A 66937-nucleotide genomic window follows, 5' to 3' on the forward strand; every position below is an offset into this window, starting at 1 on the left:
TCTGGGCCAGTTCATCTGCGGGCGGAGGGGAGAGGCTCGGCTACGTCCCTGTGGCGGCCCCCCAGCCCCCCCCCCACCCTGCGCCCCTCGAGGCAGAATGAAGGGTCCGGGAAGGTGACCCCCAAGGGCTGACACAGTGGGGTCTCAGGCAGCACCACGTCCAGTCAAGGTCCGCCTGACCCCTGTCCCCACTGGGACTCGGGGAGGCGGGGTTACCTAGGAAAGTGGCCACCACCTGGCTGGTCTTGGCCATGTTCATCTCCCGCACGGAGTCGGCACGCGTGCTGAACCCCAGCAGGCGGGACTTCTGAGCCTGCAGCCTCACCAGCTCCCCGAGGATCGTGCAGTTCTCCTGGAACCCAGAGACGGCCGGCGCTGGGGACCGTGGGCCATGCCCTCCCCACAGGCCCCGGGCCAGGTCTCTGCGGGCCGGCAGGGCTCTCAGGCCACTGGCGGGCACAGCCAATCCCCCTCCCTCCTCCTCCTGGCCCGGATTTCTAGACACTTTGGTGCTGTCCTAACATGTGGTCTTTATTAACACAGGTCCTTTTGGAACCAGAAACGGCGTGAACCGTGATGGGCTCTAAGGCCAAGGGCAGGAAGAAATGCGGCCAGGCTCTCCAGGAGCCACCCAGGGGCCTCCCCGGGCTCAACAATACAAACTCGGCTGCCGTGCAGACAGCAGCTCATCCCCACGGCGCCCGAACACCCAGCCCCTGGACGGCGCGACGCCTGTTGCTGCAGGTGGCCCATGGCTCGCTGGTGAGGCCCGGCCCCAGGCGTACGCCACCTTCTCTGGGGCCACCTCTCCGATTCTGCGGTGGGGTTCTCCTGGAAGCCCCCAGTCACCACAGGACCAACGTGGCCTGTCTGCAGCCCAAGAAGGTGGGGACACAGGACTGTCCCCCGTGCCCCCCACATCACCCGCGAGGCCGAGCGAGCACCAGTGGTGTCTGCGGGGAAGATGAAGGGCTCATGCACAGCCCCCATCTGCTGAAGATGCTAAACGGCAGAAGCACAGACTGCAGCCACACGCGGTATGGACCAAACGCAAGTGTCCTTGCAGGAACCGATGTCTGAATGTCAAGGCCGAGCCCGGGTCACAGCGAGAAGGCCCAGCCGCCATGAAAGGCACAGAGAGGGGATGGGGGGCCATCTGCGCATCTGAGCTCATCGGGCATCACCCCAGAGGGAGAGGGAGAAGGAGAGAGGGAGACGGAGATACGGAGGGAGAGGGAGAGAGAGGGAGGGAGAGACGTCTCTCCCTTCCCTGGGGGTTCTCTAGTGCAGCCAAGGCTGAAAACCACTGCAATCCGGGACATGGGTCCTCGTGGAAAAGTTAAATAGTAGTTCATGGCATTATCGACACATATTAAAAAGGCTCAAATTCTTGGGGAGTCAGGGAGGGGAGCTGGCGGCTGCCTCATAAAGGAGGAGAGATTGGGTGTCAGAGGTGGTGCCTGTGCAGCCCGCCGCCGCCCAGGGCCCTGCAGACTTCATCTCCCAGCGGTGGTCCCGGGCTGGAGGTCAGCGGGGAGGTCAGTTCGTCCAAGCATAAACATTTACTTCAGGGCTTATTTAAAAGGTGCCTGGTGGTTGTTGAAGCAGAAAGAGAAAGCAGTGGGGAGAGGATGGGAGGGGGAGGGAGCCCCCCTCCTCAGCCCCTCTCCCTCCCTCCTTCTCCCCCTCCCTCCCTCTCCCTCCCTCCCTCCCTCTCTCTTTTCTGTACACCTGAAATTAACACAGTACCGTTAATCAACTATACTTAACTATATTTAAAAAATAGATAAGTAAAATGAGGTCATTAGGGTGGACCCAAACCAATATGACTGGTGTCCTTATAAGGATGATGTGAAGGCACAGGGAGAAAACAGCCACCCAGAAGCCAGGGAGAGAGGCCTCAGAACGACATTTTGATCTCAGACCCCCAGCCTCCAGAACTGTGAGAAAATAAAATTCTGTTGTTTATAAGCCATTCAGTCTGCGGTATTTTGTTATGGCAGAAACTAATTCAAATTGTTCCCAGTTTTGGCCATTGTGAATAAATCTGCTATGTACATACTCTAATGCGTGGCCTTTTGTGGACGTGTATTTGTGGCTCTTATGAAGAATACTGAGAAATGGAATGCCACGTGTGACATCCAGTGAATCCCCGAAGCTGCTGCTGAATTTCCAAGGGATGGCACACCCTGCATGTCCACACTCCCCTCCTTATGCCTTTTGCAGGGGTTGTTTCTGCCCTTGTCTTGGCTGCTGTCCTGTGGAGATTCTGGATGTGGAAAGAATGTTCGTGCCATGAAAGGGACCAAGAGAAGGGCTCGGGGACTTTTTTCCATTCAGCCTTGGACTCAGGCTTCTCCCCACTGCACTATGTTTCCCTGGGCCCCCTTTTATTATTCCTTGGAAAATTCCTGATTTTTAGAAAAAAATAATACACACTTGATGTTTAAGAAAAAGTGTTCCAGGGACTTCCCTGGTGGTCCAGTGGTTAAGACTCCACGCTTCCACTGCAGGGGGCACGGGTTCGATCCTTGGTTGGGGAACTAAGATCCCGCATGCCGCACGGCGCAGCCAAAAAAAAAAAGAAAGAAAGAAAAAAGAAAAAGTATTCCATACAGAAAGAATACTGAAAAGGAAGTACATGCATATCTCAGAGATATTGCAGATTTGGTTGTGAACCACTGCTGTAAAGCAAATATCAAAATCAATAAATGGATCAATCAATAAAGAGAATATCATGAGTCGCAAAATTTTTTTTGGTTTTCCAGTACATATAAAAGTCACATTTACACTGTACTGTAGTCTATTAAGTGCACGATAGCATTATGTCTAAAAAGAAAATAAACCTTAGGGACTTCCCTGGTGGTCTAGTGGTTAGGAATCTGCCTTCCAATACAAGGGATGCAGGTTCGATCCCTGGTTGGGGAACCAATATCCCATACGCTATGGGACAACTAAGCCCTGGCGCCACAACTACTGACCCCGTGTGCTCTAGAGCCCTTGCGCCACAACTTGAGACAAGCCCGCGCACTGCAGTGAGGAAGATCCCGTGTGCCGCAACTAAGACCTGATGCAGCCAAATAAATAAACATTTTAAAAAACCCTTAATTTAGGGGCTTCCCTGGTGGCGCAGTGATTGAGAGTCTGCCTGCCAATGCGGGCGACGCGGGTTCGAGCCCTGGTCTGGGAAGATCCCACATGCCGCGGAGCGGCTAGGCCTGTGAGCCGCAACCACTGAGCCTGCGCGTCTGGAGCCTGTGTTCTGCAGCGAGAGAGGCCGCGATGGTGAGAGGCCCGCGCACCGTGATGAGGAGTGGTCCCCGCTCGCCACAACTAGAGAAAGCCCTCGCACAGGGACGAAGACCCAACACAGCCAAAAATAAATAAATAAATAAAATAAATAAATAAATAAATAAATAAATAAATAAAATTTAAAAAAAAAACACCTTAATTTAAAAATATTGCTAAAAATGCTAACCATTATCTGACAACACAGGGTTCCCACAAACCTTCAACTGGTAAAAAATCTGCAAAGCGCAATGAAACGAAGTATGCCTGTAAAGATGAGGCCAAATTGAAACACCCAGAAGCATCAGTGTTTAGTGGTTAACGTCCTTCTGGGCAGCCAGAAATGGGCACAGTTTTCCCTCAAGGGGTGGTGCTCATATGAGTGGGGCGACATTTAGCTAATCCTTTAATCATGATGGTTGTGCAGCTTTCAATTTTCCAATCCTTTAAGCCACACTGTGCTGGACACTTTTTTACAGATGATTTAGTGCACTTGGATGTGTATTTCCTTGGGCCAGTCCTGGAAGAAGAAGTGCAAGTTCCTGGATATGAAAAACATATTAAAATACATTTATATGTTACATCTCGCATATATTACATGAATGTGTGTTATATATTAATATACAAAGTATAATTTTGTAGTTATGTATATGTTTATATTTAAACAAAAAAAAATCACATGATAAAAATTTTAAATACAACAGAAAAATCCAAAAATAAGCTTTTCTTTCCTAATGGCTTCCTCTCAAAGCATCCCTTAGCAACAGTTTGATATTTCTTTTCCAAAAATAGTTTGCATATATCTACATATCTATGTGCTATTAAAGATTTACAAAAATTGTTTCCTATAGCATATGCCATTTTATATCTTGCTTTCTCTCCTTATCTTATATATATATATATATATATATAATTTTGGCTGCACCGTGCTGGCATGTGGGATCTTAATTCCCTGACCAGGGATCGAACCTATGTGCCCCGCACTGGAAGCGTGGAGTCTTAACCGCTGACCACCAGGGAAGTCCCTCAGATATATTTTTTAACATGACCACAAAGGGACCTACTTCCTTAAAGACTGCATAGCATTTAATAGATTACAGCATAGCATGTCTTAATCTATTTAACCAGCCCCATGAACGGACAGATAGGCATTGCTAGTTTTTGCTATCATAAACAATACTGCCCAGATAGCTTATTCTCACATCTTTGCATACACTTACAAGTTTTTCTCACAGGTTGAATTATTAGCTAGTTCAAAGGAAAACACATATGTGCATTTAAGTTTTAGTAGGTGTTGTCAATATTCCATCCAAAGAGTTTGCATAATTTCACGTACTAACAAAGTGTGGGAGTGTCTTTTTCTCTACAGCTTTGCTACCATTGGGTAAGATCAGTTTTTTACAGTTTTGCCCATCTGCTACATTGTTTGGATTTTGCATTCCTTGGAGTAAACTTGAGTGAGTTTGCACAAATGTTTATAGGCTCTCTGTACAAACTTTATAATAGTTTCTTCTGTGTGGACACCCTCTTTTTTTTTTTTTTTTTTGGTGGCGCTGCATGGCTTGTGGAATCTTAGTTCTCCACCTAGGGATCGAACCTGTGACCTCTGCAATGGAAGCTTGAAGTCCTAACCACTGCATGCCAGGGAATTCCCAACCACCCTCTTTATTTACTTACTTTCCCAGCCTCCTTCCTGGACTCTTGCTAATTTATTCCTTTCCACTCTATCCTCTACAGGATTCCAGAATAACCTTTCTCACAAGAAAATCTGGTCACATTGGGTCACCACTCAAAACATGTCAGTGACCTCACCCACACCCCACAGCCTGCAGGATAAAGAGCCTATGCTCTTTAGTCTAGTTTAAAAAGTCCTTTATAATATGGTTCCTACCCCATCCCAAATGCCCATTAATTGAGCACTAATTTCAGACACCCTGTGGGTGCTGGGGACCCAGAGATGAACGAAGCAGGCAAATGTCTGCTTTGTGCAGCAGTCTACAGCAGTTTTTACTATTTTTTTCATTATTGCTTCTCTATAGGAGAAAAATGGAATTATCTTTAATTTAAATCAGTTTTAATCTAATTACATTTAATTTCTCCCTAACAACAGAAAGTAAATGTTTAGGAATAAGATTTTGTCTGGGAGGGTTGGCTTCGGATGGCCACAAGCCATTGTCATGTCTAAGGTTTTTTTGTTTTGTTTTGTTTTGTTTTTGCCACCCAAGAATTAGTTTTGGCCCCCTTGGGAGCCATATCACTCCCATTGAGAATGCATGCTCTAGAGGGAGAGCTGGACAGTAAACAAGTAAATGGAAAAGATCATTTCAGGGAGCCAAGAATGTTACTGTGGATTCCCTGGTGGTCCAGTGGTTAGGACTCTGCGCTTCCACTTCAGGGGACCCGGGTTTGATCCCTGGTTGGGGAACTAAGATCCTGTAAGCCCCGCGGCGCGGCTAAAAAAAAAAAAGTTACCAAAGGAGGAAGAATGGTTGAGGGGGCCACTTGACATCTTGATCATTTGAATCAGGAAAGCTCTTTCCAGATAAGGAAGACCAGCCTTGGTTTCTTCAGCTGCAAAATGGAAATAATAATTTCTCCCCACAGTTCCTGCAAACAGTGAAAGCTCAATAACTGAGCTTTGTTGTTATTATTAATTTTTAATTTTTTAAAAAACGTAAATGAGTTGCGATTCTATTTAGCTACCTAGCAGGGTACCAGCGCCCAGCCTCTCACACAGCCGGCGCCTCTACCTCCGTCCGTAGGGGGGCGCTGTGGAGCACGGCGGTCGGGCTGCTCTAGGCAGCGGAATCGGAAGTCTCGTGCTCCTCTCACTTCCGGTTTTGGGCCCAGGCTTGGGCTGCGTGGAGAAGGCGTTCCAATGCCGACCGGAGACTTTGAGTGAGTCTGGGGTCATGGAGGGAGGCTTGGGAGGCGGACTGGGCGTTCTAGGGGGTATTATGAAGCCTGGGTGCGCCGAGGCCGCGGGAGCCGGGCCTTGCCTTACCCAGCCCTCCTCCTGGCAAACTTGTCCCCGCAGTTCGAAGCCCAGTTGGGCCGACCAGGTGGAAGAGGAGGGAGAGGACGGTGAGTCTGCCCTGTCGCCCCGGATCACCACAGCCAGCCCTCCAGGCCGTCACTGCTGCCTGTTCCAATCCCCCACCCTGGCACCGCCGTCTGACCCTGCATCTCCCCTCACGGCCAGCCCCTGCCCCGCGCCATCCTTACCCGGGCCAGCCTATCTCCAATTCCAGATGTTCACCAGCCAGTTCCTCTTCCTCCCATACCACCGCCCAAATCCTTGGTACCAGCACAGCTGCTCCCCTCCTCTGGGGAGGAAGTTGTAACAGCCTCTCTCCTGCCTTTGTACTAGCGCCCGGGTGCCAGGGATCCCCTATGCTTGCCATTGCTGGAAGTTACTACAGCCAGCTTTGTGTCCCCGGACGGCTATCCCAGGACACTTCCTGGCCAGGCGTCTGCCCTTGGTTCCGCCTTTCTCAGCTCTTGGTGCGGACATCATCCCAAAGGTCCCTCCATTTCGGTTTGGGAGCTCTTGCCCCTCCATCTGATCTTTGTTCCCTACACTCCCTTTCACAGACAAATGTGTCACCAGCGAGCTCCTCAAGGGGATCCCTCTGGCTGCCGTGGATACCAGCCCAGAGCCTGAACTATTGCCGGGAGGTGAGTGATAGACTTCTCTCCATCCCTGGGCTGCCTCTTCTCCCCAGCCGCCTTCCCGCCTGGTCCCCATTCCCCAGGGCTCAGTCCCTCTTGTGTTTTCCCCTCGCCCAGCTCCACTGCCGCCTCCCAAGGAGGTCATCAATGGAAACATCAAGACACTGACCGAGTACAAGATAGATGAGGATGGCAAGAAGTTCAAGGTGAGGCTGGGGAAGAGGTGGGTGCCCTTTGCTTCGGGGCACTTGGACAAGGAGAGAATGATGTGTGTTGGGTGCATTGATGAGGAAGATCCCCTGGCCCCAGGAACCTTGAGGAGCAGGAAGCCCAAAGGTCTCCCCTTCTGTCTACAGATTGTCCGCACCTTCAGAATTGAGACCCGGAAGGCCTCAAAGGCTGTGGCAAGGAGGAAGGTAAGGACTTCCCTGGCGGTCCAGTGGTTAGGGCTCTGCGCGTCCACTGCAGGAGGCACGGGTTCGATCTCCAGTCGGGGAACTAAGATCCCGCGTGCCGCGTAGTGTGGCCAAAAAAAGAAAAGAATAAAAAAAAAAAAAGGAGGAAGGTAAGACTCTTCTCCTCCTGTTTTGGGGGCGCCTTCAGGGCTGACTCAGAGAAAGATCGGAATCCTTTTCCCCGGTACCTTTTATTTTTAGAAGTGGGGTTTAACTGTTTGTACTTGTTTTACTGGAGCAGAACTGAGGCCTGTTTGCACTCTATGGGGGCCCTGAAAAGTCCAGCAGGTGCAGCAGTGGGTGGGGTTGATTCTTACTCCTCTTGGGTTGTCTACCAGGAGGAACAGAGCCAAGCCTTCCCCTCAGGTGGCTGTCACAGCAGAAGAAGTGATAGCAATAAATACATTTGGCACAATTACCTGCGTACTTTCTCTGTGTTAGACCCAGGTGTCTTGCAGGAAGTATTTTCTCATTCAGTCCCCGTAGCGTTCCGGGGAGGTGTGGGGAGCATTGTGGTCCCTTTTTTATAGGGGAGGAAGTTGAGGTTCAGGTTGTTTAATTAGCTCAAGGCCCCTGGAAGTCCGGGTGACCCTGCACACCCCTGAGCATCACTCCATGGTGGGAGCTGGTCCGCCACCTGCACGGCCCCCACCAGGAGCTGTTGGCTGTGGAGCTGTTTCCCCCCTGAGCCTCAGCTCTCTCATCTGGAACATGGGGCTGAGAGCTGCCCTCTCCTCCTGGAGCTGGCGTGAAGCTAGGGCCTGGCAGGCACTCAGGGAACAGGAACTGTCATCACCACTGCTTTGAGGCGCATTTGGGGAGGGTGGTGAGTGGGGTTCAAGGCCCAGACACCCTGGAGGTGGCGCTTGTAAGTCTAGGGTGCCAGTGGAGGGGGTCCCATTTGTCCTTGCCCTGACCTGTCCCCTATCCCGCCCTGAGCTCAGAACTGGAAGAAGTTTGGGAACTCAGAGTTTGACCCACCAGGGCCCAATGTGGCCACCACCACCGTCAGCGATGATGTATCCATGACATTCATCACCAGCAAAGAGGTAAGTGGGCCAAGAGGCCGGGGGCCAGTGGCCAGGGTGGTGGTGGTGGTGTCGGGGCTGTGCCAGACCAGTCTGAGCTGCTCCGACCTGCCCCGCCAGGATCTGAACTGCCAGGAAGAGGAGGACCCGATGAACAAGCTCAAGGGCCAGAAGATCGTGTCCTGCCGAATCTGCAAGGGCGACCACTGGACCACCCGCTGCCCCTACAAGGACACGCTGGGGCCCATGCAGAAGGAGCTGGCCGAGCAGCTGGGCCTGTCCACTGGCGAGAAGGAGAAGCTGCCCGGAGGTGCCAGGGCCCGGGGATGCGGCTGGCAGGCTGTGGGGCGGAGGGCGGGGATTGTGTGCGCCTCTGGGAGAGTCGTGGGTCGTCACCTGGCGTCTGAACGGGACCGCCACTGCTGGCGGCTGTCGCCTCCCACACAGCAGCGTCCGCACTGCAAGGCTATGACCACAGGCCACGTTCGTTTGTGTGAGAGAGACTGGCAGGTGGGTGCTCTGACTGCTGGTGATGTCACCTGTCTCTCCTCACTGGGGGCTGTGAGAGCCGCTCGTGGGCACGGCCACGTGTGTGACTACATACACCGTGAGTGGTGGGGAGACGGTTGTTCCCCGGATGTGTCTGTGAGTTCCCTGACTGGAGTGCGCTGTGTTTGCGCGCCCACACCGAGGAGCGGCTCACCCAGGTGACTATGATTTGCTGATGGTGAGTTTGAGTCTGGACAGCTCTACACCCATGACTTGTGTGTGCAGCCACTTGTCACCTGCCCAGGGGCAGGTACCTGGGGGCTGTCCGTAACCCTGTGTACCTGTCGTCCCCTGTGTTGTGAGGCTGGACGTTGCTGTCAACCCCTGTGGGTTCTCTCGCTCTTCTTGTGCCACCGGCAGGGTGTTTAGGTGGTGTCAGCTTCCTGCATGTGACCTTTAAGTCGTTGTGACCACAAGGCCTTGAAGGAGTCAACCGATCACCTGTGGTTTGACAGATGGTGCTTGGGCGGGGCCGTGGCTGGAGCCGCCAGCATCCTGGGGCAGGTCTGTGCCGGGGGAGGCTTGACTGGGCCTTGCTTTTGGTCTCCAGAGCTGGAGCCTGTGCAGGCCACTCAGAACAAGACGGGGAAGTATGTGCCTCCGAGCCTGCGGGATGGAGCCAGCCGCCGCGGGGAATCCATGCAGCCCAACCGCAGAGGTGAGGTGGCGAGGGCAGCTGGCACTGGGCCAGCGCATGGGCACCTCCCTGCACCCTGTGATTATCCCGCGGGCGGGGCCGGCCCCTTACAGGTGCCTCTCCTTGCCCGCCCAGCCGACGACAACGCCACCATCCGCGTCACCAACCTGTCCGAGGACACTCGTGAGACCGACCTGCAGGAGCTCTTCCGGCCCTTCGGCTCCATCTCCCGCATCTACCTGGCAAAGGACAAGACCACCGGCCAGTCCAAGGTGGGCTGGCGGCTGGGGGGCGGGGAGGGGTCCTCCATCGGTCCCAGTTGTGCCTTGAGCGTCCCTGACCCCTCCCCCTCCCCCAGGGCTTTGCCTTCATCAGCTTCCACCGCCGCGAGGACGCCGCTCGCGCCATTGCCGGGGTGTCCGGCTTCGGCTACGACCACCTCATCCTCAACGTCGAGTGGGCCAAGTGAGACCCCTACCTTCCCCCGCCCCCCCGCGGCGTCGCGGCCCACAGGCGCTCGGGCTGACTGCAGGCCCCAGGCCAGGTTAACAGCCACAAAGGCTGTCCTGGGGCGCAGGTCATTTACTGTCCTTCTCCTCTCACGGAGGGGCGCACAGCCCATGCGCGGCGGGGCCAGCTGCTTCCCGCCGGTCTGGCTCACCGTGTGCTCTGCGCCGCCACCCGGTCTCGTCCTGCCCCGTCCCCATCATCCCCGTTGAGTTCCCTGTGGTGTGGGTGTAGGGGGGGCTCTTGGGATTCCCTTAGGGGTCTGAAGCCCCCATGCGTCCCATCCTCAGCCACCTTGTGTTTCCTTCTCTAGGCCGTCAACCAACTAAGCCGGCTGCTGCTGCCCGGCCCCCAGCCCCGGGATCCTTAGCGACAGAGGGCAGCCTCCAGAAGCAGGGGGCTCCGAGGGCAATAAAAGGTCTGCATCACCCTGTGCTGTTCCATTTATTCGCAGATGTCACTCACACTGTGGCGGGCGGGGCCAGGCCCCCTCCCCCCCTCCCTCCCCCCGCTGTGGGTTTGCTCCCTGGCCCTGCCCGGGGTTACTGCTGTGGGTGGCAATTCCTGCTGCTCTGGCTTGGGCGCTCCCTGGTCCCACTATAGGCCTTTCTTTGGCGAGGAAGTTTTGGCTTAGGGCCTCTTGGGGGATCAGAGCCAGGGGCCTGCTCGCTCTCAGCCTGCATTCTGCTGCTGGGTCACAGTGTCTCGTGATGAGGAGGGGGCTGAAGATGGGCCAGGTCACGGGCTCAACTCAGGGGGCTGGGGCCCCGAGGTTTTGGGGGTGGCTGTGACATTGAGGGGTAGGGCTTGGCCGGAGTACTCCGCGTTCTCTGGGGCCTGCCCCTGCCCGCAGCCAGGGCAGCGTCGGTGGCAGCAGTCCAGGCTGGGCGCCACAGCCATGTAGAGCAGCGGGTGTACGCAGATGGCCAGGGGAACGAGGCCCCGTGTTACCTGGTGGGCCACGTACGTCCTCCAGCCCAGCGCCGCCGTAGCCTGGTCCACACTTGCAAAGCCTGGGCAGAGGGCTCTCCAGCGCTGCCGGGCATACACGTTGAGCACCCCCGTGACGTAGTAGGGCACATAGGAACTGGCATAGAGGGCAATGCCACTGGCCACCAGCACCATCACGCGCAGCTTGTTGGCCGCTGTCATGCCGTGGCTCTGCTGCACGGCCTGCCCGAGGGCGCCGTAGGCCACCAGGCTGAGCAGCAGTGGCAGGCCGCAGCCCAGTGCCACAAGCGCCAGGCTGTAGACCCTGTAGGCCTCAAGCTGGTTGTCATCTGCTGTCCCCAGGCACTTGATGCAGGCATCAGGCCTGTCCACAGTGCACTTGCCTTCCTGCTGTGGCCCACTCAGGTGGGAGAAGCTGAGCATGGGTGCGGCCAGCAGGGCCGCCAGTGCCCAGCCAGCAGCGCTGATGGCCCAGGCGTGCTTGGGCTGCAGTTGGCGGTGGGTGAAGAAGGGGTGGACAATGCCCAGGTAGCGGTTGAGGCTGATGCAGGTGATGAAGATGACGCTGCCCAGCAGGTTGCAGGTGAAGAGGAAGCGCTCCAGGCGGCAGGCAGCCTCCCCGTAGCTCCAGTGTTTGGGTGGGTAGAAGTAGGCGGCCAGCGGGGCCAGCGTCAGGGCGTAGAGCAGGTCGCTGACTGCCAGCTGGGCTGAGAAGATCACGGCTGGGTGCCAAGGGCGATGCTCCTGGGTGGAGAAGCGGTACAGGGCCAGGCTGTTGCCAGCCAAGGCCACCAGAAACACAGCCACCAGCATGGGCCACAGAAAGTCTTCCTGGAAGCTGCTGAGGATGTGGTCAGCAGCCGCTGAGAAGTTGGCTGGGCAGCGTGTGGGACCTGGGGCAGAGAGCGTTGCTGCATCAGCCCTGTCCCTGACCATGGCTCCCGCCACCTTCAGAGTCGGAAACACTGGCACCCATACCGACTGTGCGCCAGCAGCCCTTTGCGGGCATACTTCCGCTGAGTACACACCCAGGAGCGGGGGCCAACCACAGCTCCTTCGTACAGAGGGAATCTGTACGAAGAGGCCCAGAGGCCCAGAGAGGTTAGAAGCACAGAGTCCTTCATTCAGGCTCTCTCTGTGTCCCGCACCATCAAGAACCAGCTGGAGCAAGAACCAGGGACGCAGGCTTCCCTGGTGGCGCAGTGGTTAAGAATCCACCTGCCAATGCAGGGGACACGGGTTCGAGCCCTGGTCCGGGAAGATCCCACATGCCGCAGAGCAACTAAGCCTGTGCACCACAACTACTGAGCCTGCGCTCTAGAGCCCACAAGCCACAGCTACTGAAGCCTGCGTGCCTAGAGCCCGTGCTCTACAACAAAAGAAGCCACCGCAATGAGAAGCCCGCGCACCGCAACAAAGACCCAACGCAGCCAAATAAATAAATAATAATAAAAGTAAAGAAAAAGAACCAGGGACGCATGTAACCTGGCAGTGACCACCCAGAGCCATCGGGGCCTGGGGTGGAGGAGAGGGAGCCCAGGGGAGTGTCCCACCCCACTACACAACTCCAAGTCCGATCTGTCACCCCCTTAGTGTCACCCAAGTCCAGCCCCCACCATCTACCTGTTGGCTCCACTCGGGTCTCCCTGCTCTGGCCCTCACCCATCTGTTCTCTCACAGCCTCCAAAGGGCACCTGAGACAGGTCACATCCCTATCCTCCCAGCCCTCCCCGGCTTCCTCCTCACATGGAGGAAAAGCCAGCGCTCACCTTTCCGCACAAGGCCCTGCAGGAGCTATCCCTCCCACCCCACTGGCTCTCTCATTTCCCACTCCCAGCTCCCTGTGACCATGGTGTCCTGGCTGTTCCTTAAGGCACAGCCTACCTTTGCACTGGCTGAGTCACGGGCAACAGGCATCCTTAAGGCTGTCCCACTCACCACCTCCTGGTCTGGTCCTGAGAGAGGACCTGAGACCACCCTAACATTGTGACTGCACCCTTGGTCCCCTACCCTGCTTATTTTTTTGCCACAGCTTGTATCTCCATCTGATCACTGTAAGAAAAATACCCAGAATGTTCCCTCCTGAGGGTGGGGCAGTGCCCTGCTACTGGCTTCCCAGTGCCCAGAACAGCACCTGGGACTAAGCAGTGCTGGGGGAAAGCTGAGCTCTGCAGCTGACCCTTCACACGCCCCACTCAGCCTCAACTTTCCAACCTGAGAATTGGCCTGTTCCCAGTTGGTCCAGCAGGCTGGCCAGGAGCTCTGTGCGAGGTGCACGTACCCCTCCCCTGACCGGGTCAGCTACCCCACTCTCACTTCTGCCTTCCCATCCCATCCCTCCACCCTGGGAGGAAGTCGGTCCAGACATGATTCTTAACCCTTCTCCCCTCTGCCTTCCAGGAGCCGGCCGCCTCCACCCCCATGACCCTGGATGTGTGCCTGGCTCAACTGACCCCGCAGTGCTGGCTCCTCACCTGAGGTGGTGGTGGCCGTGGCCCGCATGGCCTGCCTCTGGGTCTGCAGCCCGTGTGCTGTGCTGCACACGGTCCTCTGCTGAGCTACCAGCAGCACTGCCGGCCCCTCTCCTTCCCTTCCCAGCAGCACCTCCGTCAGCCTGCAGAGCGGGTCTGGGCACACGCCTCACTTCCACCCCCGGTTTCCTTCCTCATGACACCCAATCCTCCAGAGCTGGCCCATCTGCTTGCGGGGGCCCTTGGTAGGCTGGAGGAGGGGCCCAGGACACCAAGGCACCAAAGCAGGGTCAGATCTGCCCGTCACCCTTGCCTGTGAAACAAGGCCCTGCACTTCCACTGCCCAGGGTCGGGGAAATGGGCCCAGGCTTCCGGCAGAAACCAGGCCCACCATTTCAAGCGCAGACTAAGGCTCATGAGAAATCGGTTTATTAGAGGAAGAGGTTAGGAAAACAGTTCTCCTTTACGAAAGGAAACCGAGGGCTGCACCTGGAGGCCCAGGAGGTGGGGAGCCCAGGGCAGCATTTCTCAGGCCCCAATCTGGGGCATTCCACCTGCCACCCAGGCTTGGCCTCAGGCTACTCTCTTAGGTGGCCACGGTCGGCCTCGCCTGTGGTCCCGGGCAGCCCCTCTGGGTCCCACCTTGGCCTGGGCCCCCGGGTGTCTGCCCTTGGCCTTTGGAGGCCTCCGGTCACTGCCTCGGTCTGGCTTCCGTTCCTTTACCCGTCGCTTCTTGCCTGGGGGCCCGGCAGGCCGCCTCCACTTGGCTGCCTTTGGGAACATGTCTGTGGGAAGAGACTGTGTCAGGGCCACCAGGGCACAGGGGCAGACAAGCCCACGGTGCCCAGCTACACCGACCCCTGCCTGCCACACACCCTCATCAGGCTCCTCGCCCACAGCCTGGCGGAAATACTCGGCCTCATCCTCCTCTTCCTCTTGCTGGCTGACCCCCTCTGCCTCTGGAGGGGCCCCGGGGTCCTCTGCATCGCTGTCCCCATCAGCCTCTGCCTGTGCCCGCTTCATGCCCGCCAGGCTCTTCTTCCTGGAGGAGGAACATTGGTCAACGTGGCAGCCTGCGCCCGGGACCCCGCCTCATCCGCCTGGTGACCACACACTTGTGGGCCTCTCGCCGCTCTCGCTTGCGCTGAACGTTCTGGGCCTGCTGGTCCTGCCTCTGGGCCTTGAGCCGCAGCTTATCCTCCTTGGCTGCCAGGATGGCCTGCAGTTCCTCCTCTGTTTTGTGCACTAAATGGGAAGAGACAGCCACTGAGACCTTCACCAAGATCCAGGGGAGCCCCCCAGCACCTTGAGACCCACCTTCGATCAGGCCTCAGACCCCGCTGCCCTCCAGCCCCGTCCTCACCAAAACTGTGGAACAGCACATTCCCTTCTCCTACACCCTCCTGGATCTTGATGAGCTGCAGTGTCATCCGAGGCCCGATCTGGAGGAACGGGGGAGGTGGGTGGGGGAGGGTGTGTCAGTCCCTCCTTGAGACCAGGGGAAGCCACCGGGGCCTGCCCCGGGCTGGGCCTCACCTCGGTGAGCCTCACGGCGCTCTGCTGGGCCCGCATGTTGCCGCGTCCTGCCACGGCCTGGGGCAGCTCCGTGATATTGTGCTCGCCATCCGGCTCCGCTTCACTCTCGGACAGCCCTGCGCCGCTGTGCGGGGCACACACGGGGCTCAGCAGGGGATCCCAGGCTCCTGGGACAGCTCTGGGGCTCGCTGGCGTGCAGTGGCCCCCCGCCCCCACCCTGAGCCCTCCTCACGTGGCCAGCAGCTCACTGACGTCCTGCAAGCGACTCATGTTGGGGAACTTCTCCTGAAGAAGTTTCTTCATCCCACGACTTGCACCCACAGGGACAACTCTGATGCTACTGCAGGGGTCAGAGCGAGGGAGAACGGGGGTCAGGAGCCACGGGGTCGCGGGTCAGCTCCACCCCCCACCAACCCTTTCCACGGTCCATCAGGGGGTGTACTTTGAGATTAAGCAATCAGAGGCTCAGCAGCCGTGCTGTCATCGGCCGCAGAGCGGGGCCACATCCGCCACCCCACCCCAGACTCACTAATGGCGGAAATCCAGCTCCTGGGAATCAGGGTTGTAGTTGATGAGAAGGCAGCGCTTGATGGTGTTCAGGTTCACCTGGAAGGGAGAGAAGAGAAGGCACGGCACCACGTGAGCTGCACCCAGGCCCCACTGTGTGCTGGAGCCCATTCCAAGCCCCGGCTATGGCTGCACTCCTGAAACCTCACAGTAAAAGGGCACGGAGTGCTGACAGCACTTCAGGGATGGATGGGGCTGCAATTGGTGTCCGTGGGCTACCTGGACATTGGCTAGAAATCCTGGTTCCGAGGCCCACTGAGGCCGTTGACACCGGACTTCCTGGTGACTGGCATCTAACAAGGCTAATTTGAGATCCACTGGTGCCAGGGATTAGAAGCAGGGGCTCTGCAGCCAGACAGATTTTAAAAATCTGGTCCTGCCTTCTTGTCCCTCGTATCTGACCTGAGACTAGCGACTTCACCTCTGTCAGCCTCAGTTTCCCCCTCTGTAAAATGGAGCCACAATACACGCTACTCTACTTAGAGCAGCACTCAACGCACATTTAGAAAATAAAGCACTATGGGCATCGTTTTCCACCTGCCAGATGGGATGGCAGCTCACGGGGCAAGCCTCTTGCCCAGTGTCACAGAACGTTATGAATGGGATTCGACCTCAGAATCTGGAGTTCTCAGCCTCAGTGCTAGGAGGTGAAGACGGAGCAATCAACCCAAGGGCCTGTGCGTGTAACTGTTGCCTGCCCCACCACGCCTGGCCCAGCCCACCTTGTGCACGTTGATGGAGGGGAACAGGTTCTGGAACATGGTGGCCATGAGCTTCACGTGCATGCCGTGGGGGCCAAAGCTGTTGAGCACCAGGAGGGGAGGGTGGGCAAACTGCTGCTCGTGCATGCGGTGACGTCGCAGCGAAGAAACCACATCACGCACCAAGGTGTACTGTAGGACAGGGTGACGAGTGGGTGACCGCCAAGCACACGTGGCTGGGGCAATCCCCAAACCCAGCTCCTACCCCTCGGAGGCCTCATACCACCTCTAGTCCTTACCTTGTTGATCCGGAAGGTTAAGGTAGGGCCTCCCGGGAGGCGCATCAGCTTCTACAGAAAAAAAGGATCAGTGAGGGTCGAGGTGTCCAACTAGGGAGCAGGGGGAATGGGAACCTCTGCCCATCTCTTCAGAGCGTTTACTTTGAAGCCAGAATCACGGCAGCTCAGAGGCACAAGGGGTCATCATGAGAGCTGGGGGAGGAGGAGGGGGTGGGGGAGTGAGAGGTGAGAGCATCCACTCACAAAGTAGACACTGGTCTCCGTTTTGCTCAAGATCAGGAAGTGTGTGACCCCAAGGGGCCCAGCCACTGCTACACAATCTTTCAGAGAGTTTTTCTTTCGAATCTGGAAACGACAAAAAGAAAAAGGGATGATCACTGATATCCCCTTATTGAGCAAAGCCTATACGCTTAAGCTGTTATGCCCTTTCTTGCATTTAACCCTCGGAAGAAGGGGGGAGGAGAGAAGAGTGGAATGCTCTTGGCTTCTACAGCCAGTCAGACTTGAATCTGAGCACCGCCTCTGTCCCTCGACACTGTGTGTCACCACATTTTGCAGATAAGCCAACTGAGGCCCAGACAGGTTAAGTAACTTGATCGAGGCCTTTGAGAGAAGCCAGCTTTGCTGATTCCAGAGTCCCCTCTTAACCACCAGCCCTAGGCACCCAGCCAAGCTGGGTGCGTTCATCTGCTCGCCCTCGCTGCTGCCACTCAAAGCCCTGAGAGGCAGGCACGATGGTCCCCATAAGGGTTCCTTTCTCCAGCCAAGGAGACTGAGGCCTCGCGCGGTTTCGAGGATGGAGCCACCCCCGCAGAAGACGGGGCCCACGGCGGGTGGAGGTGGGCTGGGCGATGCAGACCTGCAGGCGGGTGGCGGTGAGCGGCTCCATGACCCGCCGCAAGTCCAGGCTGAGCTGTCGGACACTGCGACCCGTGCGGCCCCGAGCGAACACGAAAGAGTGAGGCTGTGCGGCATAGGCCTCGAGGTTGCGGAGGTGCGCCTGGGCGCGCGCCCGCTTCTGGTGCCGGGACTGCGGGGGGCGAGAGGCGAGAGGTGAGCAACGCGGCCACCGCCGGGACCCCGCCCGCGCTGCCCGCTTTTCCGGCCGCCGCGCCTCACCCGCCCCGACTGCCCCATGCCACCGTCTCTTCCTCGAGGCCTCTTCTGCGGGCTGCTTCCGGCACCGCACAGCTCACTTCCGGCGCCGGCGAGGCGACTACGTGAGGCCCCGCTGCGTGATGACGTCACCACATGGGCATGCGCATCAGGTCGCGGGAAACCGCGGAGGGGTTGCTATGGAGACACCCGGTGCCTGTTTCTGTGGAAACCGGGGGGGGGGGGGGGTGGCACGATTCGAAATGAGCCATGGGTTCGAATCCCGCCTCGGCCATTTCCACCAGCTGTGCGATTTTGAGACACACGTTCTCCACTCCAAGGCTCCTAAAGTATCCCAAAGTGAGGATGATCATCATTTCCTCTCTGACCCGCGAATTAAGAGCGATGATGTATGCACAATACTTGGCACACTGGCGCCAGGCACTTGGGGGCCTGAGAAGGGGATAGCACCTTGGCAGTTACTCATTTGGGCTCCAGCTCCTGAGGACCGGCTGTCCCCCGCGGGGGCCCTGTCTGCGGACGGGCTGAGGGATGGAAATTCCACATCACCTTCTGCAAATTCAGAGCAAGGCGGGAGCTTCGTGAATAATTCACCCCCTCCCAGTTTCCGCTCAAAGCCCCAGCCTTGGCCTCAGGCCTCTGGCTTCTTCCCCAGAACCTTCGGGTGGGGGGAAGAGATCCCCCAACATCCCCTGTTCCATCTGTTTCCTTCCTCCATCTGTCTCCCCTCCCCATTTGCCTCCCCTCCCCCATTTGTCTCCCCACCCTTTGCCTCCCCTCTCCTATCTGTCTCCCCACTCCAATTCTTTCTCCTCTGCCCCCTTCTGTCTCTCCGTCCCCATCCCTGTCTTCTCCCTGTCTCTGTCTCCCTCTCCACAGCTCTGTCCTTGCCAAAAATTGTCTCCTTCATCATCTGTAAGTTTCCATCTTTCTTCTCTCTCTCTCTCTGTCCCTATCCCCATTTCTCTCTTCTCATCTCTACCCCCATCTCCCATCTCTCTCCCGATCTCCCAGACGTTTCTCCTTCTCTGTCTCTCTGACTCTCTCTCCCTCCTGTCATCCCCTCTCCTTGACTTATGAGGTTTCTTCTCTCTCTGCTGCCAATGGGGGAAGCTGGAGGGGGCCCAGCGTGGGGGGGGCGCCAGCCCAGGCCGGGAGCCCAGCCTGGCAGCTTCTCTCAGATCTGGGACGACCATTTCCTCCTTCAGCCAGGGAGGCCACTCGGGTTACGAGTTCAGGACTGTAGGAACTGGGAGGAGACTGCTAGTCGGGGAGGCCTTCTTACAAGCCGGAGACCCTAGCCTGGTGGGGGCTCTACGTGAGTCACTTTGTTCCTCAGAGACATGATTGTGTGGGTTACTTCTGTCTGTTTTCGGCCCTGCAGGACTTGACCTGTGTGAGGATGTGAGAGTGTGTGTGGGAGATAAATGGAAACTTGCGCTGGGCTGTGGGCGGGTATCAGGGGCTTGCCGTGTGCCTGGTTTGGGTCTCTGCGCTTGCCAGTGTGTGACCACGTGTACCTGGGTGTGTACGTGCCTGACGCAGAGATACAGACACGCTCAGCCCACGGGGTATTCTCCTTTAAGTCGTGGTGTGTGCGTGTGTGACCGCATTTTGTTTTTATTTATTTTTTGTTGCTTTTTAATTAATTTATTTATTTTTGGCTGCGTTGGGTCTTCATTGCTGCGTGTGGGCTTTCTCTAGTTGCGGCGAGCGGGGGCTACTCTTTGTTGCGTTTCGCGGGCTTCTCATTGTGGTGGCTACTCTTGTTGCAGAGCACGGGCTCTAGGTGCACAGGCTTTAGTAGTTGTGGCACGCGGGCTGAGTAGCTGTGGCTCGCGGGCTCTAGAGCGCAGGCTCAGTAGTTGTGGTGCACGGGCTTAGTTGCTCCGTGGCATGTGGAATCTTCCTGGACCAGGGCTCGAACCTGTGTCCCCTGCATTGGCAGGCGGATTATTATTATTATTTTAATTAATTTATTTATTTATTTTTGGCTGCGTTGGGTCTTCGTTGCTGCACTCAGGCGTTCTCTAGTTGTAGCGAGTGGGAGCTACTCTTTGTTGCGGTGCGCGGGCTTCTCATTGCGGTGGCTTCTCTTGTTGAGGAGCACAGGCTCTAGGGGCGCGGGCTTCAGTAGTTGTGGCACGTGGGATCAGTAGCTGTGGCTCGAGGGCTCTAGAGCACAGGCTCACTAGTTGTGGCGCACGGGCTTAGTTGCTCCGTGGCATGTGGGATCTTCCCGGACCAGGGCTCGAACCCATGTCCCCTGCATTGGCAGGCGGATTCTTAACCACTGCGCCACCAGGGAAGTCCTGTGACCACATTTTGAACACACAGTTGCTCCCCAAATCTGTGCTATTTCCAGTTGTGTCTTTTTTTTTTTTTGTACTGCACCACACTGCTTGTGGGATCTTAGTTCCCAGACCAGGAATCGAAACTGCGCCCCACCAGTGAAAGTGCTGAGTCCTAACCACTGGACCCCCAGGGAATTCCCTCCAGTTATGTTGTTGTAATTGTCTGTGCCGGGAAAATCCACGGACACACACACATACACATACACACACACAGATTCCATTAGTCTATCTTTGCTGCTTTGTGCAGTGGTTTGCATGTCTCCCTGGGTATCCGTGTGTGTCTTTGTGCTGTACTGTTATGTGCACACACAGAGGTGTGTGTGTGACTGTTGTGGTATACGTGTGAATTCTGGAGACATGTTACCTGGGCCGAATCCCATTGCCGATCCTTTCTTTGGCTGTGTGACCACAGGCAAGTTGCTCACCCTCTCTGAGACTCCGTTCTCTGCTGTAAAATGTGGCTACATACAGAAACCAGCTCTGTTTGCTAGGATTAAATGAGGTACAAAATGTAGAGTTTAGAGTCATGCCTGACAGGCAGCAGGTGCCGCTGATATTCGCTATTGTTGTTCTCTGTGGTGTGTGTGTGTGTGTGTGTGTCTGTCTGTGTCTGTCTATGTCTGAGGCTGGGATCCACCCAGCCTCCCTGGGCCTGCAGCCTCCCACGCTCTGTGCTCTGCTGTAGGGGGAACGTCCAGGGCACTGAACTGTGTTATCAGGCTCTGGTGGCCTGGGCAGGAGGGTCTGGCAATTCTGCCTCAGTTCTCACATGGGAAATGCTAAATATTTACAGTTGGAGCTCCTGGGCTCAGCATCACCGCTCTAGTCCCAGGCTCTGGGTGGCCGGGGGTGGTTACCAAGCCTCCTCCCTCCTGATCTCCCACCAGCCTCTCCCCTTCCCCACTTCAGAGGCCCTGCTGGACCCTCAGCTCCTCCTCGGACTTCGTGGGCCTTGCTGAACTCAGGGTCTTGGTCGTGAGAGGTGAGAGCGCAGGAGGGTGGGAGGGCAGGTGGAGGCTGAATCTGTCTGTTGGGAAACCTGGGCCTTGGCTTGGCTGGGGGACTCCCCAGACTTCCTCTTTACCCCAGGCTGAGATCCTGGAAGGCAGTGGATGTTACACACACTCTAGTTCCAACGGGTTTGGTCCATCCCTGTTGTGGAGGGCCTGATGTCTTCGGGCGGGGGGCGGCAATGAGAGGACCCTGCTCTGCCCTTGGTAGCTAGTGCTTGGGGTGTGAGTACAGTAGTGAATATGCCTTTCTCCAGCACAGAACCCTCCATGGTTCCCACATGACTCAGAGTAAAACCTCAAATCCTCCTCAAGGTTCACAAGGCCCTGCACACTTTGCCCCCATCACCTCCTTGTCCTCACTTCCTCCTGCTCTCCCCCTTACTCATTCTGTTGCAGCCTTACAGGCTTCCCTGCTATTCCTTGGGCATATCAAGTAAGGTTCCACCTCAGGGCCTTTGCACTTGCTGTTCCCTCTGCCTGAATGCTCTTCCCTTTCTCTCTCTTCCTTCAGGTCTTCACTCAAGTGTCATCTTCTCAGTAAGGTCTGACTCCTCTATTTAAAATGCCCCCCCAGCCCAGGTCTCCCATCCCCTTCCCTGTTTTTCTACTAAGCACTTACCTCTGGCCTACCCACCATCTGTTTTCCCAACCTGCTCCACAAGGGCAGGGGTTTTGTCTGTGTTGGTTACAGCTGTGTCCCCATCTCCTGGAACAGCTCCTGACACACAACAGGTGCTCAAGGAATGCTTGTAGAGTGTGTGAACAAGGCAATGTGTGTGACAATGAAGACTGCAGGACATGCGCCTGTGTGGCCACCAGGATGTGTGGGTTTGGATATGGTGGATCTTGGCGTGGACAGGGCCAGCATGTGGACATGTGGAACATTTTCTTACTGTTGGCATGTGCACGTGGGAGGGATGTGTTTCCCCATCAGACAGCCTGCAAGTGTGTGAACCCCAGGAATGAAGACAGTGGAGGCCCGTGTGTGGATCCTGCAGGGCCGCGGGTTGGTGGCCACAAGTATACACCCTTGAGCGAAGACACCTGTATAAGCTCACCTGTGGGAGCCGGGGAACACGTGGCGGGGGCGGGGCATGTGGGCAGACCCGGGGCATGTGGGTGTTGCGGGGTGTGTGTGACACCTGGCACTGTTTTAGGCGCTGCGGACAGAGCAGTGAACAAAACCCAGCCTCAGCCTCTGGGAGCTGATGTTTTGGTGGAGGAATTCAGATCATAAACAATGGCAAACAAACAGGGCAATTGCAGAGTGATAAATGCTAAAATGAAATAGATGGACTGTGCTAGGGCGTGCCCAAGCAGGGGCAACTCTAAATGGGGTAGTCAAAGAGGGCTTCTTTTTGTTTTTAAGTTTATTTTTGGCTGTGTTGGGTCGTCTTTGCTGCACGCGGGCTTTCTCTAGTTGCGGCGAGCGGGGGCTACTCTTCGTTGCGGTGCGCGGGCTTCTCATTGCGGTGGCTTCTTTTGTTGCAGAGCACGGGCTCCAGGCGCATGGGCTTCAGTAGTTGTGGCACGCGGGCTCAGTAGTTGTGGCTCGCGGGCTCTAGAGCACAGGCTCAGTAGCTGTGGCACACGGGGTTCGTTGCTCTGAGGCATGTGGGATCTTCCCGGACCAGAGATCGAACCCGTGTCCGCTGCATTGGCAGGCGGATTCTTAACCACTGCGCCACCAGGGAAGTCCCTCAAAGAGGGCTTCTGAGGAGGAGACAGCTGAGCTGAGACCTGAATAAGGAGAGACAGGGAGCTGTGATAAATTCAGGGAAGAATATTCCAGGCTGCGGAAACAGCAAGTGCAAAGGCTCTGAGGCTGGAGGGTCCCTTGTGTGTTTGAGGAACAGCCAGGCCAGGGTGCCTGAAGCAGAGTGAGTGCGGTGGGTGGGAGGGTGAATGGGAGGAGGGGAGGGCAGGGAGGGGACTGGGCAGAGCATGCAGGGCCTTGTGGGCTGCAGGGAGGACTTGGGCTTTTCCTCTGAGTGAGGAGGAAGCCACAAAGGTCCTGAGCAGAGGAGGAGGGACGTGACCTGACTTGGGTGTTCACGGGTATCCTCTGGCCACTGTGGGACAAACAGAGCAGAGGTTGAGGATGGAAGCCTGGAGACCTGGCAGGCAGCTGCTCTAAGGAAATCCAGATGGTGTCTTGAGCTGGGATCATGGGAGGGAGTGAGAATGGGGGGGAATGTGCAGGAATTCAGGGTCTAAACACAAGAGCTGATAGGCCTGGCTGATGGGTTCCATCTGCCATGAAGCGACATGGATGACTCTGGAGTTTTGGTCTGAGGACATGGGAAATAGGGTGTCCGCTACTAGACTGAGTTAGTGAGACTTTCCCCTCATCTCCCCTCACCCCCTCCCACCTGTTTTCCCATGGCTTCTGCTCCAGTCTCCTCCAGGTTCCTTTAATACATCAGGCATGGTCCAACCTCAGGGCCTTTGCACTTTCTGTTCCCCCTGCCAGGGACCTCTTTTCTCCCAGATACCCCCATGGTTTCCTCCCTCACCTCTTTCAGGTCTTTGTTCAAAACTGTCACCTCTTCCAGGTCTTCCCTCCTCTCAAATTGCCCCTGCACATATCCCCATATCTCTGTCTTTTACTGGTTTTTTTTTTGTAGTTGTTGTTTGTTTCTTTGGCCGCGCTGTGCAGGTTGCGGGATCTTAGTTCCCAGACTAGGGATCGAACCCAGGCCCCTTGCAATGGAAGCCGGGAGTCTTAACCACTGGACACCCAGGGAATTCGCCTCTGTCTTTTACTGTTATCTTTAGTACCTAGGGCTGTCTAATACACTCTATTAATTCTAAGTTTATTTGGTCCTTGCTCACCAGGGCAGGGATTTTTGTGTTTTGTTCCCAACTGTATTCCCAGCGCGTAGAACTGAGGCCAGCACACAGGGAATGCTTGCTGAATGAATGGACGAGACATACTGACCCGTAGGGCGCCTGGAACTCAGTGGCAAGGCCAGAGCTGGATTCTATTGGAGTATCTCCAGCCTCGGGGCAGGGAAAGGGATGGAGGCGGGCGTGTGTGGACCCTGATCCACGCAGCTGTACACATGTGCATTCCCGCGTGGGACCAGATAGGTTTGGCCCAGCTTGAGAGTCGGGGGTCGAGCCTGGGTTCCGGGGCCCCCTCCTTCCCGTTCATCCTCTGCCTGCAGGTCCGCCATGTCGGCACCCCGGCTGCTCACGGTGCAGCTGCTGTTGCTCTTGCTGGACGCTTGGTGGGCGCGCGCAGCCGCCCCGCGCTGCACCTACACCTTCGTGCTGCCCCCGCAGAAGTTCACAGGCGCCGTGTGCTGGAGCGGGCCGGCGGCTCCGCGCCCGACTCCGGAGGCCGTGAACGCCAGCGATGTGGCGGCGCTGCGCGTGCGAGTGGGCCGTCACGAGGAGCTGCTGCGCGAACTTCAGCGGCTGGCGACGGCCGACGGCGCTGTAGCCGGCGAGGTGCGTGCGCTGCGCAAGGAGAGCCGTGGCCTGAGCGCGCGTCTGGGCCAGCTGCGCGCGCAGCTGCAGCACGAGGCGGGCCCGGGGGCGGGGCTAGGCCTGGGGGCGGAGCCTGCCGCCGCGCTGGCGCTGCTTGGGGAGCGCGTGCTCAACGCCTCGGCCGAGGCGCAGCGCGCCGCCGCCCGCTTCCACCAGCTGGACGTCAAGTTCCGCGAGCTGGCACAGCTGGTCAGCCAGCAGAGTGGCCTCATCTCCCGCCTGGAACGCCTGTGCCCGGGGAGTGCGGGCGGGCAGCAGCAGGTAACTCTGAAACTATCCCCCTCCCCAAATAGCAGCCACTTCTTGCGAGCATCTTCCGTAGATGGGCCTCCTGAAACCCCATGCTCTTTTTTTTTGTGGCCGCGCTGCGGGGCATGCGGGATCTTCGTTCCCCGACCAGGGATGGAACCCATGCCCCCTGCAGTGGAAGCACCGAATCTTAACCACTGGACCGCCAGGGAAGTCCCAACCCCATGATTCTCAGTTCCGAAATACAAAAAGCTCCAAAAACGGACCCCTGCCTCTTTCCCAGTAACTCATTTGGGTCAAAACGCAACTGGTAGCTACTTAAAGTCTTTACTTATCTACCTAATATGAATACTCATCGGATCCTATAATCAAGCATATTATTAATATGTGGATAAAGACCAAAGACCTCGTTGGGGGTGTTAGGTAATATAAAGGTAGACCCTGTATTACTCTTTCTAACTCGTGCTATATTATTCTAAATTCCGGACTATGTCTCGCCTTAGGTTTTGAATAAGCGATTGTTGCTTTGTGACAGTACCTAACTTACAGGGTTGTTGGGAGGATTCAGTAAGTTAACAGTCAATATTGGATGTACTCATATTATCCCTACTTCACAGAAAAGTTTGGAGGCACAGATCGGTTAAGCTATTAACACCAGAGCAGGAGTTTAAGACCAGCTCTGTCTCTTCTTGACTACTAGAGTTAGGCTTGGGAGGATCAATACACGCCCCTGCGTGATCTTCCCATCTGGGTGCTAGGAGATTTACGAGCCCAGAGCGTCCTGGGCTAAGGGTTAGTGTGATCACATCTAACTCTCTCGGTTACCCCAGGTCCTGCCACCACCCCTGGTGCCTGTGGTTCCAGTCAGTCTGGTAGGTGGCACCAATGACACCAGCAGAAGGCTGAACTCAGCCCCAGAATCCCAGAGAGACCAGACCCTGAGACAGCAGGGGCCCTTGGCCTCTCCTGTGCCCTCAGGGCACCCTGCTGTCCCTACCAAGCCAGCAGGTAAGACAAGGGCAGGCCTGTTGGGGGTGTGAGGAGCCAGGAGATTCCCAGTGCAGCATGAATAGAGGGAAATATGAGTCAAGACTTTAATGCCAGATTCCTCTCATGCTGGGGGGACTGGAGGAAATGATGCTTTTATTCTGATAATGGAACAGGGAGATATGGCTCTTAACTTTGATAAAGACCAAAATTCTTACTATGGTGTGAAAATAGGAGAGGTACTCTTACTTTGACAAGAGGGCAGGGGATTCAGGACTGCTACTTTGGTGAGAATTTGAGGGAATTCAGAGGGCCATGTTTAAGACCTCTATTCTGATGAGGAGACCATAGAAGGAGAATTTAAGAATCCCAGGCTCCACATTTGCTCTAGTGAGAGAAGAATGACTTAGAGTCTTATTTAGGTAAGAAAAGGGGTATTGGGGCTCTTATTCTGGAGAGGGGATAGGAGAGGCAGTTCGACTGTTCTGGTAAGGGGACCAGTGAGAATCAGGACTCTTACTCCAGTAAAGGGTTGACTGGTCCAGGTTGTGCCTGTCCCATATCCTTGTGCCCGTAGGCCCATGGCGGGACTGTGCAGAGGCCCGCCAGGCAGGCCATGGACGGAGCGGAGTGTATGAGCTACGAGTGGGCCGGCATGTGATGTCAGCGTGGTGTGAGCAACAGCTGGAGGGTGGAGGCTGGACCGTGATCCAGAGGCGGCAAGATGGCTCCGTCAACTTCTTCACCACCTGGCAGCACTACAAGGTGGGCACAGGTGGGTGGGGCAAGGCTGGGCAGGGGAAGGGGACCTGCTTCTGACTCCCTGACTTTCCCGCCCTGCCAGGCGGGCTTTGGGCAGCCTGATGGGGAATACTGGCTGGGCCTTGAACCTGTGCATCAGCTGACCAGCCATGGGGACCATGAGCTACTGGTGCTCCTCGAGGACTGGGGAGGCCGCGGGGCACGTGCCCACTATGATGGTTTTTCCCTGGAGCCTGAGAGTGACCACTACCGCCTGCGGCTTGGCCATTACCATGGAGATGCTGGAGACTCTCTATCCTGGCACAATGACAAGCCTTTCAGCACCGTGGATAGGGACCGAGACTCCTATTCTGGTAAAGAGCCCTTATTCTGGTGGTGGGGTGGGGGAGGGAGTAGGAGACTGTTAGTGCGGAAATGAAAGGGGGTGGGGTAAGACTTCCCTCTGGTAAGGATCAGGATAAACAAGAGAGTGGAGGACAGGACTCTTATTCTGGTGAGGGGGTGTGGAGTCCAGATTCATTCTCTGATGAGGCAGTAAGAGTCAGGACTCCTGCCTTTGTGAAAGGTGGTGGGGGGGTGGGGGGAATAGGGGGAGCTATGAGAGCTAGGACTCTTATTCTAGAAAGGAAGTAGAGAAGGTTGTTTTCCCTGATAAAGGAATGAGAGGTAAAACTCCTAGTTTGCAGAAAGGGTGGAGAAAATGTGACTTTTACTTTGGTAAGGGGATAAGGAAGAAATTAAGGCTATTACTCTGAAGAAAGTACGGGGACAGAGGATGCCTGGCAAAAGCCTTGTACTAGTGAGGTGCTGGTAGAGGCTTTTATTCTGGTGAGAAGACATGAATTCTCTCTTCCCTCAGGTAACTGCGCCCTGTACCAGCGGGGAGGCTGGTGGTACCATGCCTGTGCCCACTCCAACCTCAATGGTGTGTGGCATCGTGGTGGCCACTACCGTAGCCGTTACCAGGACGGCGTTTACTGGGCCGAGTTTCGTGGTGGGGCTTACTCTCTTAAGAAGGCTGCCATGCTGATCAGGCCCCTGAGGCTGTGACCATCTGTTCATCTGTCCCCCAGGTCACAGGGGATGTGTGTCAGCAGGAGCCCAAGTTGTCCTGGCCACACCTCCTTTGTGACTCAGTGTGGGCTGTGTCCCACAGACCTCTTCTCCTTGTGGATCTGCTCCCCAGGACCCTGAAAACAGCACCCAGGAATCCCCCTGCCAATATCTTGGACCCAGACGGCTCCCCAAGGGCATTTAGATCTCCGTTTGAGCTCATATTTTATAACAACACAAAATTTCCACAGACCGTGTCTGGTTTGCATCTGCACCTGGCAGGGGTCACTCCCCGTGCCCGCCCTCCTCCTCCTCCTCTTCCTCCTCCTCCTTCAGGTCCTCCAGAATGAGGTTGTCCAGGTCTTCCAGGAGGCCCCCCTGGCTCAGGCAGGTGGCCACAGTGGAGCCACTGCTGATGTGGAGGTTGCTGGGGTGCAGGACTTTGGGCAGGTGGTTCTGCTTCCGACTCTTGGGGTGTGCGCAGGACGTCCCAGGCACGTGGGGCTCTGGGGAGGGAGAGGTTCTGAGGTCCTGGGGCTTGAGGCCATGGGGAGCTCTGGGGAGGGGAGGGGCTGAGGCCACAGGCTCTGGGGCCAGAGCTACAGGAAATTCAGAGGTGAAAGTCACAGGTGTTGAAGCCACAGGAGACCTAGGGACATGGGCGTCACCCGAGACTACAGAGGACACAACAGGAGCCAAGAACACAGAGACCACAGGGGCAGAGTCCACAGGACACTGGGGTGTGGGCCACCAGAGTGAAACCACAGAACTTTATGCGAGGAAACATGGAAGGTAGATGACGCCATGGCAGGTGGGTGTTAGGAGGGGCAGGGGTCCTGAGTGACCTGGAGGTAAGGAGGCTGGAGGACCGTGGAAGATGTGGAAGGAGGGGCCGTTGCAGTGGGAGATGAAAAGGCCTCCAGGACTGAGGCCTTAGGAGGTGTGTGGAAGAAGCAGGCAGAGACCTTGGTTCTTAAAGCCTCAGAGGTGTATGTCCCAGGAGTCAGTCAAGGCCAAGTAGACTGCCTGGAATGGGGGGGTAGGCCATGGGGACGCGCCAGGCCCTCACCTCGCCGATTGTAGCAGTCCTCAGCCGAGCAGGAGTGGGTGTGGGTGCTGCGGCGATCTGTGTCCCGGTCCCAGCGTGGAGGGAGGATCCGTGTCGGATACACGGGGAAGCCGCACCCGTAGCAGGGGGACCGGGACCCCATCTGTGCCCAGCCCCTGGGGGCGGGCAGGGCCGTGAGGGTCCAAGGGCCAGCTGGGCCAGGGTGGGGCCAGGGCAGGGAGGGGTTAGGGCTGGGGTGGGGCAGGGCCGAGGATGGGGGGTGGGGGTGGGGTCAGCGCCCTCACCGGAAGTTGTGCCGACATTTCGGGCAGTGGAACTCAGCCACGCCCCACATCTTTTCACTGGGCACCGGCTCGTAGCGCTTCCGGCATTTCCTGCATCTGGACACCTGGGGGTGCGGAGAGAGGAGCAGGCTTGCTGTCAGAGGTGAGCAGTGATAGCCTGGTGTTAGCCAGAGCGAGATTTACACTATGGAAATTGGCAAACACTGTAAATCTGGGGGTGCCTCCGCCCCACGGGAGCCGGTTATTAGGCATTTACCAGAAGCATACCACTGGTCAGGGGGTTCAGAAGCCAGATTTGGGGTTGTGGTTTGGGGGTCAGGTTTGATTTCTGTGGTAGCTGTCAAACTGTGTAGTCAGAGGTCAGGCTCCGGGATAAGAGTTGAGCTTCTCAAGTTGAATGTCAAGTTGAAAAGTCCAGCTCAGTGGGTTGGGGTTAGGGTCTGAGATTGGGGTTGATCTCTGAGGTTGCAGGTCCAGGGCTGGGCTCTCAGAGGCTGATGTTCTTGGGTCAGAGGTTTGGACACTAAGAGTGGGGCTTCGGAGTGGAGCCGGGACAGAACCAAGGTCAGAGGTTGGGTTATCACCTCCTTCCGCTGGGGCACGCGGCGCCACCAGACATGGTCACAGGAGGAGCAGGCGAACTGCCGGTCCACAGCAGGGATGAGGTCTTCCTGGGCACGTTGGAACATGCGTAGGTTGGCTTCTGTTAGTGGCAGGAGCGAGGTCGCCACCGCCTGCAGAATGGAGAGGGTGGTCAGCCCTCTTCTCCCCTTCCTGCCCCTACAGTGTCCCTCCTCCTCACCTATGAACACCCCCATGGATGTCCTCCCTGCTTACCTCCCTGTCCCACATCCTGGACTCACCTGGATGTCCCGGTCCTGCTTCATGTCCTCTGGGGGGTCCTGGGTGGAAACACCAGGGGCAGAAACTGGAGATGTGGTTCACGCCTCTTTTCTGGGGGCGGGGCTTCTGCACGGGGAGGCAGGGTTCTGGCCCCATATAAGAGTAGAGTGTCCCTAACTCAGGAGGAGTTGATTGAGCAGCATACACTTCCTGAGGGCAGGATGTGTGACCTCAGTTGTCCTTATAGCAACCCTGGGAGGTAGGCACACCTGTCATCCCCATTGCTCAGACGGGGAAGCTGAGGCCCAGAGCCGGGAGAGGGCTTGCCTGAGATTACCCTGAGTGAGCATGGCAAAACAGGCTGGACCCCATGCTCCCTTCCTGCCAATGAATGCTACACACTTGCTGGCATTGTGACAGGTCACCTCTTTGAGGCCATGCTGCTTTAGGCTAAGTGCTTGAGCTCTGGATTCAGATAGATGCAGGTTGAAACCCTGGCTTCATCACTTCCAGCTGTGGGGGTGTGGCCAAGCCACTCCTCCTAATGAGGGACATCTAAGAGCCCAGGTTCTGACTCTTGGTGGCCTGGGTTCAAATCCCAGCTGCCACCTGCATTCAGCATGAACCTGGTGAGTGACTTCACCCTGTGTCTCAGTTTCCTCATCTGTAAAATGAACATGATAAGTAATAGGACCTGTCTCACAGGACCTGTGGCAATGAAATAAGTCAACAGGTAAAATTCCTGGAGTCCTGCCGCAGGGGAAGTGCTCAATCAATGATACTCTTTGCTATTTATATCATACTCATTATATGTATAACTGTAAATATATAAATGTTAAGGGTATAATACGTACTTTATTATACTCTTTAACAACTCTGTGCTGGGTCTTTCAGGCACGCCAACCAGTACACCAGCCACCAAAGCCATCTAAGGGGCAAAGTGGCCATGCGAAGCCTTTCATTCATTCATTCATTCACATGGGCTCCCCTGCCCCTCCCTCTCTCCTCTCTGATCTCCTGCTCATCCCAGCCTGTCTGTGTGTTCCTTTTGTCATGCCACCCCCTCTTCCAGGAAGACCCTCTCCAACCCCTCCCCTTCCCAGAGATCACTCCTCCTTAGTCTTGAAGAACTTGGTACCACCTCCTCCAGGAAGCTTTCCCTGATCTCTTTGGCTCCTCTATAATGACAATCCTGATTCGTTTCACTGCTTAGTTTCTTGTCTCTCTCTTCCATTTAATACAGTCAGCATGTAATGAGCATCTACTGTTTGCAGGCTCCCTGGCCAGATACACGACTGAGAGGTGCATAAGTGAATGAGGCTAGACCATGAGTTGTGGACTGACAAGGCACAGATGGGGCTTGCCATGGATGAGCCTGACCCTTCTGTTCTCCCTCCCCTTACCACATCCTTTGAGGGGAGGGGGCAGTTTACCTGGGCATCCAGGTCATTACTCAGTTCCTGTCCATCTTTCTGCTTTACCCCTGGTGGGGAGAGTAAGTGTAAGTGAAAGGCCTTTGAAAGATCTTGTGGGAGTTTCAGGGCCCGAACCCCGATACAGACCATCCCCCAAAGAGATGATCTCATTGCCTCTTCCTACCCTCAGCAGAGACCACATCCCCTCCCCCCCCCCCAGCGGAACCCCCTGCAGGCAGGACCCCTGCCTGCTCACCGTACACGATGGAGCGCCCCACTCCGGTATGGTCGCTGCCAAATTTCCTCATCAGAGTCCCCGCCTTCTTGGAGGATACCTTCCCATGAAACTTCTCCCGGAGGCGCCGGACGCTCTTCTCCAGCTGGGATTGGGAGAGAGGGGCTCAGATGGAAGAAGGAGAGGCGCGATCGCCCCTCCCCCATCCCTAGGCATCCTTTTTCACGGCCTGAACTTGACCCTTGGTTTTAGCCTCCGCACCCCCCCCCCAATCCCTTTACTGCATTTCCTGGAAAAAGCCAAAGTCCCCACAGGGCACTGGGGGAGGGAGCGGACTAAGGCGCACGTCCCAGGCTAAAGGAGGAGGCCGGCCAGGTAACCCCTGGCCTCTGACCCTTGACCCAGCAGCCCCCGCTTGTCCTCGAGGAGGCCGCATTTCGCTCTGGGGCATGTGGCGGTCACTCTCCTTTCTGAGGGGGACGAGTGCCAGCCTGGGGGAAGGTCTAGGTTTCGGATGGAGTCCCCAGGAACTGCGAAGCCCCCTCCGCGCCCCCGGCTCCTCCCCAGCATCTCTCGCGGGCCCCCGGCCCAGTTGTAGCCTTCTCCTACCTCCACACCTTCCTGAGACATGGTGGCGGCGCAGGTTCCCGCGAGGGTCCGCACTGGGCGCTCAGCGCCCCCGTACCTGGGCGCGCCCGTCTGTCCAGCTGCCTCTCAGGGCAGGGGGCGGGGCCTCCAGGCCGGCTCCGCCCTTCCTTTCCAGCCCTCCGTTTCGCTTTCGATTGGAAAGGCGGGGGACGGGGCGCGCTGGCTCCGCCCTGGCTCCACCTCTGCTCTTGCGCCCCAAACCCAAGCGGGCGCCCCCGATCTGCACCCTGCGGCGGAGCGCGCAGATCTCGGGCGGGGGAGGCGGCGCGGCCTCTGCAGTCGGTCACATGTCCCCACGCTGCGCGGGGTCCGCGTCTTCACGTCCCTCGTGGGGGCGGGGCCGCATCTGAAGGCCGCGGTGTGTCTCCCGGCCCCCGCTAGCTCGCGCTCCCCCAGTCCATCGCTCTGTCCCCTCCCCTCCCGTCCCCTCCCCTCTCCCAGGAATCAGGCGCTAATTAGGACCTGGACCCCTTTCTCACTTTGAGCCTCATACCTCGCCACGTCCCATCTCTGAACCTTAGTTTACTCCTCTGTAAGATGGGGATGATGATAGTGGCTACATCCTGGGGTGTGTGTTTGTGTGTGTGTGTGCCCGCGCGCGTGCGTGTGCCAGGATTCGAGTCCCCGGGTAGAGCACTTAGTAGCGCCTGGCATGCTGTAGACATTCAGCTAGTCCCTGGGCCACCTACTATGTGCAAAATATGAAGGGGCAGGCAGTTGGCGGGGAAGGAGGAAGTGCTTGCTAAAAATACTGATTCCTGGTCCCTAGCCGTCCTGCAGAATCGGGCTGTCTAGGGGTTCCAGGGAATTTGCACTGTAAAACGGAAGGTTGAGAACCCCGGGGGGCCAGGACAATTTTAACCTAGCAAGGGGGGGAGGGGCTCTGGCCCAGCCTGGCCGCATCAGAAATGGCTTCTTGGAGGAGTCCTGGAAGTGTGAAGTCTCAGCAGGTGAAGAACGGAGTGGGGGAAGGAAGCAGCTAGCCGTGCAAAAACCCCAGAATCAGGAGAGTCTAGCGCTTTAGGCCAGGGCTTCTCAACCTCAGCAATATTGGCATTTTGGGCTGGATGGTTCTTTGTGGTGGGGGCCTGCCGTGTGCATCGTAGGATGTTTAGCAGCATCACTGGCCTCAACGCACTAGATGCCAGTGGCACCCCTGCCCCAGTCGTGACAACTGAAAATGTCTCCAGACGTTGCCAAATGTCCTCTGGGGGTGGCAAAATTGCATTAGGATAAATGACTCCCAAAACTGTTTTTCAACATGCACCTCTATCAGTAAAAATGTTGAAGCTCAACCCCCAGAGGGATATTTGTTTATAAATTATATACAAATACAGTTATACTAAGAGATTCTGTAGATCACTTTATAATAATGTATTTATTACATAATGATATTCCTTAGCAAACTTAAAAAAAAGATTAAAAAAATGTTCTAATGTTTTCTACTTGAACCCCAAAGTTTTGTTTGTGGGGTCTATGCACCCCTCCCTGGGGTGCATGTAAACAGTTCATGGTTCTTTGTGCTGAGTGGTGGGATTTCAGGCAGGGAAGGGGCGGTATAGGCAGCACAGAGGACCTGGGATTTTATCCTGAGGGAAGTGGGGAGGCGTGGGGGGGCTCTCCCAGTATAGTTGCCAATTACTACTTACCCAGTGGAGGGGGAGGTCACAGCTACGTCCCACCCCTTGGTCAGGGTGGGCACAGAGCAGGCAGGAAACAGGTGGGAGTCTGATCCAGCCCCCATACAACTCAGGTCTGCTAGATTCTCATCCTAATGGCCACCACAGTGAGAGCTTACTCTGTGCCAGGCACTGTTCCACTGTGGACCCAGCATCAAAGAAAACAAAGATCCCTGCCCACATAAAGCTAGCATTCTAGTGGGGGAGACAGACAAGAAACAAATATGTAATAGGATAGGAGAGAATACATGCCGGGATGAAAAATGAACTGGGGCAGGGGGATGGGTAAAGGGAGTTTAGGGAAGCCTGCAGGAAGTAACATCTGAGTGGAGACCTGAAGGATGTGGGAGAAGAGAGTTCCAGGTAGAGGTGGGAGCCTGGGACTCTTGTTACCAGGTGTTGTAGTTCTCTATTGCTGCATAACAAATTAGCCCCAAATGTAATGGCTTAAAACAATAAACACTTATCAGTTCATATAGTTTTTGTGGGTCAGGAACCCAGGAATGGCTTTACTGAGCTTTCTGGCTCAGGATTTCCATAAGGTTGTAGTCAAGATGTTGACTGGGGCTGCAGCCAGCTGAAAGTTTGACTGGGGCTGGAGGAGCTTGCTTCTGTGGTGGCTCACTCGCATGACTGGCAGGTGGGTGCCGATTGTTGGCAGGATGCCTCAGTTCCTCCCTACTTGGGCTGCTTGAGCTTGATACTCCCAACCTGGCAGCTGGCCTCCACAGAGCAAGCAACCCAAGAGAAGGAAAGCCAGGTGGAAATTGTATATTTTCAAGACCTCACCTTGAAAGTCACGTAGCATCACTTCTGCCGCCACATCCTGTGCGTTAAAATTGAGTCACTAGATCCAGACCATGTTTAGGGAGAGGGGAATGAAGACCCTGCCCTCTCTCGCCTCCTCCCCTCCCATCTCCTGCTGGAGCCTCTCACTGGCTGCACCAGCAGGCAAGGAAGGTAAGGGAGCCAGTCATGCAGTTAGCCTGTCAGGGCACAGAGCAGGGGGAGAAGGGTGAGAGTCAATTCAGAAGGACAAATAAAGATACAACCTGAGTATTGAATTTTGGCATTTGTAGATGATCAGAAAAACAGATTCCCAGCGAACACATGGGGGCGCTACCTACCCACCAACAGTTCTGTTTGAGCTTTGTGGCCATCTTGGTCTGTCTGGCCAGATGTAGCTTGGTTGTACAGTGAGTGGTGTGAACATTTCTGCATTTTATCCTTTGTCTTTATAAAAAGGTGTGGAAAGGGAGAAAATGGATGTGCTGATAACAGTGATAAGAAGTGTAGCCTCTGACACTTTAGTATAATTGAGTCAAAGATGGAGCCCATTTGATCCATCCATTCATTAATTTGACAGACATGCATCAGGTGCCTCCTATCCGGCAGGCGTGGTGTCTGGCACCATTTCTGCCCTTCCGGAGTCATGGTCTTAATGGGAAAGAGAAACATGAAGCGGATGATATCACAAGTAGTTATTTAATTATATTTATGATATGTACCAAAAAAGAGATATTGAGAGATCCATGAGAAAGGATAACACATGGGACCCTGAACTGGGTAGGGTGGTCAGGGAGGGCTTCATGGAGGAGGTGCCTCTTGAACTGAATTTTTTTTTTTTTACCGCTCCACGTGGCTTGAAGGATCTTAGTTCCCTGACCAGGGATTGAACTGTGGGTCAGGGCAGGAAAGCTCTGAGTGCTAACAACTGGACCTCCAGAGAAGTCCCAATGAACTGAAATCTTAACACTTTCTGAAACACTGTGTCAAGTGTTTTGAACTATGTATCTCATTTGATCCTCATAGCAATCTTATAAGGGGGGTAATATTCTTACAAAAGGGAAGACAAGTTCAAGAACCTGCTCAAGGGAGGCCCTCCAAAGGATGAATAGGAACTAACTAGGTGAAGAGGTGCAGGGTAGAAAGAGCAGCAAGTGCAAAGGCCCTGAGGTGGGAAGGGGCAGGGTCTATTGCAGAAATCTATAGGCCACCATGGCTCCGGCTTAGCGAGCAGGGGGGAGAGTGGAGGGAGGGGAAGCTCATGCCCAAAGCAGCAAATCCTGACCTTCAGTTGAACCTTTTGAGGCATACGCTGGGTGACCATAGGTTTAATTGTGGAGGAAATGGACCCGATTGGAGCATGTGTGTACTTTTTGCAACCTAGTCAATTTCCCCCTCAGTTTAATGAATGAATGAATGAATTAATTAATTAATTAATTAGACCATGCTGTGTGGCATGCAGGATCTTAGTTCCCTGACTAGGGATAGAACCCATGCCACCTACAGTGGAAGCGAGGCATCTTAACCACTGGACCGCCAGGGAAGTCCCCCCTCAGTTTAACCAAATGAAGAAATTTGGGGATGCCCAGAATTGGAGATGTTGGGAAATAGGAAATCTCCAAACTGTTGGTTGGAAAGGGCATCCCTTGGTAGAACCTTTGGAGAGGGCAACTCGGCAACACCTACTAAAGCATTGTGTGCTATTTTTTTTTAATAACAAAATATTTTTATTAATTAGCTATCAGACATGCCTCTCCAAACTTTTTTCCCACATTTTATGTCTATGTACTCTTTTTTTATATACATTTATTTATTTATATTTTTTATTTTTGGCTGCGTTGGGTCTTGGTTGCTGCTCGCGGGATTTCTTTAGTTGCGGTGAGCGGGGGCTACTCTTCGTTGCGGTGCCCAGGCTTCTCACTGCGGTGGCTTCTCTTGTTGAGGAGCACGGGCTCTAGGTGCGCGGGCTTCAGTAGTTGTGGCACGTGGGCTCTAGAGCGCAGGCTAAGTAGTTGTGGCGCACGGGCTTAGTTGCTCCGTGGCATGTGGGATCTTCCCAGACCAAGGCTTGAACCCGTGTTCCCTGCATTAGGCAGGCGGATTCTTAACCACTGCGCCACCAGGGAAGTACTATGGCTACGTACTCTTTAATTGACTCTTCGTATGACAATGATTTGTAATATTTTCTATAGAGAGAATACAAAGATAATTTATCTTTTCTCTAGCATGGTTGATCAGTATTTGTTTTTTTATTATTAATAACAGAAAAAATTTTTTCATCCTCGTAGTTCATTATTGCTGTGTGTGTGCACGCGTGCATGAAATTTCAGAAGATTGTGTGCTATTTTAATTGTCTCTTTCAACTTCCGTATTCTGATGCTTTGACAGCTGGGGCCTCGCTGACCCTCCCTGGGCACACACACAAACCATTTGTGTGCATTTCTGCATGTGGATCTCCACATCACCTCTACTTTCCACATGACATATTTCTCTAGCAATCGAATTTTTGGGTTTTTTTTTTGCAACAAGCATCCATAACTTTTGTAATGAGAACCAAGAAAATACACAATAAGACAAATCCAATTACTTTTTAAAATAACATGTACGAAACCCTGGATATCTATCTTTGACAACGACACCTAAGAGGTGAGAAGTAATTTGGGATTTCATAATTTGTGCAGTCCTTAGTAAATGGAATGTCCTTTACAGCACAGAAATCTATTGTTCAAGTTTTGCGAAGTCACATTCAAACACGTTTCCAAGAATGCATTATGTGCAAAAGTTGGGTAGCTTGTTTGGGACTCTGCTCAAATGAATTTGGTGAGTGGAGAAATTGCAGCGGCTAAAAGAGCCTGAGTGTATCCAGGGGCCAGCTGGGCGCCAGGCTCTCTGTGGGGTGTCCTCCAGGCTTTAGGCTATCAAGTCATCCCTCAGCCTTCTGGGTAGGTGCCAGTGTCCCTTTTTCAGATGAAGAATCTGAATTTCAGAGCAATTAAGCAAATCATGCAGGCACCTGGCTTATAGGTGGCACAGTCAGGACTTGAACTCAGGCCAGCTGACCGCAATGCTCCTTCCAGCTGGAATTGACGATGAGAAGTATAGAGGTCAAGAGGGCACACGTTGGAACCAGACAGTCTGGGTTTGAGTCCATTCCTAGCTCTTTGAGCAATTTCTTTGCCTTTCTGGGCCTCAGTTTCCCCATCTCTGAAATGGAAATAGAGTTATGGTGAAGGTTTTGTAAGTTAATATAGATAAACCATTTAGAACTGGGCTGTCTGAAAGGGTAGCCACTGGTCACATGTGGCATTTGAGCTCTTGAAACGTGGCAGGTCCTAATCCAGATGTGCCATCAATGTCAAATGCACGCTGGATTTTGAAGATTTATGTGAAATAACACATCATTGACTTTTTGTACTGACTTCATGTTGAAATGGTATTTTGGATATATTGGGCTAAATAAAATTATTATAATTAATTTCACTGGTTTTGTTTTGCCTTTTTAATGTGACGACTAGAAAATTTAGTATTACATATGTGGCTTGCATTATATTCTTATGGGATTTAGAGGATGCAAAACATAGTAACCCTCCAAGGAGCATGTAGCTATTTTTATGACCATACCACCTTGGTTATGTTGCTTTTCCTAAGGCATTAACTGTGAGAAAACAGTTCTCTGCTCCAGCCCTGGGCCTGGTGGCCCCGTGTCTGCTCCTGGCAGCAGAAATACCCACAGTTAATTATTGATCCCACATTCCGGAAAGTTCACAGGGAGAGTATCGGGAAAGTTCATGAGGTACCCTTAGCTCTGGGAGCTGGCGTGGCCAGGTGACTTCATCTCTTTATATTTCACATTTTGAAATTTCAAATTTGTGGATAGCCCCCCTAAAAAACAGGACACTGCCTTTTTTTTTTTCTGATTGCAAAAATTGTGTGCTTGTTCTTAAAAAAAAAAAGTTAAACATTAAGAAATATTTGATTTAGAAAGAGGAAGTCTTTATATACATAGGAAAAGAAAATCTTAAGTTATAGTTTTGCTGTGGCCATAGAGGTGTCCATAAAGTGCAGGAAAGAGGACACAGGGTGTGCAAGCAAACCATGGACAGTTCTGGTTCCTCGCGGGGGAGGGGGGGATTTGGATGGGGCATCACATTTTCTTTCCCATATGCCTGCCTTTTGGGGAATCTTTTTGCTAGGTCTTCATGTATGATTAAAAACAACAACAACAACAAAAATAATAAAGGAAGGGATGGTAACTCCTCATTGCCCTGCTCCTAGGATAAGCCTCATTAAATCTGATGTATTGGATTGGCCAAAAAGTTTCTTCAGGTTTTTCCATAACATCTTACGGGAAAACCCGAATGAACTTTTTGGCTAAGCCAATATATTCTTCCAGACCTTTTTCCTTTGAGCTACTTATTTTTCTATCTGACTTCATGATGGTGATATTTGAAGAAAAACAGTAACTTAAAAACATCCAGATTTCTAAACAGAGTTCAGAATCAAAAGAGAAACTTTGTTGCCAGGTACTCAAGGAAGATATGCACCCTTTGGGTGCCTTCCTTTTCTCATTTAGGAAATGGGAAGAAAACAGTCCTCATCTCCTAGAGTTGCTGGGAAGAGAAAGGCATTCATGTGTGTGAAGTGCTTAGATCAGAGCCTGCACGTAATAGGTACTCAATAAATGTTTGTTTCGACTCTTGTTACAAGATGCAGGTTCAGACTGATACCGACCAGTGGTCTTGGCCTTCCCCAATCAATAGAAATTGACTAGAGGCCAGACAAAAAATTCAGGCAAGGCTTTATTGGGGCCCCTGCTGCAGCAGGGGGGCAGCGAGAACAAACAACAGGGTCCCTTGCTTGCTTGCTCCCTGAAGGGGGGAAGCTTGTTCTTATATGCAGTGAGGGTAGGGGTGTGTCCAAGGGTCGAGCTGGAGGGGTGGCTTAGGTGCTTTGCCCACCCCTCTGGCGGTGTTGTGTGCAGGGGGCATGCCCAGTACCGTGCTTTTGCTCCCAATGTCCTGTTTTTGGTCCAGGCTCTTCAGAGGTGGCAGTTGAGTTTTTTTAGTCTTTTGTATCTTTTTGTCCATAATTTGCCCCAACTGCGCATGCACGCAGTTATTTTTCGTCCCGTATAGCTTCTTTGTATTTTGTTGCTCGAGGTTTGTCCAGATGCAAGCACTGCAGCAAAGGGTCCCAGGTCCCAGCCCATCTCAAGACCAGAGTCCCAAGATGCCTCTCTGCCCATGGCTGACCCCACTTAAGCCCTTTGTTGGCTCATCTGTAAAATGGGATCATAGCACTCATGCCTATTGTAGGATTAAGTGAGAGAATGAGACACAGAATATACCTACTCTGCCTTCAAGGATACCCCAGGGGCACCAGTAAAAAATAAGCAATCATAACGTTCCCTATAGATGTCCAGGTTGGGGGAGGAGGGAGCATGTGGGCAGTATTCCAGAAGGAGGTGGTATGTGTGGCACGAGAAGATATTGGCCCCGAGGTTGGGTGGGGAAGGGAGGAAGAGCTGAACTAGGAGTTCTCAAACTCTCCAGAGCGTCAGGACCTCACTGGGGACTTATTAAAAGGCAACTTTCCAGTGTCCACCCCAGACCTATTAGAGGTGCCCAGGCAGTGAGAAGACACTGGTTCTTGTCTATTCAATAAATGCTGAGTGCCTGGCATTGCTCTAGGAGCAAGGAAAACAGACACAAATTCCTTTCCTGCAAGGAGCTGACATTGTAATGGCAGAGAGAGTCATGTGAAGGTTTATTGATAGTGGCTGCAAGACAATGGAGACAGTGGCGGGTATGTAGAGAGCAAGAAGGAAACTATGATTATCATTCTTTTTTTGGCCGTGACGCATGGCTTGCGGGATTCTAGTTCCCCGACCAGGGATTGAACCCAGGCCCTCAGCAGTGAAAGTGCGGAGTCCCGACCACTGGACCACTGGTTATTATTCTTTTTTTAAATTTAAAAAAATTTTTATTTTATTTTATTTATTTATTTTTTAATTTTTAAAATAATGAAACTCTCTAGGAGTTAAGCCAACATTTTATTTATTTATTTATTTTTGGCTGTGTTGGGTCTTCGTTTCTGTGCGAGGGCTTTCTCTAGTTGCGGCAAGCGGGGCCACTCTTCATCGCAGTGCGCGGGCCTTTCACCGTCGCGGCCTCTCTTGTTGCGGGGCACAGGCTCCAGTCGCGCAGGCTCAGTAGTTGTGGCTCACGGGCCCAGTTGCTCCGCGGCATATGGGATCCTCCCAGACCAGGGCGTGAACCCGCGTCCCCTGCATTGGCAGGCAGACTCTCAACCACTGCGCCACCAGGGAAGCCCTGGTTATTATTCTTAAGACAGGTCTCATTTTTGTCTCCTACCATATCTAGAGAAGCAAGATGCATGACAACATGACCAAGCACTCAAGATCTGGAGTGAGACAGTCCTGGGATCAAATCCTCCCTTCTTCACCTACTCATTATGGGCCATTGGGTGACCGATATAACTTGGCCATGCTTGAGCAGGACAGTGAAATCGGGTCTCTGATGAGAGTAAGGAGTGAGATAGGTTCATCGAGAGGCCTTAAACAACCCAGAGATGTTGGACAGGACCCAGGTGGTGGCACACTCTTTTCCAAATGTAGCCACTGTATTAGCTATCTAGCGCTGCGTAACAAGTTGTCTGCACATTTAATGGCTGAAACAACAAACCTCTATTATCTTGTGGTTTCCTTGGGTCAGGAATCTGGGCATCACTTAACAAAGTGCCTTTGCGTCAAGGTTTCTCACAAGGTGGCAATCATGATGTTTGCTGGGACTGTCATCATCTCAAAGTTTGATTTGGTTGAATTTAGGTCTACCATTTTATCAGTATTATTATTTTGGCTGTGCTGAGCAGCATATAGGATCTTAGTGCCCCAACCAGACATCGAACCCAGGCCCTGGCATTGAAGGCGCTGAGTCCTAGCCACTGGACCGCCAGGGAATTCCCTACCATTTTATTGTTTATTTCTGTTGGTCTCCTTTGTTTCTTTATTCTTCTCTATTTTTTTTTCTCTCCTGCCTTCTTTTGGATTACAGGCATACCTCGGAGATATTACAGGTTTGGTTCAGGATCACTGCAATAAAGCAAATATCACAATAAAGTGAGTCACATGAATTTTTTCATTTCCCAGTGCATATAAAAGCTATGCTTAGGACTTCCCTGGTGGTGCAGTGGTTAAGAATCCGCCTGCCAATGCAGGGGACACAGATTCGAGCCCTGGTCTGGGAAGATCCCACATGCCACGGAGCAACTTAAGCCCGTGAGCCACAACTACTGAGCCTGTGCTCTAGAGCCCGTGAGCCACAACTACTGAGCCCGCATGCCACAACTACTGAAGCCCGCACGCCTAGAGCCCATGCTCCGCAACAAGAGAAGCCACCACAATGAGAAGACCACGCACTGCAACGAAGAGTAGCTCCTGCTTGCCGTAACTAGAGAAAGCCCGGGTGCAACAACGAAGACCCAAAGCAGCCAAAATAAATAAATAAATAAATTTATTAAAAAAAAAAAACAACAAGCCAGAGCCTCCCTGACATCTTTCCTTTCATCCTTTCTACTTTCCTTCCTTCCTCCCTCCCTCCATCATTCTCTTCCTTTTTTTTAAAAATTAATTTATTAATTATTTATTTTTGGCTACGTTTGGTCTTTGTTGCTGCGCGCGGGCTTTCTCTAGTTGTGGCGAGCAGGGGCTACTCTTCATTGCAGTGCACGGGATTCTCATTGCGGTGGCTTCTCTTGTTGCAGAGCATGGGCTCTAGGCATGCAGGCTTCAGTAGTTGTGGTGTGCAGGCTCAGTAGTTGTGGAGCACGGGCTTAGTTGCTCCGCGGCATGTGGGATCTTCCCGGACCAGGGCTCGAACCTGTGTCCCGTGCATTGGCAGGCGGATTCTTAACCACTGTGCCACCAGAGTAGTCCCTCTTCCTTTCTCTTTATCTCTCTCTCTCTCCCTTTATCCCTCCCTCTTTTCCTTCTCTCTCACTGTCTTTCATTCTTTTATTTATTCAGTCCTTCATTCAGCAAAATGAACACCTACTATGTGCCAGGCCCTCACTGAGCTGCTGCAATTATATCTGTGACCAAGACAGATAGCCTCCCTGCTCTCCTGGGGCTCCCAGTCCAGTAGGGGAGACAGACAGCAAAGATGTAAGTAAAGAATCTAATTTATCATTATGCACTGTGACGTTTCCTCGGAAGGAAAAAATCAGGTTGCAGAGAGAGATAACTTCAGGGGAAGGATGCAATTTCATCTAGCGAGGGTGCTTGGAGAAGGCCTCTCAGATGGGAGACTTGAAGGGTGAGGAGAAAGCAGTCATGGGAAAAGTGTTTTGGGCAGAAGGAACAGCTTATGCAAAGGCCCAGAGGCAAGAAAGAGCTTGGAGTTTCTGGGAACCATGAAAGACGGCCTGTGTGCTGGAGTGGAGTGAGTGGGGAGTTGGGGGACTTGGGGTCAGGGAGGTTGACGGGGCCACATTGCAGGGCCTTGAGTGCTGCAGTGTCAGAGCAGTGGGAACCTGGGAGGGTTCTGAGCAGGGGTTGCTGTGGTCTGATTTTCTTCTCTCATTGTCGTGTGGATTCCAGCAGCTTTACTCCCTGCCCAAGGCCTCTTGTCTGGCTCATTGATAATTAGGCCAGTGAAGGTTTATTGAATAATTACTATGTGCTGGGTACTCACAAGAACTCTCTGAGGGAAGTAATGTTAGAGGTGAGGAAACCGAAGCACAGGAGGTGAGTAAATGGGCTAATGTCACACAGCCAGGAAGAGGTGGAGGCAGAGTTAGAATTCAGGCAGCTGCTGCCATGCTATCCTGTGGCCCCAAACCCCACCTCCTCTTCAGGTTTCTTGCCATCAACTCAGTTTCTGCCCGTCAGTCAACTGGACCTTTCCACTTCAGAGCTGGTCAATTCCTCTCCTGCTCAAACACCTTCCATGGCTCCCCACTGCCCTTGATAATGACCAAGCCCTCTAGCCTGGTGTTCAAAACCCCATCCTTCTTTTTCTCCCTCTCACCTTCAGCCCGTCCTTGACATCCCAAGTTCAAGCCATCCTGGATGCCTTGCAGTCCCTCCAACACTCCCTCAACCCCCATGGGCTGCTGCCTTGGAGTGGCAGTCCCCCACTCCCACTCCAGGCCATATTGATGAAACTCATTCATCCTCCCCTGCCCCCTGTCTCCTTTCTCCAGTTGCCTGGGGTTCCCGGTCAAAGCTTACGTCAGGACCAACTGCAGAGTGGGTGCTACATTCATTCATTCATTCACTCATTCATTCAACAATCTTTCCTTGAACACCTAATATATACCAGCCCCTGCTATAGGAACTGGGAGTACCACAGTGAACAAGACAGACATGGCCCCTGGTCTTAAAGAGCTGATATTGTGGGGCAGGAGAAATACCCAATTAACTAACAATCAAACCAATAAATATCACATACAATATATTTTTAAGTGTTACTGAGAGTGATGGGAGGAGGTCTATTTTTAGGTATGTTATAAAGCAAGTATCTTTAAAAAAAATTTTTTTTTTAATTTTATTTTTGGCTGCGTCAGGTCTTCGTTGCGGCACGCGGGATCTTCGTTGCGGCATGCAGGCTCTTTGTTGCGGCACGCGGGTTTCTCTCTAGTTGTGGCGTGCGGGTTTTTCTCTCTCTAGTTGCGGCTCGCGGGCTCCAGAGCGCATGGGCTCTGCAGTTTGCGGCTCACGGGCTCTCTAGTTGAGGCGCGTGGGCTTAGTTGCCCCGCGGCATGTGGGATCTTAGTTCCCCGACCAGGGATTGGACCCACATCCCCTGCATTGGAAGGCGGATTCTTTACCACTGGACCATCAGGGAAGTCCCCAAAGCAAGTATCTTTGAGGAAATGACATTAAAACAGAGTCCAAATAAGGGAAGTGTTCAATCCATAAAGACATCTGGAGGAAGGTGTACCTGGTGGAGGGGACAGTGTGTGCAAAGGCCCTGAGGTGGGAATCAACTCAGGTGTTGGAAGGACACAAAGAAGGCCAGTGTGATTGGAATGGAGTAGGAGTGAGAGGGAGGATGCAGGTCCAAGCAATGTCAGGGCAGGTTCTGCAGGGCCCCTGCTGAATGCTGAGTCAGGAACACATGTCTGGAGTTTGAGTATGATATTCCTTGCTCTTTATTTGCGGTTAAGCCCAGGGACCTGGGCATGCTTGGAGACACCCCCCTGAGAGCAGCAGAGGCCTCAGGGTCTCAGGACTCGCAGCCATGGGTGCGCATATATTCTGAAAACCCCTCCAGCTGGTCCAGCAATTCCTTCTTGCCCACTGCCCCATCCACTGGCCAGTGCATGAGGAACGTCTCCTTGCCCAGGACATGGGTGTATCTGTGGGCAAGAGGTGGCCAGGATGGTGAGGAGAGCCGGGTGCCTTGAAGGTGTGGAGACCTTTCTGACTTGCCCCTTTGCCCTGCCTGACAGACTCTCAGAGCCACAGCTTATAGTGTCCACTCCACCAGGCCATCTCAGGTCCCCCCCACCTCTAGCGCATACTGCTGGGGATTAGAAAACGCTCCCCTCCCTCTGACTCTTTCCTGCCCTCTGTTGGAAATTTACATCTACATTTACAACATCTCCTTATGAATGGTGTTCCCTGGAGTTGTGCAGTGCACAGCCTGCACCTCCATTCAGGGCAGCCCTGAAACCCAAGACTCCTGTTGACAGGTGCAGTAGAAACTTTGACACCAAGGACTGGACTGGGGTAGGGAAGGGGGCCCAGGCCTGAGTCCCCAGGGCAGCAGGAGCCCCCCACGCACTCAGATTTGACTCTCCACAGGTCTGATGTCTGGCCCATGATGAGGTATGTCTCGTGTTCTTGCAGCCCCAGGGAGTCATGGCAGGTGGCGTGAGTGACGAATTTCTTCACGGTGAGGGGCTTGGCAGAGTCCGTGCCTGGAGGAGAGGAGACCCAGTGTGTGAGCTTGCATAGGCCTGGCCCTCCTCCGCATTGGGACCCCCAGGGTAGGCCCCCACGCCCCCTCCTCTGCCACCTTGGACATACCACTCTTGATGATGGCTTGGAGCTGCATGTTGTAGTAGATGTAGGGGCTGGAGGCGGAGGTCTCCACAGACTCCAGCCTGGCCTTGTACACTGGGGAAGGGGTCCAGGAGGGTGTCGTGTTGGTGTCCAGCCCGCAGGTGGGCCGCCCCCTGCCCCCTGCCACTCCCCACACTCACCAAAGTCCACGCCAACCTCACAGGCTGCTGCCTGGAGCTCCTCCTGCTGCAGGTGGTTGCTGTCTTTCTTTGGGGATGGGCACTGTTCTGGAAGGGTGGGGGAGGGGGGCGGCTGTTCTAGCTGCACTGGCGGAGGGGCCTTCCTCCCATCTGACCCCCAGACGGCCCCAGGCGGCAGCCGCTGGGTCTCTGGCTCTGGCCTTTCTGATCTGTAGGGTGCTGTCTCCTCCTCTGTCTCTCCGTTTGGTCTTTTTCTTTTCTGTTTCTCTCATCTGAGTTTATTATGTGTCCCTCCGTGTCTGTGTCTCTGATTCGCCTGATCTTTGGCTGTGCCTGAGTGTATGTGTCATTCTCTGTCTCTGGGTCTCCTTTTCTCTGTCTCTCTTTGTCTCTGTCTTGCTATCTCTCTGTCTCTCTCTCTCTCTGTCTAAACTCAGCCCGGAAGTCACCCAGGAAGTGATGAAAAGCTCTTGAACCCCTAGCCTGGCAGTCCCAGCCCTCCGTGTCCCCATGACCTCACCCTCGGCGCATCTGCACACGTCTCTGTGGCAGATCTTCCTCAAGGAAGCGCGCTCTGTGGGCAGGTTGTAGAAGGAGCTGCACCTCCGAGCTGCGAGAGGAGTCGAGTGACCGGGGTTGGCTTGGGCCAGGGCTCCTGGGGGCTGGGTGCACGTCTGGCTCCGCCCCCAGCAGGCCCCGCCCCACCTGACCCGCCCAGCCATCCCCTTAACAGGTCCCTCCTCTTTGAAGAGCCTGCCCCCTTCTTGCCCACCCTTACCCAGCGGGCCACGCCAAGTCCCTTCTCAGCTCTGCCACACCCGCTTCCAGGCCCCCCCGGGGCCACTTTAACCACCAAGGAAGGCCACGCCCCTCATCACCACGCCCCTTGGGTCCCTTCCGGCGCCCTCTTGGCCACCCCTCCCACGGAGCCAAGGACCCCCTTTGCCACACCCCATTCCCCCTTTTTGGCCCCGCCCCTCACCCCTCCCTTTTTTTTCTGGCCCAGTACTTCTCAGGCCCTGTACCCTCCAGGGATACCCCTCCACCCCCAGGCCCCTGCTCACAAGGCTCGTAGTAGTCGTAGACCATGACCTGGGCAGCCTGCAGGAACTCCGCCTGCAGCATCCTGTGGACGCGGAAGCCCAGCACCGTGTCTGCCTTGTGGGAGAGCTGGAGAAGGGAAGTCCTGTCTGAGCTGATCAGGGCCACTGAGCATGGGGTACTGACCACAGGGCCTTGGCCATAACCACTGACCGCGTGGCCCTGAATACTGAGGCGCTGACTTCAGAGGGCATGGCTCTCGGACAACACTGACCAGGGTGCTGATTGTGGTTTCTCCGCCCATCTGGCTGCCCACGGACCTCTGGCAGAGGACACCTGGCCTTCCTCACCTTCTCCAGGTAGAGGACAACAGTGCTGTCGCTGGAGGTCGTCTTGGTCTCATACTGGAAGGCGTACCTCTCCACGTCGCTCGTGAGCTGGGGCAGAGGGTGAGGACTGCGCGTCGGCAGAGATCCTCCAAGGCACCCAGCCCTGGGAGCTCCAGTTAGTGTAAAGCAACTCTCAGAGCTCCCGGCCCTTGTCCAATCAGCCCCAGTGTTGGGGAAACTGAGGCACAATCAGGGCAAGAATTTAGCTGAGGTCATACAGGGAGTCTCCCAGAAGTGACCATGGCCACTGACCTTGGGGCAGGGACTGTGGGGCATTAACCTGGGGTTCTTGACCCAGGTAGATGCTGTTCTGCACCCACTCGGGGAATGTGGGATGTTGCCAGGCATCCCCGCCCTGCTCATTACCTGTTTGAGGTCATCCTGGTTGGGGTAGAAGCCGGTGAGCAGGGAGACCTCCATGATGGTCATTGTGGCCTCTCGATGACCCTGGTACCTGGGGATTTCACAGCACCAGTCTCTTCCCACTGTCCCCTTGCCCCTCTCCCACGCTCCCACTGTCATCACCTCTCGCCTGGACAAGGGCAGTAGCCTTCTCCTGTGTCTCTCTGTCACTCCTCTGCCCCCAAGAGGATACAGCTTTAGCAAACAGAAATCTGGTATGTTGCCTCCTTGCTTAACTTCCTTGCTTTACCAAAACACCTGGCCTCATCCTTTCACTTCACCTCCTTCCCCTCCGGCCTCCGATTGATTGCTCTCAAGTGTCAGTCTCTCGCCTGCCACTGGACCTTGGCACATGCTGTTCTCTCAGCCTGGAATTCTTCCTCCCTCTTTGCCCTGAAAAATCCTTTCATCTTTGCAATCTCAGCTGATGCATCACCCCCTCTGGGAAGCCTTCCCCAGCCCGCACACCAGATCAATCTCTAATTTGCCCTCCTGTGGCTCCGTGGACCTCTCCTTTGCCACATTTAATCACGGTTGTCATTTTGCATTGATTCTGGGTGATTATTCGGTTATTGTTTGTCTCCCCTGACAGTCTGTGAGCTCCACCAGGCAGGGAGGAGCTGCCTTGCTCACAGCTGTGCCCCCAGCTCCTAGAACAGAGCCTGGCACCAATTAGGTGCTCAATACATTTTTGTTTTTTAATCTGGGACAGACCTGGGTGAGGGTATTTGGGAGACAGAGCCAGCCTGGGGTGGGGGCTGGAATGTCTGGAGAAGATGAAGAGAGGGGAGAGTCATGGGGTTCAGAGCTAGCCCTGGGCATCTGGGTCATGGTGCATGTTCACCGTGCAGGAGCCCGCCTTTCTGGGACAGGGAAAGCTGGGGGGCAGGGTTGGGGTAGCAGGATGGTAGATAAGCATGGAAGGGCGGGGTAGGGGGCAGAGTGGGGGACAGGCAGGGGAGGGCAGGAGGAGAGGTAGGGATGAGGGGGCAGGCATGGAGAGGCAAGTTTGGCTGGTTCCCTCCCTCCACTCAGTACACAAGGAGAGCTGCTAAGGAGTCTGGATTCCAGGAAGTGGGTCCTTCCTCCTGCCCAGTCCAAGATCCTGGTGACCTGACCTTGTTTCCATCCGGAGCTGAAAGGTTGCTTCCCCCTTTTTATTATCTGCAGAGAGAAGGCAGGAATTTAGAGGCTGGGTAACACAGCCTCTGGAGCCAGCTTCCTGGGTTCAAATCCTGGCTCTGCTATGACTTTGAGCAAGTTGTTTAACCTCTCTGTGCTTTGGTTTCCTAAACTGTAAATGGGGATCATAATATGCCCAACCCAGCTGGTTAATTTTAAGTGAGTTAACACAAGTAAAGCATTTAACATAATGCCTGATTAGTGCTTTATAACTGTCAGTTATTATTACTATAGTATTACTACCATTATCATATTACTACTAGTACTGCTACTACTACAATTAAGAAATGGGGTCCTTGGGCTTCCCTGGTGGCGCAGTGGTTGAGAATCTGCCTGCCAATGCAGGGGACACGGGTTCGAGCCCTGGTCTGGGAAGATCCCACATGCTGCGGGGCAACTAGGCCCGTGAGCCACAACTACTGAGCCTGCGCGTCTGGAGCCTGTGCTCCGCAACAAGAGAGGCCGCGACAGTGAGAAGCCCGCGCACCGCGATGAAGAGTGGCCCCCGCTTGCCGCAACTAGAGAAAGCCCGCGCACAGAAACGAAGACCCAACACCGCCAAAAATAAATAAATAAATAAATAAATAAACTCCAATCTCTAAAAAAAAAGAAAAAAAGGTTGTTTAAAAAAAAAAAAAAAGAAATGGGGTCCAAACCAAAGTCTTGGTCACTTTTAGTCCCTAAAAGTCTTGGGACTGGTGAGACTTGTTTCCCCCTACCCTGACAGTGAGCTCCCAGTGGCAAAGTCCTGTCTCTTCCTTCTTGGTACCCCAGACTGGAAACTCTGGAATCCATTTCTGATCATCTCCACAGCCCCCTCCCTGGTCCGGCCCCATCATTTCCTGCAGGACCAGTGCGGTCACCTCTTCCTTGGTCTCCCAGCTCTCATCTGTGCCCTCTATAGTCTGTTTCCCCCACAGTGGCCAGAGGGAGCCTGTGCGAACCTGTGCTAGGTCATGTCCCTCTTCTACTCAGAACCCTCTCTGGCTCCTATTTCACTCCAAGCAAATGCTAGAGTCCTCACCATGGCTTGTAAGTCCCTGCGCCATCTGCCCCATCACCTCTCCAGCTCTTTCTCCTAAAACTCTACCCCTTGCTTCTCTGTAGCCACACGGGCCTCCCTGCTGTTGCTCAAACCAGGTGAGTTCATACTTGCCTCAGGCCCTTTGCACCTGCTGTTCTGTCTGCCTGGAATGCTCTTCCCTCAGATCCTTCCTGGCTCACTCTCTCACTTCTTTCATGTTTCATCTCAAATGCCTCCTCCTCAGAGAGCTTCCCCTAGACCTCCTCCAAGTCTGTAGCACCTTTCCCTACTTTATTTTATATGGTACTTAGCATCACCTGCTATTATGCTTCATATTTATATTTTACAATGCAGATTCACTTATGTTATAAATAAATAACAATAGAAGTATAATATACTGTTATTGTTGTATTGTTTGTGTCCTTCTACTAGAATGTGGGCTCCAGGAGAAGAAGGGATATTTTTCTTGCTCATGCCTATGTTCCCAGGGCCAAGAAACAGGGTGCAGCACCTAGTAAATGCTCAAAAAATATTTGTTGGGGAAGGGTAAGCTGGGACGAAGTGAGAGAGCAGCATGGACATATATACACTACCAAATGGAAAATAGATAGCTAGTGGGAAGCAGCCTCATAACACAGGGAGATCAGCTCGGTGCTTTGTGTCCACCTAGAGGGGTGGGATAGGGAGGGAGGGAGGGAGACGCAAGAGGGAGGAGATATGGGGATATATGTATACGTATAGCTGATTCACTTTGTTATACAGCAGAAACTATCACACCATGGTAAAGCAATTATACTCCAATAAAGATGTTAGAGAAATATTTGTTGAATGGCTGAATAAAGCAATAGAGGTGCTTACTGAATGATAGCTAAAATAAAGTAATAAAAAAGAAGAGCTGGGTATCCCTGGGTCCAGGCTCACCTTTCGGGGCTGTGTGAAGAGTCACATTCAGGTGGTACAGGTTGCAGGTGTCCTCCCAGGACTCTGGAGACCTGTGGTACATGGTCAGGATCTGTCGGGGGTGGGGTGGGGGAGGTGTCAGAGCTCATCCACACTTACTCCTTTCCTCCTTGCTTCAATTCCTGCCTGCCCAGCTCTCTGCCCTATGGGGAATTCACAGCGAGGTCTTTCCCGTTCAATCCATGTGTTCAGTGGCCAGAACACCCTATATAGTCTAGGCAGGCCAGCTCTGTAATAGAACTTCCTGCAATGTTGGCAATAGTCTCTATCTGTGCTGTCCGTGTGGCAACCACTAGACATGTGGCTTTTTTTTTTTTTTTTTTTTTTTTTTTTGGTTGTGCCGTGCAGCATGCGGGATCTTAGTTCCCCGGCCAGGGATTGAACCCATGCCCCCTGCGATGGAAGCAGGGAGTCTTAACCACTGGACCGCCAGGGAAGTCCACACATGTGGCTGTTGAGCACGTGAAATGTGGCTAGTTCGACCGAGGAGCTGAATTTCTTATTTCATGTAATTTAAAATTAGCTGAAGTTTAAGGTGGAGTGTGACTTGCCTGAGGTCACACAACAAAGGCAGGGATTCAGCTGTGGCTCTATTGCCTGAAACATGATAGCAGGCTACCTTGAATTTGGTGACAAAGAGGGCTGTCCTCCTGGGTCATAGGGCATAGGGCCAGACGATGTAATGGAGCCTTCAGATATTGGGGGAAGGGTGGAGCTGTTCTCTGGGTCTTGAGAGGCACCCTGGAGGGAGAATCTTTCTTTTGGGGGGCAAGGAAAGAGACCCCTTCAGGGATTCGACATAGGAGGGGCAGAGGGGTCCAAAGATCTCTGGCCTCTGTCTTCCCTGACTCTTGACTTACTGAAAGTGAAAACCTCTATTTGCCCACCCATCAAATGGAGCCCATATTTTTACCAGCTTCTCAGGGGGGTTTTGAGGTGTCCTTAGATTGATTCCTAACAAATGGTTGTGTCCTAAATGGTAGCTAAGATTATTGCTGATTTCATTCTTGTTTTGGAGCCTATATTTGCCTCTATTTCCACCAACTGGGGGAGCCCTGGGCTCTAGCTAAGGAACACAAGACTTACCGAGATGGTGCCTCTTCCACTGCCGCTGGCTTTGATCTCTAGGTCATCCTGGGCAGAGAACTGAAAAGAAGGGGGAGGAGGATTTGAGGGGAGAAGAAGCAGCAAAACATGACTTACACGCAGTGGGGATGGAGAGGAAAGCAGGCACGGGCACTGATGCCTCAGTTATTTCCCTAACTTGGGGTCTAGTGACTCTCCCACCTCTCTCCATGAAGATGGTTTTACTTTTCCTTCTTTTTTTAAAAAATATTTATTTATTTATTTTTATTTATTTATTTATTTATTTAGGCTGCACCAGGTCTTAGTTGCGGCACGCGGGATCTTCGTTGTGGCACGCATGAGGGATCTAGTTCCCTGACCAGGGATCAAACCCGGGCCCCCTGCATTGGCAGCGCAGAGTCTTACCCACTGGACCACCAGGGAAGTCCCTGCATCTACTCTTGTTTCCCTCATTCATTCTTCCCTCATCGGCCAGAGCAAAATTTTACAAATTCACATCACCCCTGCTTAAATCCCATTGCTGTTCTTAGAACACTCCTGCCTCAGTGCCTTTGCACTTGCTGTTTCTCCTGCCTAGATATCCACAAGGATCACGTCTGCCTTTCCGTAAGGTCTTTGCTCAAATATTACCTTCTTGGTGAGACCTTCCCTACCCAGCCTAATGACAACTCCTTGATGTTCCCACCCCCTCCCTGCTTAATTCTTTCCCATAGCACTTGCCATCGTTTAACACATTACATATTCTACTTATTCACATCGCTTTTTTGTCTATCCCCACTAAAATATAAAATTCTACAGGGACAGGGATTTTTTTCCCCTGTCTTGTTCATGGCCATATTCCCAGAACCTAGAACAGTGTCTGACACACAGTAAGTGCTCAATAAAGATGATTGAATCATTGAAGGTGAATATCACCTCCTTCATGGAGTAAGGTCATGGAGATGACCTTACTCCCCATACCCAGGTTATTTTGTCCTTTACACACTTATTTCATTCCCCTGTGTTCTGAAAGCTTAAAGTGGAATGTAGAATTATATTTATTGTCTCAATTTCTTTCTAGACTGTAAGTGCTTTGAGAGTAGGGACCACAGATGTTTCATAATGTAACCCAGGAGAATGCTTGGCACACAGTAGGTGCTCAGGTAAATGTTTGTGGAATGAATGCACCAATACATTGATAGTATAGCCAATGGTGATTAGATAATATTGGTGAGGGGAGATTGCCAGGGACATGACTCTTGGTCTCATCTCCAGCGCAACTTCTGTGTGGACTTCCCGTCTGCCCCGTAGCTCCGTACCTTTGCTGACCGCAGCTGGTAGGCATTGTTCTCATCGATGAGCCATTCCATATTCAAGGCTCTCTTGGGGGCTCTGATCTGGACGCGGAGATCCTGGACACCGTCGAAGGGGACAGCTTCGCGGAAGCGGGTGAGGGCCTCTATGGCCACGACCGTGGTCTGGGTGTTGGGATGGGGGCCTCGGATCAGCACCACTGACAGCGCACCGGAGCCCCTTGGGGCATGAGCACCACGGACAGCTCCTTCCGGTGGGCCAGTAGTGTCAGCACCTCGGCTAGCGACCCATCCCCCCACCCCCACCCCCACACCTCCACCCCCAGTTTCCGAGGCTCCAGTCACCTGGGTGGACTGAAAGCCTCCTCCCAGCTCCCGTTTCTCCAGTAGCCACTTGGCGATGGCATGCGTCTCATTGCGCCGACCCAGCTCCAGCTTCTCCATCAGTGCATAGGCCGTGGCCTCAATGGTGTATAGGGAGTCCGTGTCCAGGTCGCCCACTGGCCAATGGGTTTTGTCTAGAAGATGGATGCCCACCTTGTCACTCAGATCTGGGCCCACCTACCTAAACCTGCCCTCTCCTCGTGTCCTATCGCCCAGTTTTTCTCATCTACTATTTTACTGAGCACCTACTTTATGTGAAAATCTTTGCTGAGGAGACGTATGGACATTGCATTTTTTCAGAACCACTCTAGGAGACAGGGACACTATTTAGAGTTGGGGAAGTTGAGGTTCAAAGAAGCTCCTTCACATCCCTCTCGGTCCCACTGCAAGTGCGTTTTTCTACCTCCACTCCTCTTGACTTGGGGAATGGAGAGGATGGGCTCAGGACCCTCAGGGATGGGATAGGGCAGGCCATGGGAAGCAAACCCCTCTCAGTTACCTGTGTTTTATGACCTTCTTTCCATCCTCGAACATACCAAGCACTTTCCCACTTCAGAGCATTTGCACGTGCCATTCCCTCTGCTTGGAATATCCTTGGCCTTTCATGTAGGTGAGCTTTCTCATCTTTCATTCCAGCTGAGGGGTCCCCTTTTCACAGAGGTCTTCCCAGTTCTCCAGTCTATACTCCCCTCCCCTCATCATCGCTCCCACCCACCTTGTATGTTATTATCTCAGCACCTGTCTCAATTTGTAATTCTCTTTTGATCTGTTTGTCTTCTACCTGCCTCCCCCAGGAATGGTGGGACTTCTGAGGGCAGGGACCACATCAGTCTTGTTCACCTTGGTTTCTCAGGGTCTGAGCTCAAGGGTTGGCACACCATAGGTGCTCATAAATGAAGAATCACATTTTGCTGGATTTGAGATCATGCAATCCCCCTCTCTCTGCCCCCGTGACTGTGGTTAACACATAGTTGGTTGAAAAGTGGCCCATACCCACCCTGGCTGGCAAAGCTGTCCAGGCGGTCATTGGCTCGGGGGCTCCTGGTGAGGGCCAGAGCATAGGAGACTATGGCTATGGCAAAGGTTGTCTGAATGTGGGGGAGTTTTTTCTCCAGGAAGTCACTGGCTTGCTTCATGCTGGCAGCCAAATTCTAGAAAGTCAAGAGAAGAGGCTAGAGGGAGGTGATCAGAGGAAAGGGGTCTGGGAGTTAGAAGAGAGGAAAGCACTAAGAAGGACACGAGGGCAGGGGAGCTCCCTGTGTGCAGGGGGTATGGCACCCTGCAGACCCTGCCCTCGTCTTTGGGTCCTACCGGTATCTTCTGGTTGCACAACTCCTTCCCCTCATTCAGAGCGATCAGGACAAGAGCTGTGAGGGATACATCTGCCTCCGAGCCTTGGTAGCCACCCTGTGGATGCAGAACCACACCCATAATCCCTTTACCATCTTGGAGACACCTTCCCCAATCTCTCCTGACTGACCTTGAAAAGCTCCCAGGTGCTCAGCTCTGGGCTGGATGATGCTGAAAGCAGGATGAGGAGAGAGGTAGAGGAGGAGGAGCTATCTTGAGATTTGCCTGTGTGGGGTCTGCTTTACTAAGAAAAGTTGACAGCCATGGAGGGTGCTGCGCTAAGCTCTCTATGCTAGCTCAAAACATGCTTGCAGCAGCTCCATTTTCCTGATGAGCAAACTGAGGGTCAGAGGGTGAAGTGTCCCCATTGCTGGTAAATGACCAACAAGGTTCAAACTCCTCTTTAGTCTCCCAAGTTCCACCCTCAATCCCTGTACTGGACTGAATAATTTTCCCCCCAAATGCTTGTCCACCCAGAACCTCAGAGTGTGATCTTATTAGGAAATAGGGTCTCTGTAGATGTAATGAGCTAAGTTAAGAATAGGTTATACTGGATTAGGGGGACCCTGTATCCAATGACTGGTGTCCATATAAGAAGGCACACACAGAAGGAAGAAAGCCATGTGAAGATGGAGGCAGAGATTGGAGTGCTGTGGCTATAAGCCAAGGGATGCCAAGGATTGCCAGGAACCACCAAGCTAGAAGAGGCAAGGCAGGATTCCCACCCCATGCCCCAACGAGCCTTCAGAAGGAGCATGGCCCTGCCGAGACCTTAATCTTGGACTTCTTTTTTTTTTTTTCGACCACGCTGCATGGCATGTGGGATCTTAGTTCCCCGACCAGGGCTCGAACCCGCGCCCCTTGCATTGGAAGTACGGAGTCTTAACCACTGGACTACCAGGGAAGTCCCAATCTTGGACTTTTAGTCTCTAGAACTGGGACGAAATAAATAGATTTCTGTTGTCTTGAGCCACCCAGTTTGTGGTACTTTGTTACAGCAGCCCTAGGGAACTAATACATACCCCAAAGTCTCTTCTTCTCACAGTGGCCAATGAAGCCTGTGAACTCTTGAATCAGTTTACATCCGTCCTCTGCTCAGAACCTTCTGTGGCTCCCACCTCACTCAGAGGAAAAGCTCAAGTCCTCCCTTTGGCTCACAAGGCCCCGCACGCTCTGTCCCATCACCTCCCTGCCCTCCCCTCCTCCCCCTCTCCCCTTGCTTACTCTGTTCCAGCCACACTGGGCTCCTCACTGTTCCTCCAAAATATTGGGCACATTCCAGTCTCAGGACCTTTGCACGTGCTGCTCCCTCTGCTTAGGACACTCTCTCCTTAGTTATCCACAGGCCTTGCTCCCTCACCTCTCCAGTTCTGTATAAATATCATCTCCTCAGGAAGCCTTCCAAAATTTCACCCTTCCCACCTTGATCCCCCTTTCCCTGCATTTTCCCCGTATCACTTATAACATGCCACATCATTTATGTCCCTATTATGCTAATTGCCTGTCTGTCCTCCACTAGAATGTCTGCCCCATGAGGACAGGGATTTTTGTCTGTTTTGTTTGCCCTGAGTCCCCAGCGCTTAAAGCAGTGCCTGGCACATTATAGGTGCCTGATAAATGTTCGTTGGTGGAAAGAAACTCAGATCTGTGAGCCTGTCTTACTGTTACTGTGTTTGTAACTCCTTTATGTACCGCCTTCCTGTACCATGTAGGGCTTTCACTCACACAGTCCTCCCTTCTTTTGGGGGTGCATCCTGTCTTTGCTGGTTCATTCATCCATCCAGAGTTTTATTCAGCAACATTTGCTGACTGTGATGAACCAGACCTGCTTTTCTCCCTGGAGGACTCACAGTGTAGGAAAAGCAAACCCTGAACCGACTATTGCAAAGCCCCACAGGCTTCAGGACCTGGCATCTTTCCTCCTTCCCAGGCCTTGGGATGGATCACCTCTTTGCCATCTTCGGGCTCTGATGACACTGGTCTCTTTTCCCCCTCCTCAAACATGCCAGAGCCTCAGGGCCTTTGCACACGCTGTTCCCTTTGCCTGGAGCTCTCTTTTCCATTCTTTCCTCCGCTGTCTCCTATTCCTTTTTCAAGTTGCTGCTTTACTGTCACTTCCGCCTGTAGGCTACCCCTGACACCCCCAGCACTGGGCATGGCTCCTATTAAATCCTATCTCCTGCTTTTCTCTCCCGTGGAACTTGGCACAATTGTGACTTAAACAATCACTAGTTATAATTATCTGGTGAACTTCTGTCTGCCCCCCACTACCCAGCTTGTCAGTTCTACAAGCAGGGGCTGTCACTGTCTTGTTTACCTCTGTGTCTCCCCTCTACCCAGCACAAGGCCTGGCACACAGCAGTTGCTGGATAAATGTTTGTTGAATGAGTGAATAAATCACATCCCTAATGTGACAGGTGCACAGGACAGGGCTGGTATTCGGGGGAGACTTAGAGGAGGTGGTGTCTGATCTAAATCTAAAGAGAAAACATAATTTGGCTAGGTGCAGGGGAAAAAAGGGATGAGGCGTGAGTATACCATGCAGAGACAGCAGCCTAAGCAAAGATACGGAGGTGAGTTGGAAGGACCTGTGAGCAGGGAGTATTGAGGGGTGAGGCTTGGGAGGAGATACAGAAGAGAAGGATAGAGTAGAGAGATACTGTTGTAGGTGACTGTGTTTGTCTGTAGGTGACTGCCACAGAAGGTGTTTGAGCAGGGGAGAGACCTCCCAGGCTGTTTGAAAGCTGTTTCTGGAGGCTGGTGTGGAGGAACAATTGGTAGGGATGGGTGTGTTGGCTGGGGGGACAAGGAGAACTCAGACCCAGAGAGACGTGGGCCAGGACTGGCAAATCCTTGAAGTAGGCGTGGGGGGATAGGTCCCAGATGTGCCCAGCCTCCCCACATTGTAACAGAGTGCAGCATGGTCCAGAGCAGGGAGATGTGATGCTTGGTGCCGGACCTCGGCTCTTTCCTGTTCTCATTCTACCTGGGAACACGTCAGGGGGCTGAAATTCCCCTCCCAGTGTGCAGAGCCCTTGGGTTTTGTTTGAATGGCTCAGGTAGCGGTGGGGGGCGGTGGGCACCTTCATGGACGCCATGACCACAGGGCTTTCCTCCAAGAAGCTCCCGTCCTTCGCCTGCCTCTGGGTGATGATCCAGTTGGCAATGGTGCAGAGAGACTCAGGGTTGAGCGCCCCGATTGTCATGGTAGGGTAGGCCAGGGCGAAGACCCGGAATACGTAACTCGTGAGCCTGTTGGAAGGGAGACAGGGTGGGTGATGGCTGGCAATAGTCACCAAGGGGGTTCTAGGACAGGGGCGTCTACACTATGGAGAAGTCTACCCCAGAGACCACGGCAACTTGGAATGCTGCTGGCCCGCAGGCTGCCTGCCCCAAGACCCCTCAGTGGGGATACTTCTGGGGTCATCAAGCCCCAGGCTGGTCCCTCAGGCTTCCTCCTACCAGCGTTCTCATCCTTACCAGGTGCTTCCTGGGTTTCCCTTGCTGGTGTGGTAGGTGCTATCTGCGCTCCGGTGGGTCAGCATCCGGCTGTACCCTGGGAAAACAGGTGGATGGGAATTTACCGGGAGAGTTGGTGCTTGGGTGTGGCTGTGAAGGGGGGGTTAGTTACCAGGCATAATCTGGGGGGCAGGGTATGGGTGGGACTTAGGGGTGCATCATATCTAGATGTAGCCTGGAGGAGGGGACTGGTCCAGGTGCATTAAGGAGGGAGCTGCAGGGCCCAGGTGTAAATGAAGGTCATGGCCACATGTGACAGTGGGAGCCAGGGTACAGCTGTATCTGGGAGTAAACTGGGAAACTGTGCCATTGGGGTGTGTCTGGGAATTACTGCTGGGGAGGGGTGTGACTGGGGAGGGGTGTGGCTGGGAATTACTGCTAGGAGGGATCATGGAAGGTGAAACCCAGGAAAGGGCGTATCCTGAGGGGCCACTACCTGGGTGTTTTCTTGGGGGTTGTTTCTTGGCTGTAAACTAGAGATGTCAGTGTGTCTGTGTAGTCAGAGGATGTTACTCCCGGGTGTATTCTGGAGAGGGCACCTCTGGGGTGGATTCTGAGCATTGCTACTTGGGTATTATCTGAAGGCTACCTGGAGGTTTACTGTTTGGGTTTAACACTGGGGATGATAGTGTCTGGGTGTTACTTGGATGGAACACCGTCCAGAGCAGCTGGATGGAGAGTTGGTGTCTGAGTGTAACCAGGGAGACAGGGTCAGCGTCCAAACTAACTTGAGGGTCTCTGTCAGGGTGTAACCGGGGTGTGTATCTATGGCTGTTACCTGGGGGGTTTGGATGTAACCTGGGAAGGTGTTAGCAATCAGGTGTAACCGGAAGGCCACCACCTGGGATTATTCTGGAGTCTTCTGCCTGGAAGTTCCCTGGGGGTGTAGCCCAGGGCATGGAACTGATTGGCTAGAACCTGGGACAGTGTCTGAATATAACATAACCTGGGAGGTTGCTGCTTTGGGGTTAACCAGGGTGTCTGTTATGAGACTTGTAGCCTGGGAGAGGGGTCAGGATGAAGGAATAATGTGGGGGTCACCATTGGGGGTCACCTGGGGGACTTGGTATCAGGTTGTCATCAGGGAGAAGAGTCAGAGTTTGGGTGCTATTGTCTGGGAAGGTCCAGTGGGGGCCTCATCCAATGCCAGGGGTACCTCAGCCACCCTCCCCAAGAGTCCCAGACACCCAGGAGGGTGTCATCGAGGTCCCAGGAGGGGATCCACTCTCACCGCTGACAATGTTCTTCATCACTTGCTCCCTGAGCTCCACCCCAACCTTGTTCCACTGGCCCGTGCTATCCAAATAGCGGGCCAGGATGATCACAGGTGCCAGGGAGCTCAGCGTCTGTTCGGGGCAGCCAGTGGGGACCCTCAGCAGCCGCCTTGTTTCTTTGGGTGTCAGGCTGCCCAGGATGGTCTCTCCAAGGATGTCACCTGTCAGGTGGGCATGGTCTGAGCTACCATGGCTCCCCGATGGGGATCATAGGTACCCCCAGCCCCTCCCTCAGCCCCCGCAGGAGCCAGCTCTGTCTAGGCACCTTGAATGCTGACAAACACTTCTGCCTCTGTGTTGGGCATCTTGTTCAAAAAGTCCTGTTTTGGCACCAGCTCCATCTGGGTGTGACCTGAGCAGGCACAACCTTGTGTGACAAGCAGGTTCTGGGACTGGGGAGGTCAGGGTTAGACTGCAGAGTCTGGGAGAATCTCAGACTGCCCTCCTGCCCAGATCCCCTCATTTCAGCCCCTCCCTCCACTGGAGCATGGTCCCAGGATCCCACGTGCTCCCTGAAGACCCCACAAACCTTGGGGGTTCAGGAGGATGCTATGAGATATCTGCTGTATCTGACCCCCTGCCTGTAGGATGCAGTGAAGAAGAAAATTAAAAACAATAGTAATAATGACAGTCATAATGACAGTAAGAGGAAGTATTGCTTAGCTATAAAGAGCACAGACTCTGGGACCCAGATATCTGGGTTCAAATCCAAGCTCTTTTGCTTCCTAGCTGCATGATCTTGGGCAAATTACTTCACCCCTCTGTGCCTCAGTTTTCTCATCCATAAAAGGGAGAGTACAGTAGTTCCTACCTCATAGAGTTGTTCTGAGGGTGCAGTGAGTTAATATTCTTAAAGCGCTATATCCTAAGTGCTAAAAAATGTGTTTGTTAAATAAAGTATTACTGATGGGTCATGCACTGGTCGTGTGTAATTTTCACAGCTCTCTGATTATTCGTGGGTATGAGGATTATCCCCATCCTGCAAATGAGGAAACAGAGGCTCAGAGAAGTTAAGTAACTTGCCCAAGGTCACACAGAAGAGACAAGGTTTGAACCCGAGCCTGACTCCGAAGTCCCGAAGTGGGGACTCTGTGATTGAACTTTCAAATCATTGTCTCGCACCTCACTCCTGTCCTGGAGGCCTGTTCATTGATCTTGGGCCCACCTGCCCCTCCCGTGATCACACAGCCTGGAGCTCAGGAGAAGCCCCACTCGCTGCACTGGCAGCAAGGGCTGGGGGTGCCTATTACCTGGACCAGGAGTGTCTTCCTCACGTGGTCCTGGACCCCAAAGCCCATGACCTTGACCTCCACATCCACTTTGCCTGTTTCAAGTGGGAGAAGCACGAAGGGCACCGTCTTGGAGGAGGTGGAGGGCACGACAACCACCTGGCGGGAAGGGGCTCCTGGCTTTGCCGCACTGCACAGTGGCTCCTTGTGGGGGAACTCCACTCGGACCTGGGGCAGGGTGGGCAGTTAGAGGGTCCTGATGCAGGAGGCCCAGGACCCTAGAGTCACAGTCTCCTCCCTGCCCCCACCCTGAGAATCCTGAGTAGGTGACAGTGTAGCATAATGATTGAGAGTAAAGACCCTGCCTGGGTTCAAACCCCTTCTGTCACTTAGGTGCTATGTGATCTCAGGAAAGCCATGTAAGTTTCCTTATATCTCCAAACCAAGAACAGTCATAGCATCCATCTCCTGGGGTTATCGTGAGGCTTAAATGGGAAAATGTCTTAGAAACTTTTTCAAAAAGGCTGCCACTTCACTGGCTCCTTCGAATAATGGACACCCTCCATCCCCCTTATAAAACACACTGACAGACATTTTTGGGGGGAGAGGGGAAGGCTGGGGGCTTCACCTTGACCGGGTTGACCATGAAATTGTACAACACAGCTTGGATCTGGACCTGCTCATTCCTGATCACGGAGAAGGGCAACTTAAGATCCACAAAGAATGATTTCATAACTGTCAGCTCAAAGGGGTCAGAGACGCAAAGACCTAGAACCAGGAGAGCACTTGACGTTAAGCAGAGGCCAACTGCCCTGGGGCTGGCCAGGGCCACTGTTCTCCTATTCCTTCAGCACTCGGCTTGTGGGGTCACCTTGTCCAGCCTTGAGACTGACGGCCACAAACTGCCATGTGGTGATGGAATCTGGCACGGTCACAAGGGTGCTGTAGTGCGAGATGCTGCAGAAAGTGCCAGGGTAGGGGGAAGGGAACATAAGTGAGTCTGTGCTGCCTGGACAGAGCCTCTGATTGAGGGTTACTGTCTTGGGCTTACCATCACTATGAAGGGGTCAGTGGGTCACCCAATTAGAGAAATTATCACTAGAGGGACATCATTTGGGGGGACCCACTGAGATCTTTATCCCCATCCAGGAAGTTTCCTGTCATGGGACAATGCTGAGAGCTCAATGTCACTCCTGGGGGCATTGGCCATGATGGATGCCCCCTGATGCATGGAAGGGCCAGGGACCAGAGGCTGGCATGGGGGCCATAGTCCTACCCCGATTCACTTTTGGGCAGAGTAATCGTCTTCCAGAACCAACTTTCAGGGAACAAGCTCCGGACAGGCTGGTCCTCCTGGAAGATGTCATCAAAGTCCTCATCTTCATCCGCTGTAGGGAGCAGATGTGGGTCAGAGTGTCTTTTGCATGTCTCCCATGACCCACCAGACTCTTCAGTGGGGTCCTCCCACCTCATCCCTCCATGGCACATGTCACCCCTTGACCTGTCCATGGCACTCCATGTCCCTCAGTGGAGCCCCCCGACCCTGTGCCTCCTGCCGTGGCCCCCTCACTTGTCCCCAGAAGCAGCTGCTCCTCTCGGGCCTCCTGAGTCAGGGCCTCAGACAGATGGCAGCAGCTCAGGAAAGCGGCGATGCAGACTGGTCCATAGCGGACATGATGGGTCCTCTCCTCACACGATAGCCCCACTGGGCTCTCCCGGAGCCCAGCCTCACAGCACTTTCGCTCCAGCTCTGTCTCGAACTTGTTCACTGCAGGCCAGAGTTAGTGGGACAGAGGTGGGGCTGGGTAGGACCTGAGGAAGCAGGGACCCATCCACCTCAATGCCATGTACACCTGACCTCTGTTTAGCCGTATCTCTGGCAATGCTGTCCCTAGAACTTTGCCTGTGTCTTTCCCCTGAAGCTTCACATTGAACTCATATGATGAGTTCTGATGAGGAAGCTGAGCTACAGAGAGGTCAATTCACTGGCCCAGGGTCACACAGCTCACAAGTGGCAGAGCTGGGACTGGAATTCATGCTGCTGCTCCTGCTATTTCTTCTCCTTCTCCTTCTTTTTGGACAGGGATTGGCAACGCCATGTTTATTTATTAAAGTTGTCATTTTGACTCCTGGTTTTCGTTGTGTGTTTTAAAAAAATGAAAACACAAAACTTGCTGTAGTGCATGATGTCAAGTTGAATGCTTCTAAATTAGCGAACTGAAGGAATGCACTTAAAGATAGAAAATATTAGAGCAATTTAATAATCTTATTGTCTACCATATAACATGGTTAGAACATCTATAGTTAAGTGATTGTTACCATAAATAAAACAACAGTCTATATTATGTACTTTTCTCAGAAGGTTAGCATGATTTTCGATATTGAAATTAGAGTTAGGGTTTTACCTCAATTTTTATTAGATTTCACTTATTTTCCCTTTATTTAGATCCACAAAGTCATTAGTGCTGCTTAAAAAGACTGAAAAATCTAATATTCATAGAATCCATGCTTCTAACAACACCCAGTGCTGCCTCTCATCTTCCTTGAACTCTAGGCTTCTTGGTCCCATCCACACTCTGGTCTTGGTCTACATGTTATCCATCTCCCCCTTCATCTACCTTCCTTCCTGTATCACAGAAGCTAGACATCTAAAAACTACATTTCCCAGACTCCCTTGCTGCTAGGGTTCTGGATGGGATGAGATTCTGCCACCCAGATGCTCTTGTATAGAATTTGGAAAGTGGAAGAGAGGTGGAGACCATTTTCCCTGCAACGGTGGTAGCTGATGGGTGGGCTCCAGTCTATGTGTTTTTGTAACAGGCATAATTCTGTGTTTCACTATCTACCTGCCAGCTTCATGAGAGATTTTGGCAGAGTTTCCTGAGATTTCATGCATTGAAACCTAGATTTCATGCATTGCAAGAACTACAATGGAGTGATCTTGAGTCTCAGCAAGCAGCCTTCCAACTTCCGCTCCTAAAGTTCAGCTAATGATTTTGAAAGCACCAAACTCCCATCATTAAATCACCTCCCCTCCCTGCCCCCCGACTGGAGTAACTAGAGTGGTTTCAGTTTTCTTTTCTAAGCCCTGATGAATACAGATTAGGGAGCCAGGAGGGCACATCCAGCTTTAGCTCTGACCTGTATTCCTCTTGGTCTCCAGCCTCTTCAGGGAGCGGCGGTGACGGCTGGGAGATGGGCTCTGGGGGCAGTGCCAGTCTGGGGATCAGAGGGAAGAATGAGAGGACAAGTGTCAAGATCATTATCAACATCCTTGAGATTTATTGGGTGCTTACTGCATACCCAGTGCTTTATATGCATCACCTCATTTTATCCCACAGCCTCTTTGTAGTCAAGATTTGCCACTTAAAAGTTGTGCAGGGCTTCCCTGGTGGTGCAATTGTAAAGAATCTGCCTGCCAATGCAGGGGACACAGGTTCAAGCCCTGGTCCGGGAAGATCCCACATGCCGTGGAGCAACTAAGCCCGTGCGCCACAACTACTGAGCCTGCACTCTAGAGCCCATGAGGCACAACTACTGAGCCCATGTGCCACAACTACTGAAGCCCGTGCACCTAGAGCCCATGCTCCACAACAAGCCACCGCAGTGAGAAGCCCGCGCACTGCAACGAAGGGCAGCCCCCGCTCGCCACAACTAGAGAAAGCCTGCGTGCAGCAACGAAGACCCATTGCAGCCAAAAATAAATAAATAAAATAAATTTATTAAAAAAAAAAAGTTGTGCAATCTTCAGCAAGTCACTTAACCTCTCTGGGTTTTAATTTCTCCAGCTATGTAAAATGGAATAATCATAGTTCTATCTATGAGATCATGCATATAAAAGTACTTGGCACAGGGTCCAGTTTGTAGTAAATAGAAATTGTTATTTTTTTAAAAATATTTATTTATTTATTTATTTGGCTGTGCCAGGTCTTAGTTGCAGCACTCAGGATCTTCATTGCAGCATGCGGGGTCTTTTAGTTGTGGCATGTGGGATCTTTTATTTGTGGCATGAGGGATCTTTAGTTGCAGCCTGCGAACTTTTAGTTGTGGCATGTAGGATCTAGTTCCCTTACCAGGGATTGAACCCAGGCCCCCTGCATTGGGAGTGTGGAGTCTTAGCCACTGGACCAGCAGGGAAGTCCCAGAAATTGTTATTAATATCACTATTTATAGCTGAAAAGAAGACCCTCCTAGTTGTCCCCAAAATATCCATTCTCCCCTATCGTTTGTGGCAACTAAACCTCCATCTTTTATGTATCACTCAGAATGAAGACTACATTTCCCAGCCTCCTTTGTATCTAGATAGGGCCATGTAACTGAGTTCTGGCCAATGAGATGAGAGAGAAGTGTACTATTCTTTCCACTTCCCTTCATCCTGGTGCCTGGCAGGAGGTCCTGGTGAGACTTCATCTTGGAATATGGCAGAGCAACAAGCTAGAAGGAGCCTGAGTCCCAGAATGACCTCTGGACTGTTACTGAGCAAGAAATAAACTTCTACCTGTTTAAGCTACTGTTAATTTGTATCTCTGATACACATGGCCAAAACTACATCTTAATTAGCACACAGTAAGTTACTTCTATTATTATGTACATTTTATGGAGAGATAAATTGAGAATCAGAGAGGAAATATGATCAGCCTATGGTAAGTGGCAGGGTCCTAGATTTTAGCTCATCTGTTTCACACCAAAGTCCATGTTCCTAACCACTAGACAGCACTTCCCCCACCCCTGCCCTCTTCCTGCCCCCCTTATGTACCTGAGCTTGCCAAAGTGTCCATCCCTGTGCTCATCTTCATGTCCAATCCAGCATCCTTGAACACAGCAAGTCTGTCTTTCCCACTGCCTGCTGTGCAGCCAATGTCATGTTCCTCCACCGTATCCCAGACCTGAGGGTCAAGAGAGGAACCTGGATTTGGAGCCTGTATGACCCCTCCAGGGAAGATGCAATGGTGCACTGTAATTGCTGGTTCAAATAATAATTTTCACATAATCACCCATTTATTGAGCCCTTACTACCTGCCAATCTCTGTGCTGTGCACAGGCTCCTTGAATCCTTGCAACCACCGATATTGTTCATTTACTAGGTGAAGAAACTGAGGCTCCAGCTAGAATCTCCAGGCAATCTTTGGGTCCAAAGCCCACATGTTCTTACCTTCTTCTGTGTGAGCTTGTGTTTGCTGTTCAAGATATAGACAGCCTTGTCCACGGCCACCAGCCCTACTGTGGCCTCTGCATCACCTGTCACCTTCAATTCCACCTGGCTGCTGGGCTGTACAGGCTGGAGGTATCCTTCATTCTTCATGCCAACCTTCAGCTAAGCAAGGAAAAAGAGAGATGTCAGGAAAAGAGGCTCATAGGTCACCAAAGGGCTTCCACAAGTCCACTTCCAAGTTCATGCTCCCTCAGCTCTGATGGAGCATCTGGGAACTCCACCAGGCCAACCTCAACTCTACACATTTACTTGCATCTTCTCCACCTCTTAAGTTGAGCTTTTAAGGCCACATCACTTCTCCTTCCTCTCCTCTGCCTCCAGACTGAGAGCCCTTGAATTTGTACCGACCATCTCCCAAGCATTATGATGGTGGTGTACAACTTCAAGGAGTTTGACTCACCTTCTCCTTGCATTTGTCATTCACATCAATCCAAATGGAATCAGCCACCAGTTCAGGGTCCTGCCCTGTTCCCCTTGGCAGTAAATAAAAGGCCAGGATGCGGAAGGAAGGAAGCATCTTTGAAGTCACATCAATAATGGCTGACGTGTAGACACTCCCATGACTTTTTAACTGATGTTTGGCATACACAATCTGGCCCTTACTCAGGACCTTGGAGACAAGGGCAACTATGGATGAGAAGGGTAGAACCAGCCCTTCCCCTAGGCTATCCCAGCCCACAAGGGAGCCCCCTAGTCCCTTTGCTTCAGCCTCTAG

At 53.1% G+C, this 66937-nt stretch overlaps 5 protein-coding genes and 2 non-coding genes across 10 annotated transcripts; 2 read left to right on the forward strand and 5 right to left on the reverse strand.

Moving 5' to 3' along the window:
- The first annotated feature begins 6102 nt into the window (after nt 1–6102).
- EIF3G (eukaryotic translation initiation factor 3 subunit G) lies at nt 6103–10564 on the forward strand. The gene is made up of 11 exons (XM_061188786.1): nt 6103–6186; nt 6326–6372; nt 6883–6966; nt 7078–7166; nt 7317–7376; nt 8360–8464; nt 8564–8753; nt 9543–9650; nt 9765–9901; nt 9988–10094; nt 10450–10564. Exons 1-11 carry the CDS (start codon nt 6167–6169, stop codon nt 10463–10465), a joined length of 963 nt encoding a protein of 320 aa, XP_061044769.1. The 5' UTR covers nt 6103–6166; the 3' UTR covers nt 10466–10564.
- A 126-nt stretch (nt 10565–10690) lies between these two features.
- On the reverse strand, nt 10691–17857 carry LOC133090385 (suppressor of SWI4 1 homolog). The gene is made up of 13 exons (XM_061188787.1): nt 17781–17857; nt 17521–17691; nt 16905–17006; nt 16662–16712; nt 16384–16554; nt 15624–15700; nt 15327–15434; nt 15095–15218; nt 14922–15000; nt 14674–14803; nt 14434–14600; nt 14257–14343; nt 10691–11980 (listed from the first exon to the last, which is right to left on the reverse strand). Exons 1-13 carry the CDS (start codon nt 17796–17798, stop codon nt 10875–10877), a joined length of 2391 nt encoding a protein of 796 aa, XP_061044770.1. The 5' UTR covers nt 17799–17857; the 3' UTR covers nt 10691–10874.
- LOC133091630 (small nucleolar RNA U105B) lies at nt 15514–15591 on the reverse strand. Its single transcript, XR_009700961.1, has one exon. It is a non-coding gene; the product is annotated as a small nucleolar RNA U105B (small nucleolar RNA).
- LOC133091624 (small nucleolar RNA SNORD105) lies at nt 16775–16860 on the reverse strand. Its single transcript, XR_009700956.1, has one exon. It is a non-coding gene; the product is annotated as a small nucleolar RNA SNORD105 (small nucleolar RNA).
- A 1081-nt stretch (nt 17858–18938) lies between the features above and the next one.
- Nucleotides 18939–27932, forward strand: ANGPTL6 (angiopoietin like 6). 4 transcript variants are annotated; one of them, XM_061190533.1, is made up of 7 exons: nt 18939–19095; nt 21019–21113; nt 24315–24900; nt 25719–25896; nt 26453–26640; nt 26720–26990; nt 27497–27932. In XM_061190533.1, the coding sequence occupies exons 3-7, from the start codon at nt 24322–24324 to the stop codon at nt 27685–27687; spliced, it is 1407 nt and encodes a 468-aa protein (XP_061046516.1). In that variant the 5' UTR covers nt 18939–19095; nt 21019–21113; nt 24315–24321; the 3' UTR covers nt 27688–27932. The 4 variants fall into 4 exon arrangements, with proteins under 4 accessions (XP_061046516.1, XP_061046515.1, XP_061046517.1 ...); XM_061190532.1 differs by having other exon boundaries at nt 21041–21113; XM_061190534.1 differs by lacking the exon at nt 21019–21113.
- Nucleotides 27903–32481, reverse strand: SHFL (shiftless antiviral inhibitor of ribosomal frameshifting). Its single transcript, XM_061190536.1, has 8 exons — nt 32146–32481; nt 31558–31681; nt 31320–31369; nt 29907–29945; nt 29628–29777; nt 29044–29147; nt 28760–28914; nt 27903–28196 (listed from the first exon to the last, which is right to left on the reverse strand). Exons 1-8 carry the CDS (start codon nt 32164–32166, stop codon nt 27976–27978), a joined length of 864 nt encoding a protein of 287 aa, XP_061046519.1. The 5' UTR covers nt 32167–32481; the 3' UTR covers nt 27903–27975.
- A 12415-nt stretch (nt 32482–44896) lies between these two features.
- Nucleotides 44897–66739, reverse strand: LOC133090386 (complement C3-like). Its single transcript, XM_061188788.1, has 29 exons — nt 66623–66739; nt 66163–66324; nt 65767–65896; nt 64152–64229; nt 62581–62778; nt 62287–62398; nt 61882–61967; nt 61639–61778; nt 61032–61238; nt 60311–60362; nt 60047–60133; nt 59739–59942; nt 58469–58544; nt 58072–58240; nt 54950–55045; nt 54636–54789; nt 53600–53772; nt 53261–53419; nt 51963–52022; nt 50838–50928; nt 48829–48874; nt 47675–47762; nt 47270–47356; nt 46943–47048; nt 46399–46488; nt 45879–45965; nt 45703–45792; nt 45458–45593; nt 44897–45029 (listed from the first exon to the last, which is right to left on the reverse strand). The coding sequence occupies exons 1-29, from the start codon at nt 66737–66739 to the stop codon at nt 44897–44899; spliced, it is 3414 nt and encodes a 1137-aa protein (XP_061044771.1).
- Between the last annotated feature and the right edge of the window lie 198 nt (nt 66740–66937).

The sequence above is a fragment of the Eubalaena glacialis genome, chromosome 4 (assembly GCF_028564815.1).
Source record: "Eubalaena glacialis isolate mEubGla1 chromosome 4, mEubGla1.1.hap2.+ XY, whole genome shotgun sequence".
NCBI lineage: Eukaryota > Metazoa > Chordata > Mammalia > Artiodactyla > Balaenidae > Eubalaena > Eubalaena glacialis.

What these genes read in the sequence shown, in the direction of transcription:
- EIF3G (XM_061188786.1), top strand. Translation starts at nt 6,167, where the DNA reads ATGCCGACCGGAGACTTTGA. An exon ending in GGAAGAGGAGGGAGAGGACG is followed by an intron (nt 6,373 to 6,882) that starts GTGAGTCTGCCC and finishes TCCCTTTCACAG; the next exon opens with ACAAATGTGTCACCAGCGAG. An exon ending in GAAGGAGAAGCTGCCCGGAG is followed by an intron (nt 8,754 to 9,542) that starts GTGCCAGGGCCC and finishes TTTGGTCTCCAG; the next exon opens with AGCTGGAGCCTGTGCAGGCC.
- LOC133090385 (XM_061188787.1), bottom strand. An exon ending in GCGCCGTGAGGCTCACCGAG is followed by an intron (nt 15,001 to 15,094) that starts GTGAGGCCCAGC and finishes CCGTTCCTCCAG; the next exon opens with ATCGGGCCTCGGATGACACT. An exon ending in TGTGCTGTTCCACAGTTTTG is followed by an intron (nt 14,804 to 14,921) that starts GTGAGGACGGGG and finishes CTTCCCATTTAG; the next exon opens with TGCACAAAACAGAGGAGGAA.
- ANGPTL6 (XM_061190533.1), top strand. Translation starts at nt 24,322, where the DNA reads ATGTCGGCACCCCGGCTGCTCACGGTGCAGCTGCTGTTGCTCTTGCTG. An exon ending in TGTCCCTACCAAGCCAGCAG is followed by an intron (nt 25,897 to 26,452) that starts GTAAGACAAGGG and finishes TTGTGCCCGTAG; the next exon opens with GCCCATGGCGGGACTGTGCA. An exon ending in GGACCGAGACTCCTATTCTG is followed by an intron (nt 26,991 to 27,496) that starts GTAAAGAGCCCT and finishes CTCTTCCCTCAG; the next exon opens with GTAACTGCGCCCTGTACCAG.
- SHFL (XM_061190536.1), bottom strand. Translation starts at nt 32,166, where the DNA reads ATGTCTCAGGAAGGTGTGGAG. An exon ending in GGGGCGCTCCATCGTGTACG is followed by an intron (nt 31,370 to 31,557) that starts GTGAGCAGGCAG and finishes TCTCCCCACCAG; the next exon opens with GGGTAAAGCAGAAAGATGGA. An exon ending in AAATGTCGGCACAACTTCCG is followed by an intron (nt 28,915 to 29,043) that starts GTGAGGGCGCTG and finishes GCCCGCCCCCAG; the next exon opens with GGGCTGGGCACAGATGGGGT.
- LOC133090386 (XM_061188788.1), bottom strand. Translation starts at nt 66,739, where the DNA reads ATGCTTCCTTCCTTCCGCATCCTGGCCTTTTATTTACTGCCAAGGGGA. An exon ending in GGACAGCTTTGCCAGCCAGG is followed by an intron (nt 53,773 to 54,635) that starts GTGGGTATGGGC and finishes TCCATCTTCTAG; the next exon opens with ACAAAACCCATTGGCCAGTG. An exon ending in GAGGCTTTCAGTCCACCCAG is followed by an intron (nt 53,420 to 53,599) that starts GTGACTGGAGCC and finishes CCCAACACCCAG; the next exon opens with ACCACGGTCGTGGCCATAGA.